General features: G+C 43.2%; 3 protein-coding genes and 1 long non-coding RNA gene across 6 annotated transcripts; 2 read left to right on the forward strand and 2 right to left on the reverse strand.

Annotated features, from left to right (window-relative positions):
• Positions 1-987: 987 nt before the first annotated feature.
• On the reverse strand, positions 988-29,597 carry LOC110520635 (interferon alpha/beta receptor 1b-like). Its single transcript, XM_036975286.2, has 9 exons — positions 29,393-29,597; positions 19,683-19,809; positions 18,505-18,686; positions 12,675-12,801; positions 11,454-11,644; positions 6,243-6,403; positions 5,224-5,377; positions 4,906-5,063; positions 988-4,751 (listed from the first exon to the last, which is right to left on the reverse strand). Exons 1-9 carry the CDS (start codon positions 29,442-29,444, stop codon positions 4,410-4,412), a joined length of 1,494 nt encoding a protein of 497 aa, XP_036831181.2. The 5' UTR covers positions 29,445-29,597; the 3' UTR covers positions 988-4,409.
• Positions 29,598-30,956: 1,359 nt separating this feature from the next.
• Positions 30,957-37,752, forward strand: LOC118944722 (interferon alpha/beta receptor 2-like). Its single transcript, XM_090230604.1, has 5 exons — positions 30,957-31,032; positions 35,207-35,330; positions 35,496-35,506; positions 37,277-37,368; positions 37,462-37,752. The coding sequence occupies exons 1-5, from the start codon at positions 30,957-30,959 to the stop codon at positions 37,660-37,662; spliced, it is 504 nt and encodes a 167-aa protein (XP_090086730.1). The 3' UTR covers positions 37,663-37,752.
• Positions 37,753-40,207: 2,455 nt separating this feature from the next.
• Positions 40,208-64,100, forward strand: LOC101268957 (intracellular-type I interferon receptor). 3 transcript variants are annotated; one of them, XM_036963693.2, is made up of 7 exons: positions 40,208-40,437; positions 50,515-50,641; positions 53,515-53,699; positions 58,449-58,609; positions 60,458-60,611; positions 60,772-60,929; positions 61,084-64,100. In XM_036963693.2, exons 1-7 carry the CDS (start codon positions 40,386-40,388, stop codon positions 61,462-61,464), a joined length of 1,218 nt encoding a protein of 405 aa, XP_036819588.2. In that variant the 5' UTR covers positions 40,208-40,385; the 3' UTR covers positions 61,465-64,100.
• Positions 64,101-66,578: 2,478 nt separating this feature from the next.
• Positions 66,579-67,447, reverse strand: LOC149984719 (uncharacterized). The gene is made up of 2 exons (XR_016494880.1): positions 67,361-67,447; positions 66,579-66,781 (listed from the first exon to the last, which is right to left on the reverse strand). It is a non-coding gene; the product is annotated as an uncharacterized LOC149984719 (long non-coding RNA).
• Between the last annotated feature and the right edge of the window lie 4,642 nt (positions 67,448-72,089).

Genomic DNA, 72,089 nt, shown 5'->3' on the forward strand with positions numbered 1-72,089 from the left:
AATCAGGTTAAGGTTAAGAGTTATGGTAAGCAAAGTTGCTAATTAGCTAAAATGTTTTCTATGAGGTGATTCAAACATGCAACCTTTGGGTTGCTAGACGTTGACATTATACACCCAACCAACCTCCCTACTTTAGTTGTTGACTTAAGTAACCATATCAACCGTAACACATCACGGATTTAACCTTACTATGTTATCCTTCTGTCACGTTGACAAGAAGCGCTCTCAAAAAAAACAACGCTGCATTGTGTTCTGTTGTAATTCTCACCCTGCTGCAGCACGTTCACATCCCCCCCCCCCAGTGTGATTAATGATAAAGGAACAGGCTACACAGGAAATCAGTACAGTGCCAAACGTTAGTGACTGTGTACATGTAGCAGCACATACTCACAGCCACACGTGGTTGTTACTCACTGGTGAATAATGTTTCCTTCACAAATGTAACAGAGGTCAAGCTCACATCATGGATCTGGGACAAAAAGGTAGTGTCAGTATACAATAAAAGGCCTGGGGCAAGGGGTATGAGATGAGAGATACTTTCTTTAATAGGAATTCAACTCCATTTGGAAGCAATAGTTTACAGCATGTTCAGTATTGTACAGCATATTTGGTACAACACCAGGTCCGTATTATGGCAAGAACATCTCAAATAAGCAAAGAGAAACGACAGTCCTTCATTACTTTAAGACATGAATGTCAGTCAATGCAGAACATTTCAAGTGCAGTCGCAAAAACCATCATCCGCTGTGATGAAACTGGCTCTCATGAGGACCGTCACAGGAAAGGAAGACCCAGAGTTACCTCTGCTGTGATGAAACGGTCTCTCATGAGGACCGTCACAGGAAAGGAAGACCCAGAGTTACCTCTGCTGTGATGAAACTGGCTCTCATGAGGACCGCCACAGGAAAGGAAGACCCAGAGTTACCTCTGCTGTGATGAAACTGGCTCTCACGAGGACCGTCACAGGAAAGGAAGACCCAGAGTTACCTCTGCTGTGATGAAACTGGCTCTCATGAGGACCGTCACAGGAAAGGAAGACCCAGAGTTACCTCTGCTGTGATGAAACTGGCTCTCATGAGGACCGTCACAGGAAAGGAAGACCCAGAGTTACCTCTGCTGTGATGAAACTGGATCTCATGAGGACCGTCACAGGAAAGGAAGACCCAGAGTTACCTCTGCTGTGATGAAACTGGCTCTCATGAGGACCGTCACAGGAAAGGAAGACCCAGAGTTACCTCTGCTGTGATGAAACGGTCTCTCATGAGGACCGCCACAGGAAAGGAAGACCCAGAGTTACCTCTGCTGTGATGAACCTGGCTCTCATGAGGACCGCCACAGGAAAGGAAGACCCAGAGGATAAATTCATTAGAGTTAACTGCACCTCAGATTGCAGCCCAAATAAATGCTTCAGAGTTCAAGTAACAGACATCTCAACATCAACTTTTCAGAGGAGACTACGTGAATCAGGCCTTCATGGTCAAATTGCTGCTAAGAAACCACCACTAAAGGACACCAATAAGAAGAAGAGATGTGCTTGGGCCAAGAAACACGAGCAATGGACATTAGACTGGTGGAAATATGTCCTAGAATTCAAGGCACACTTCACCAGCATGGCTACCACAGCATTCTGCAGCGAAACGCCATCCCATCTGGTTTGCGCTTAGTGGGACTATCATTTGTTTTTCAACAGGACAATGACCCAAAAAAAACACACCTCCATGCTGTGTAAGAGCTATTTGATGAAGGAGAGTGATGGAATGCTGCATCAGATGACCTGGCATCAAGGCAAAGGGTGGCTACTTTGAAGAATCTAAAATATATTTTGATTTGCATTTAACACTTTTTTGGTTACTACATGATTCCATATGTGTTATTTCATAGTTGATGTCTTTACTAGTATTCAACAATGTAGAAAACAGTGAACAAAAAAAAAAACTTGAATGAGTAGGTGTGTTACTGTAAAATGCGACAATTGTTTGTGCACAAGACTCACCAGGACTACTTTTGTAAACCTACAGTATGTAACTATAATGCTACCTCAGATGTCAGCTAGGTATGATAAAGCATAGACAAACATTTGCATTGGCTGTGTTTGAGGCTTTGACAGATGTAATGTATGGTTTTGTTGGATGCATTTTGTTTTATGTCACTTTTTATCCCAAATGATGCTGATAATTTAACTTTGACAAAATGTTGTATGAATAGTGCAAAACCTCTAAGATTAATTTGTTCCACAGGGGAGTTTCACCTCAGAAAACAAACCATCAGAAAGAGAGACATCAATAAACATAGACCTTCAGGGATTCAGTTCTTGTTTAAGACTCAGGGGTCCAACCAGTAACAGTCGGACCAAAGCACCTTTCAAAACAAAGATGAAGTCAAATAATAAGGTATGTTTTCGCGCTGACACTTTCCTTGATTTCAGATTCCATAAAGAACAAACAAATTAATGTTTTTAGAAGTTAAAAATCCATCCAGCCGCGACATGCCCAGCGACGTAAGCTTACCAAAGGAGCTAAATGCATTTATGCTTGGAGGTAAGCAACACAGAACCATGCATGAGAGCCCCAGCTGTTCAGTACTAATGTATGATCTTGCTCTCCGTAGTCAATGTAAGACTTTCCAACAGGTTAACATTCACAAGGCCGCGGGGCCAGATGGAATACCAGGCCACATCCTCAGAGTTTGCACTGGCTAGCTGGCAAATCACCCCGTAGCACTCACATCTATAGCCATGAAATGCTTTGAAAAGTTGGTCATGGTTCACACCATTATCCCAGACACCATGGACACACTCCAATTTGCATTCCACCCCAACAGATGACGCAATCTCTATTGCACTCCATACTGCCCTCACCCACCTGGACAAAAGGAGTACCTATGTAAGAATGCTATTCATTGACTACAGCTCAGCAATCAAAACCATAGTCCCTTCCAAGCTAACCACCAAGCTCAGGACCCTGGGTTTGAACACCTCCCTCTGCAACTGGATCCTGGACTTTCTGATGGGCCGCCCCCAGGTGGTGAGGGTAGGCAACAACACATCCACCACACTGACCATCAACACGGGGGCCCCGCAGGGCTGTGTGCTTAGTCCCCTCCTGTATTCCCTGTTCACCCATGACTGCATGGCCGCGCACGAGTCTAACACCAAGTTTGCTGACGACACGACGGTGGTAAGACTTATCACTTAGGACGAAGAGGCAGCCTATATGGGCTGAGTTCAGAAACCTGGTTGTGTAGTGTAGGGACAACAACCTCTCCCTCAACGTCAGCAAGACACTGATCATGGACTAGAGGAAACGGAGGGGCGAACACACGCCCCCATCCACATCAATGGGGCGGTAGTGAAGCAAGTTCCTCAGTGTCCAAATCACTAAGAACGTAAGATCCATACACACAGTTGATAAGAGGGCATGACGGCACCTCTACACCTCAGGAGGCTGTTCTACAGCTGCACCATCAAAATAATCTTGACTGGCTGCATTACCACTTGGAAAGGCAACTACAAGCCACCTGACCGCCAGGCGCTACAACGCGGGGTGCGTACGGCCCAGTCCATCACTCGGGCAGAGCTCCCTGCCATCCAGGACCAATATACCAGGCGGTGTCAAGAGCAAGTCGTGGGGACTTGCTCTTGACACCGCCTGGTATATTGGTCCTGGAGGTTGCTACCTCAGCGAACAAACCATCAGAAAGAGGAAGAGAGACATCAATGAACATAGACCTTCAGGGATTTAGTTCTTGTTTAAGACTCAGGGGCCCAACCAGTAACAGTCGGACCAAAGCACCTTTCAAAACAAAGATGAAGTCAAATAATAAGAAAACATGACACTTCCTGATGTCAGATTCTATAAGAATCATAAAAGGACAAAACTAATTAAATGTTTCTAAAAGTAACACAATAAAAAATAAAAAAAACAACAGGCACTCAGATGTGGCAGGGCAAACCACCACGGATTACGGCCCAGTCCATCACCCGGGCAGAGCTCCCTGCTATCCAGGACCACTATACCAGGCGGTGTCAAGAGGAAGGCCCCAAACGTTGTGAAAGACTCGAGCAACCACAGTGCACCACGTCTGGAACCAACACGACCCTGAACAGCTTCTATACACAAATCATAGAAAAGAAAGGTGGACTGCGGTCTTTTAGACATCTTAAAGTCAATGGGCCTCCATACCAAATCTGAAACTTTTTATGCATGTTTCTACACCCTTAAAAAACACACAGCAACATGGGATTCCCAGGCCAACCCAGGCAGCTGACAGTGTACTGGTATACTAAAAGGCCAGAATCACATGCCATCCTGTTGCATAAATAAAATAATCCATTAAAAAAAGATTTAGGTATTTGATAGTCCCAAAATGTTAAACATGTCAACAGACAAGTTTCCAAAAATATTGGACTTTCATGATATGACGTCTCTCCCCATCTCCTCCATCTTGGCCTGCGCCAGTGTCTGCCAGGAATCCACTTCCTGGTCTGTCCTGATTGGCTCCCCACAACTACGACCCTGCTGGGTGGAGCCTCCCTCTGTGGAGCAGATCCCAGAGTCTCCGCTGTCCTGGCAGATGTGCCTGTCGCTGTCCTGACCCAGCTCTGAGGGGGGCGCTGTGAGGGGAGGAAGGACGTGTATCTCCAGTAGCACCACCTCAGAACAGATGGTCAGCTTATGACAGCACAGCTCCGCCTCTGAATCAGCAGTGAGGAGGCGGGGCATGTCGGAGCCGGGGGAGGAGTCACAGAGGTACTGGGGTGAGGGGAAGAGAGAAAGATAAATTGTCATTGCTTATTCCCAACCACCCTTAAACACACAGACACACCCACCAACCAAGAGGATGGACGGTACACCTGGATACTACTGTTATGCTGTTTACTGTTGAGTAAGCGTTTGTGAGACCTACCTCCTGGATGTGTGCAGGCAGCTGGATAGAGGGGTAAAAGGTGTTTTTGAGGACTCTGTAGAACCTGAAGAAGGCGTAGGAGGAAAGCAACACGAGCAGGAAACACACCATCATGGAGACCAGGAAGTACAGGAAGATCTGCCCGTACGGGGTGTCACCTGAGGACGAGAACAGTCACACTTTAGTGGCCTTATTATGCAATTACTCCTGTAAAAGACGCTCTCTGGCATCTCTACACACACATTATACAGGTAGGTAATTTGTCAAGCAATTTGGAAACAAATCTCCAAGCCTTTAGTGTGAAATGTTCATTCCTACCCTCCGTCTGCATGCACTGGGGTTCTGTGTAGCTGCTAGTCTTGTTGTAGTAGTCGTAGCGAGACTGGATCATGACACAGTACCACGTCCAGGCCTCCAACTCAGGCAGCGTCACCAGGTTGTTGCTAGAGTCCAACACTTTAGGCTTCAGACCCTGAACATCCAATAAGAACACGTTATAAAATCAGACAGTGTTGGGATACGCTGCCCTGTCTTGCACTACTACTTGTTTCAACTGGAAGAGTTCCAGAGAACATGGAACGACAACTTTGCATTTCATCTGAATATAGAACACTTCAAACCCTTCTAGAATACAGAGCCACATCATAGAACACTTCAAAACCTTCTAGAATACAGAGCCCCACCATAGAACACTTCAAAACCTTCTAGAATACAGAGCACCAACCAGTTACCTGCATTGAAAGCCTTATTAGAACACACTTGTGTTCCTATCTTTAAGTTTATTGTTACACCATGTTGTAGCTTCTGGTATTTTATAGCAGTCCCAGGGTTACTGAGGGGAGGCCCAGGTGACAGCAGTCCCAGGTTTACTGAGGGGAGGCCCAGGTGACAGCAGTCCCAGGGTTACTGAGGGGAGGCCCAGGTGACAGCAGTCCCAGGGTTACTGAGGGGAGGCCCAGGTGACAGCAGTCCCAGGGTTACTGAGGGGAGGCCCAGGTGACAGCAGTCCCAGGTTTACTGAGGGGAGGCCCAGGTGACAGCAGTCCCAGGTTTACTGAGGGGAGACCCAGGTGACAGCAGTCCCAGGTTTACTGAGGGGAGGCCCAGGTGACAGCAGTCCCAGGGTTACTGAGGGGATGCCCAGGTGACAGCAGTCCCAGGGTTACTGAGGGGATGCCCAGGTGACAGCAGTCCCAGGGTTACTGATGGGAGGCCCAGGTGATAGCAGTCCCAGGGTTACTGAGGGGAGGCCCAGGTGATAGCAGTCCCAGGGTTACTGAGGGGAGGCCCACAAGTCTTTAGAGGCCACAAAACAAGGCAGAAGGTTGTGCCAGTACCTGAGGGTCATCAAAGCGGCTCCAGTACAGGATGCGGTAGTCCAGGTAGAAGACGTGTTCCTTCATGGAGTGCTGGGTGCTGGTCAGGGGGTCAGAGATGGTCACGTTCAGCAGGTTCCCCACAGGAGCCATCTCCACCCTGGACGGTGGGCCCAACGAAGCTAGACAGGGGGAAGAACAGAGACCTAAATAAACTCACTAATAAATCAATAGTCGCCATACAGGCAACTCCAGAGTCCTGGGAATGATTCTTGGTGAAGGACAGATTAACGGTCTCTGTGCTAGTTGTGTGTGAGGGTGGCTGTGCGTGTTGGCGTGTCGCTGTGTGTGAGTTATATTTTCATTTTATTTAACCAGGTAAGACCCATCGAGGTAAAAAGCCTATTTTGTGAGGGGCGACCTGGCAAGAAGGCAAAACAGGGAAATAGCAGCGTGTCCAGAAAATATTCCAGAAAAATACAAAAGCTGTGTTCGAATACCCACACTAACATACTGTATATACACTACATACTATTTGTTATTTTTTATTATACTGTAAACTAAACGGTATTCTTTCAGTTGAGCGTACTAGTGCTTGACCCGTCTATCCCGGAAGTTGATGCTGTTGCTTTGCAACCACTTGCTAGATTGTTAGAATAACAAATTATTAGCTAGGACATCATACAACTTTGGACCTTGTTCTTAAATTCAATCTGGGAGTGGCAGAGCACGCTCTGGGCGTTCCTAAATTCAGAGTGTTGTCAGATAGATTATCTGTTCATGAGACGCTGGACGCTCTGGTGGAGGGCTAGGGTTGATCCAAGTGTTCTGACCTCAGCTTGGGTGCTTGGCTGCCGTTGTAACTGGCTAATGTTGGCTAGCTTGCTAGCTACATCCAGACACAAATGAGAGAACACTTCACTCTGACCATTTTACTCGCCCTAGCAGAGCTGGTTAGGCTGGTTTCATGTTATCTAGAGTGTTGGTAACCAACTGTGCTGCTGGCAACAATTTAATCATGCTTTTTAAATTATTATTATAATATTTTTTTAAGATCACCAGAGCGAAATAGCAATGTCCACTGACAACACACTAAGACTACACAACTTAACTAAATTAAATAGCATATAGTTGATATACTGGCAAGTCCGATGTATTAGTAGCCAACTAACATTAGGTAGCTAGCTAACATACCGGTACATACTGCTGTAATATGCTATGTGATTCGTAAGGATAGCGAAGCTAACAAAATGTGTAACTTATTTGAAAAGTAATTACTTTATTACATTACTCAACATTTGTCATAATTAGTTAAAGCAATGAATTTGTATCCTCTCTCGTCAGACCTCGGCTGCATATTTTCCACCAAATACATCAAATCTGAAAATTTTGTGAAGCCACACCCCCTTTTTTGAGGAATTGCATTATGGGCCCTAAAGTACGGAAATAGTGTCCTCTGCGTGTATACTTCGGCAAATTTAGGACCACATCTGGGAATTGTCATACTAACTATATCTGTAAAATGGTATATAGACAGCTTGACAGCCTCTGTCGAAGGCGCTTGGACCTTCTTTTTTGATATTTTCACTGGTATTGTTAACAAACACGCCCCCATAAAGAAAATGAGAATTACAACAAAAAAAAAAGGTTCAGCCCCTGGTTCGACCGCGATCTTGCAGAGTTACTCCACCTCAAGAATTGCATTTGGCGAAAGGCTCAGCACACACATCCTCAGGCTGACTGGCTATCGTTCAGGCAAATGAGAAATAAGTGCACTCAGGCTATCCGGAAGGCCAATGTTAGTTACTTTAAGGAGCAGTTCTAGCTCTGTGGGTCTAACACCAAGACGTTCTGGAAAACGGTTAAAGACCTGGAGAATAAACCTGCCTCCTCACAGCCGCCTATGTCCCTTAATGTTGATGTGGTTGTTACTGACAAGAACATGGCTGAGCTTTAAAGAATTTTTTTTTTTTTAAATCACCATTTCATTAAGTCAGGGTTCCTATTTGACTCAGCCATGCCTCCCTGCCTGTCCAACATTTCCTCATCTCCCACCCCTCTAATGCGACTATCCCCGATGCTTCTCCCTCTTTTTCCCCTGCCCCGCTACAAAGTCTCTCCCTGCAGGCAGTCACTAAGTCCGAGGTGCTAAAATAATTCCTTAAACTTGACCCCCCCAAAAAAACGTGAGTCAGATGGATTAGACCATTTCTTTAAAAAAAAAAGGTTCTTACACCTATCATTGCCAAGCCTGTATCTCCTTTCTGGGGAGGTTCCCATTGCTTTGATGGGAGCCACAGTTAATCCTTTATTTAAAAAGGGGGAGATCAAGCTGATCCTAACTGTTATAGGCCAATTTTTTATTTTGCCCTGTTTAATCAAAAGTGATGGAAAAACTTGTTGATAATCAACTGACTGGCTTTCTTGATGTCAATAGTATTCTCTCGGTTATGCAATCTGGTTTCCGCTCAGGTTATGGATGGGTCACTGCAACCTTAAAAAGGTCCTCAATGACATCACCATTGCCCTTGATTCTAAGCAATGTTGTTCTGCTATTTATATTGACTTGGCCAAAGCTTTTGATACGGTAGACCATTCCATACTTTTGGGCCAGCTAAGGTGGATTGGTGTCTCTGAGGGGTCTTTGGCCTCATTTACTGACGCTCTCTCAAATAGTGCAGTGTATAAAGTCAGAACATCTGCTGTCTCAGCCACTGTCGGTCACCAAGGGCCCAAGGCTCGATCCTAGACCCCACCCTCTTGAAAAATGTACATTAACAACATAGCTCAGGCAGAAGGAAGCTCTCTAATCCATTTATATGCAGATGATAGTCTTATACTCAGATAGCCCCTCCCCGGATTTTGTGTTAAATGCTCTACAACAAAGCTTTCTTAGTGTCCAACAAGCTTTCTCTGACCTTAACCTTGTTTTGGAGGTGTTCAGAACAAAAGGTCATGTGGTTTGGTAAGAAGAATGCCCCTCTTCCCACCGGTGTGATTACAACCTCTGAAGGTTTAACGCTTGAGGTAGTCACTTCAAACAAGTACTTCGGAGTATGGCTAGATGGTGAACTGTGCTCTGCACATATCAAAGCTGCAGGCTAAAGTTAGAAGAAACCAAGTCTAGATTTATCGTAATCGCTCCTCTTTCACCCCAGCTGCCAAACTAACCCTGATTCAGATGACAATCCTACTCGCGCTAGATTACGGAGACAGAATTTATAGATCGGCAGGTAAGGGTGCTCTCGAGCAGCTAGATGTTCTTTACCATTCAGCCATCATATTTGCCACCAACGCTCCTTATAGGATACACTCCTCTGTAAACTGGCCATCTCTGTATACACGTCACAAAACCTACTGGTTGATGCTTATTTATTAAACCCTCTTAGGCCTCACTCCCCCCGATCTGAGATATCTACTGCAGCCGTCATCCTCCACATACAACACTTGTTCTGCCAGTCACATTCTGATAAAAAGGTCCAAAGCACACGCATCCCTGAGTCGATCCTCTTTTCAGTTTGCAGCTCTTTCCAGTCATTAGCTGCAGCAACAAACACTCACACTGGACAGTTCTCAATCTCTTCACTCAAAGACTCAATCATGGACACTCTTACTGACAGTTGTGTCTGCTTTGTGTGATTCATTGTTGTCTCCACCTTCTTGTCCTTTGTGCTGTTGTCTTTGCCCAATAATGTTTGTACCATGTTTTGTGTTGCTACCAAGTTATGTTGCCACCATGCCGTGTTGTCATGTGTTGATGCCTTGCTATGGTGTTGTCTTAGGTCTCTCTTTATGTAGTGATGTGTGTTTTGTCCTATATTTATCCCAGACCCCCGTCCCTGCAGGAGGCCTTTTGGTAGGGTGACATTATAAATAAGAATTAGTTCTTAACCGACTTCCCTGGTTAAATAAAAATCCATACTATGCCAAATAAGCATGTACATCAAAAATAGTACGGTTAGTATGAGTATTCGAACACAGCTAAAGTGTCACAAGTTATATACACTGCTCAAAAAAATAAAGGGAACACTTAAACAACACAATGTAACTCCAAGTCAATCACACTTCTCTGAAATCAAACTGTCCACTTAGGAAGCAACACTGATTGACAATAAATTTCACATGCTGTTGTGCAAATGGAATAGATAACAGGTGGAAATTATAGGCAATTAGCAAGACACCCTCAATAAAGGAGTGGTTCTGCAGGTGGGGACCACAGACCACTTCTCAGTTCCTATGCTTCCTGGCTGGTGTTTTGGTCACTTTTGAATGCTGGCGGTGCTTTCACTCTAGTGGTAGCATGAGGCGGAGTCTACAACCCACACAAGTGGCTCAGGTAGTGCAGCTCATCCAGGATGGCACATCAATGCGAGCTGTGGCAAGAAGGTTTGCTGTGTCTGTCAGCGTAGTGTCCAGAGCATGGAGGCGCTACCAGGAGACAGGCCAGTACATCAGGAGACGTAAACTTTTATTTAGTCTATTCAACAGCAGGGCATGGTCAACAGTGTCAAAGGCCTTTGACAAGTCGATAGAAAGTGAGCATCTAGAAAATCACCAACAACATCATTGCAGTAATTGTACTATACTGTCCTACCAAGCAAAACTGGCAGTAACTGCTAATTTGGTCAAAAATGAGTTAGTCATTTTTGCTACAGTAAATACATGCTTAATCATGTGGACAAGTATCCTGCCTCTATTGTATTGTATTGTGGTGAAAATTGCGGTCATGTTAACAGTTACTGTATAAAGTTACTGTGAAACCAAGGTAAATAAAAGCCATTTTCCTCAGATCCACACTATGAGCAGTTACTGCCTTTTTGCTTGGTAGGGCAGCATACTGGGCTCTAAAACCCAACTGGAATTGAGAACCTGAAAAAAACTCAACTCTGTTTTTTTCCTAAATGTTTGGATGTGCAGACAGTTTAGACATGGGACGATAGTTATCCAATTGGGACAGATCTCCACCCTTAACGTAAAGGCATGACGTAGGCTGCTTTCCAGACTTTAGGAATTCAATTCATCCGGGCCAGCCGGCTTTCTTAATACCAATAGATTTGAGTGCCTTTACAACTTCTGAAAGCTCAATCAACACACGCGTGTGGCTGTGTGTGTGTGTGTGTGTGTGTGGCGGTGTTTAAATGTGACTGTCTGCAACGGTGTTGATTTTCTTCTCTCATTTAGTTTTTCCCCCATCTGTGCCCAAGTCTGTCTGCCTTCTCCCATTCCTCTCACCGTTTTTATGAGGGCAGAAGTCTTTGTTGACCCAGTCCGAGTTGACTCCGTCTGCGCTGGCTTGGACTCGGAGCACGTACACGCCCAGGTAGCGCAGATTAGAACCTGTGAGGTCACAGCGGGTGCGTGTGGTCCTTTCACACACACGGCTCCAGTCCTTCTTCTTCTTCTTCATCTTCATCTTGTACTTCCTGTTGGGGAGCGAGCGAGAGGGTCAGTGATGAGAGGCAGTCTTGGCCTAATACCAGATCATGACTCTCATGGTGGTAAAATAAAGCAGACGAGTCACTGTTTGGGTGTAGGAGGTGAAATACGGTATCATGTGACATGTAGCAGGTGACATACAGTACAGTATGTGACATGTAGGAGGGGGAGGTGAACTACAGTATGACATGTAGGAGGGGAGGTGAAATACAGTATGTGACATGTAGGAGGGGAGGTGAAATACAGTATGTGACATGTAGGAGGGGAGGTGAAATACAGTAAGTGACATGTAGGAGGGGAGGTGAAATACAGTAAGTGACATGTAGGAGGGGGAGGTGAACTACAGTAAGTGACATGTAGTAGGAGGTGAAATACAGTAAGTGACATGTAGGAGGTGAAATACAGTAAGTGACATGTAGGAGGTGAAATACAGTATGTGACATGTAGGAGGGGGAGGTGAAATACAGTATGTGACATGTAGGAGGGGGAGGTGAAATACAGTATGTGCATGTAGGAGGTGAACTACAGTATGTGACATGTAGGAGGGGAGGTGAAATACAGTATGCGACATGGAGGGGAGGTGAACTACAGTATGTGACATGTAGGAGGGGAGGTGAACTACAGTATGTGACATGTAGGAGGGGGAGGTGAACTACAGTATGTGACATGTAGGAGGGGAGGTGAACTACAGTATGTGACATGTAGGAGGGGAGGTGAACTACAGTATGTGACATGTAGGAGGGGAGGTGAACTACAGTATGTGACATGTAGGAGGGGAGGTGAAATACAGTATGTGACATGTAGGAGGGGGAGGTGAAATACAGTATGTGACATGTAGGAAGGGGAGGTGAAATACAGTATGTGACATGTAGGAGGGGGAGGTGAACTACAGTATGTGACATGTAGGAGGGGGAGGTGAAATACAGTATGTGACATGTAGGGGGGGGGGGGTGAAATACAGTATGTGACATGTACGAGGGGTCTGCGGGGGTGGTGTGAGTGCATCTGGTGACTTACGCCATGTACTCTACAGTGAAGCTAACAGAGTTGCCTGTGGTCGTCTGGTCCCAGTCCCACGTCAGTACATACTGTGTGTTCAGGGTGAGCAGAGTCAGGTTCTGAGGTTGAGGCAGCTCTGCAAGCACTGGAACACAGAGAGTAAGACAGGCAGACCGGGTCACTGAATAGTTCTTCACTGTTTGGTACCGTGTTGTTTATGTTACATGATGGGAGTTGGATATAAGCAACTGATTCGGCAGCAACTTTGAAGTTAAAATAGCCTCAACATTTGCATACTTTAGGCTTTGCATTTCATCACTACTTCACAGCCAGCCACCAATTCACATGTCCCGTGGACAATATGAAATATACAAAAAAAGAGGAATTGATCCCATATTTAAAATCTCCGAAGAACAAATAAGCAAACACACCCCTGTGGCGAGAAAGAAACAATTGACTGGCAACAATGACAGTGACCTCACTAGCCAGCGTTTCTATTGGCCGATTCCACGCCAGCGTTTCTATTGGCCGATTCCACGCCAGCGTTTCTATTGGCCGATTCCACGCCAGCGTTTCTATTGGCCGATTCCACGCCAGCGAGAAATATTTTCAGTATGTCAGAATGTTCTTGTAATTCTCACATAGGAACAGCATTGGGAGGAAGGATGTTTAACATGCTGTTTACCTTTGTAGCAAACTATTATTATTATTATTATTATTATTATTATTATTATTATTATTATTATTATTATTATTATTATTATTATTATTATTATTATTATTATCATCATCATCATTTAAACATGATTAAAGTGGCCATTTAAGACCCTAATGATCTGTAAACACGTACATGATAGACATATTGGCGTCATTTTAACTCCTTGTTGTGTTCTCTCAAATAAGGAGTATGTCTAGACTCTGAAATAATTTCCACATTCATTTATTCAACATAAATCCAAAAACATTATTACATTATTTTTTTTATCTTATTTTTTTGGGGATACTGTTTGTTTTTAACAATATATACTTTTTCAAACATGTCAAATTTCCAGAGTGGGCTCTGGTACTTTTAATGATGTGACCCACCTAGACGTAGAAATGTACATTATACAGTGCATTTGGAAGGTGCTCAGACCCCTTGACTTTTCCACGTTTGGTTCACACAGCCTTATTCTAAAATTGAGATTTTCCCGCAATCTACACACAATAATGACAAAACAAAAAGAGAGAACCCACTCTGGGAATGTGATGTAGAGTATTAAAAACAAAAAAAAAACATTAAGTTAAAAGTAAGCATGGGTCTGAAGCCAAAAAAAGAGAATTCCTGAGCACCGCAATGCGTACTCCACCCATGCTCTACAAAGGATTTCCAGCACACAACGTTGATCTACTAAAGTAGCTACGTTGGTTTATTGCTTAGGATTCAAACCTTAACAAAAGAAAACAGCCAAATTCATAGTCTTAGAGATGCTCCCACAATAATGTGTTTTGTGCTGCATAGAAGGTAATGTATTGCATTCATCCTACCCAATTCCACTACCTTTTCAAGCTTTTTTTTGATTTTATGAAAGCAAGCATTGCTTTTATACTTACAACACCATTAGGCTTGATTGAGTGACCTGTTTTGTCTCGTAGCAATGTTGTCCCTGCCTGCATTTCTTTATTAAACCTTTATTTTATCAATATATTCATTGAAAAAAAAATGAATAGATTAAAACATCTTCTTTGGTCAGTAGGTACCATACATAACATACAGCCGGTCTGTATTCCTGGTTTCTGTAACAGTTAGTTGACCTGTGTAATATTCACATAAACTTGTTTTTCCCAACATGGTCCTGTTTTATCAATTGCTATACTGAACAATGGACAGTTCATTACCTCTGTCAAATTACTATGTAGCTTCAAGTTGTGTATACATCTCCTGATACGAACACCGTAACAAATGAGAAACACCTTACATCGGATAGGTTCGCTAAATTCTTTTAACCACAAATATTCTTAGTCATGCTGTACATAGCTGTCCAACTCTGCAAAAAAAAAAGCACATTTTCATTCCCACATTTACAAAAACATTTGGGAGCAGAGTTTGAGAGCTGGGCCCGATTTCCCAAGAGCGTGTTAAGGGTTCAGTTCATCGTTTGGAGCATTGTTAAATCTCAGAGCAGTTTCCACAAAAAAACATTGTTCTTAAAGTTGCACTTGAAAACACTCAGACCCCTTGCAGAACAGCTAAGCGCATCGTGAGATGCTTTTTTTGGCCTCCCGCACTTCATCCATTAGAAGATTTGCGCTAAACATTAAATCACATGGTTTTATCTTTTATTTTTTCACCTTTATTTAACCAGGTAGGCAAGTTGAGAACAAGTTCTCATTTACAATTGCGACCTGGCCAAGATAAAGCAAAGCAGTTCGACACATACAACGACACAGAGTTACACATGGAGTAAAACAAACATACAGTCAATAATACAGTATAAACAAGTCTATATACGATGTGAGCAAATGAGGTGAGATAAGGGAGGTAAAGGCAAAAAGGCCATGGTGGCAAAGTAAATACAATATAGCAAGTAAAACACTGGAATGGTAGATTTGCAATTGGAGAATGTGCAAAGTAGAAATAAAAATAATGGGGTGCAAAGGAGCAAAATAAATAAATAAATAAAATACAGTAGGGAAAGAGGTAGTTGTTTGGGCTAAATTATAGGTGGGCTATGTACAGGTGCCAGTGGGTTTGGCGACGAGTATGAAGCGAGGGCCAGCCAACAAGAGCGTACAGGTCGCAATGGTGGGTAGTATATGGGGCTTCGGTGACAAAACGGATTGCACTGTGATAGACTGCATCCAATTTGTTGAGTAGGGTATTGGAGGCTATTTTGTAAATGACATCGCCAAAGTCGAGGATTGGTAGGATGGTCAGTTTTACAAGGGTATGTTTGGCAGCATGAGTGAAGGATGCTTTGTTGCGAAATAGGAAGCCAATTCTAGATTTAACTTTGGATTGGAGATGTTTGATATGGGTCTGGAAGGAGAGTTTACAGTCTAACCAGACACCTAAGTATTTGTAGTCCACGTATTCTAAGTCAGAGCCGTCCAGAGTAGTAATGTTGGACAGGCGGGTAGGTACAGGTAGCGATCGGTTGAAGAGCATGCATTTAGTTTTACTTGTATTTAAGAGCAATTGGAGGCCACGGAAGGAGAGTTGTATGGCATTGAAGCTTGCCTGGAGGGTTGTTAACACAGTGTCCAAAGAAGGGCCAGAAGTATACAGAATGGTGTCGTCTGCGTAGAGGTGGATCAGAGACTCACCAGCAGCAAGAGCGACCTCATTGATGTATACAGAGAAGAGAGTCGGTCCAAGAATTGAACCCTGTGGCACCCCCATAGAGACTGCCAGAGGTCCGGACAGCAGACCCTCCGATTTGACACACTGAACTCTATCAGAGAAGTAGTTGGTGAACCAGGCGAGGCAATCATTTGAGAAACCAAGGCTGTCGAGTCTGCCGATGAGGATGTGGTGATTGACAGAGTCGAAAGCCTTGGCCAGATCAATGAATACGGCTGCACAGTAATGTTTCTTATCGATGGCGGTTAAGATATCATTTAGGACCTTGAGCGTGGCTGAGGTGCACCCATGACCAGCTCTGAAACCAGATTGCATAGCAGAGAAGGTATGGTGAGATTCGAAATGGTCGGTAATCTGTTTGTTGACTTGGCTTTCGAAGACCTTAGAAAGACATGGTAGGATAGATATAGGTCTGTAGCAGTTTGGGTCAAGAGTGTCACCCCCTTTGAAGAGGGGGATGACCGCAGCTGCTTTCCAATCTTTGGGAATCTCAGACGACACGAAAGAGAGGTTGAACAGGCTAGTAATAGGGGTGGCAACAATTTTGGCAGATAATTTTAGAAAGGGTCCAGATTGTCTAGCCCGGCTGATTTGTAGGGGTCCAGATTTTGCAGCTCATTCAGAACATCAGCTGAGCAGATTTGGGAGAAGGAGAAATGGGGAAGGTTTGGGCGAGTTGTTGTGGGGGGTGCAGTGCTGTTGACCGGGGTAGGAGTAGCCAGGTGGAAAGCATGGCCAGCCGTAGAAAAATGCTTATTGAAATTCTCAATTATGGTGGATTTATCAGTGGTGACAGTGTTTCCTATCTTCAGTGCAGTGGGCAGCTGGGAGGAGGTGTTCTTATTCTCCATGGACTTTACAGTGTCCCAGAACTTTTTTGAGTTAGTGTTGCAGGAAGCAAATTTCTGCTTGAAAAAGCTAGCCTTGGCTTTTCTAACTGCCTGTGTATAATGGTTTCTAGCTTCCCTGAACAGCTGCATATCACGGGGGCTGTTCGATGCTAATGCAGAACGCCATAGGATGTTTTTGTGTTGGTTAAGGGCAGTCAGGTCTGGGGAGAACCAAGGGCTATATCTGTTCCTGGTTCTAAATTTCTTGAATGGGGCATGTTTATTTAAGATGGTTAGGAAGGCATTTTAAAAAAATATCCAGGCATCCTCTACTGACAGGATGAGATCAATATCCTTCCAGGATACCCCGGCCAGGTTGATTAGAAAGGCCTGCTCGCTGAAGTGTTTCAGGGAGCGTTTTACAGTGATGAGTGGAGGTCGTTTGACCGCTGACCCATTACGGATGCAGGCAATGAGGCAGTGATCGCTGAGATCTTGGTTGAAAACAGCAGAGGTGTATTTAGAGGGCAAGTTGGTTAGGATGATATCTATGAGGGTGCCCGTGTTTAAGGCTTTGGGGAGGTACCTGGTAGGTTCATTGATAATTTGTGTGAGGTTGAGGGCATCAAGTTTAGATTGTAGGATGGCTGGGGTGTTAAGCATGTTCCAGTTTAGGTTTATGCTTCCTGGCTGGTGTTTTGGTCACTTTTGAATGCTGGCGGTGCTTTCACTCTAGTGGTAGCATGAGGCGGAGTCTACAACCCACACAAGTGGCTCAGGTAGTGCAGCTCATCCAGGATGGCACATCAATGCGAGCTGTGGCAAGAAGGTTTGCTGTGTCTGTCAGCGTAGTGTCCAGAGCATGGAGGCGCTACCAGGAGACAGGCCAGTACATCAGGAGACGTAAACTTTTATTTAGTCTATTCAACAGCAGGGCATGGTCAACAGTGTCAAAGGCCTTTGACAAGTCGATAGAAAGTGAGCATCTAGAAAATCACCAACAACATCATTGCAGTAATTGTACTATACTGTCCTACCAAGCAAAACTGGCAGTAACTGCTAATTTGGTCAAAAATGAGTTAGTCATTTTTGCTACAGTAAATACATGCTTAATCATGTGGACAAGTATCCTGCCTCTATTGTATTGTATTGTGGTGAAAATTGCGGTCATGTTAACAGTTACTGTATAAAGTTACTGTGAAACCAAGGTAAATAAAAGCCATTTTCCTCAGATCCACACTATGAGCAGTTACTGCCTTTTTGCTTGGTAGGGCAGCATACTGGGCTCTAAAACCCAACTGGAATTGAGAACCTGAAAAAAACTCAACTCTGTTTTTTTCCTAAATGTTTGGATGTGCAGACAGTTTAGACATGGGACGATAGTTATCCAATTGGGACAGATCTCCACCCTTAACGTAAAGGCATGACGTAGGCTGCTTTCCAGACTTTAGGAATTCAATTCATCCGGGCCAGCCGGCTTTCTTAATACCAATAGATTTGAGTGCCTTTACAACTTCTGAAAGCTCAATCAACACACGCGTGTGGCTGTGTGTGTGTGTGTGTGTGTGTGGCGGTGTTTAAATGTGACTGTCTGCAACGGTGTTGATTTTCTTCTCTCATTTAGTTTTTCCCCCATCTGTGCCCAAGTCTGTCTGCCTTCTCCCATTCCTCTCACCGTTTTTATGAGGGCAGAAGTCTTTGTTGACCCAGTCCGAGTTGACTCCGTCTGCGCTGGCTTGGACTCGGAGCACGTACACGCCCAGGTAGCGCAGATTAGAACCTGTGAGGTCACAGCGGGTGCGTGTGGTCCTTTCACACACACGGCTCCAGTTCTTCTTCATCTTCATCTTGTACTTCCTGTTGGGGAGCGAGCGAGAGGGTCAGTGATGAGAGGCAGTCTTGGCCTAATACCAGATCATGACTCTCATGGTGGTAAAATAAAGCAGACGAGTCACTGTTTGGGTGTAGGAGGTGAAATACGGTATCATGTGACATGTAGCAGGTGACATACAGTACAGTATGTGACATGTAGGAGGGGGAGGTGAACTACAGTATGACATGTAGGAGGGGAGGTGAAATACAGTATGTGACATGTAGGAGGGGAGGTGAAATACAGTAAGTGACATGTAGGAGGGGAGGTGAAATACAGTAAGTGACATGTAGGAGGGGGAGGTGAACTACAGTAAGTGACATGTAGTAGGAGGTGAAATACAGTAAGTGACATGTAGGAGGTGAAATACAGTAAGTGACATGTAGGAGGTGAAATACAGTATGTGACATGTAGGAGGGGGAGGTGAAATACAGTATGTGACATGTAGGAGGGGGAGGTGAAATACAGTATGTGCATGTAGGAGGTGAACTACAGTATGTGACATGTAGGAGGGGAGGTGAAATACAGTATGCGACATGGAGGGGAGGTGAACTACAGTATGTGACATGTAGGAGGGGAGGTGAACTACAGTATGTGACATGTAGGAGGGGGAGGTGAACTACAGTATGTGACATGTAGGAGGGGAGGTGAACTACAGTATGTGACATGTAGGAGGGGAGGTGAACTACAGTATGTGACATGTAGGAGGGGAGGTGAACTACAGTATGTGACATGTAGGAGGGGAGGTGAAATACAGTATGTGACATGTAGGAGGGGGAGGTGAAATACAGTATGTGACATGTAGGAAGGGGAGGTGAAATACAGTATGTGACATGTAGGAGGGGGAGGTGAACTACAGTATGTGACATGTAGGAGGGGGAGGTGAAATACAGTATGTGACATGTAGGGGGGGGGGGTGAAATACAGTATGTGACATGTACGAGGGGTCTGCGGGGGTGGTGTGAGTGCATCTGGTGACTTACGCCATGTACTCTACAGTGAAGCTAACAGAGTTGCCTGTGGTCGTCTGGTCCCAGTCCCACGTCAGTACATACTGTGTGTTCAGGGTGAGCAGAGTCAGGTTCTGAGGTTGAGGCAGCTCTGCAAGCACTGGAACACAGAGAGTAAGACAGGCAGACCGGGTCACTGAATAGTTCTTCACTGTTTGGTACCGTGTTGTTTATGTTACATGATGGGAGTTGGATATAAGCAACTGATTCGGCAGCAACTTTGAAGTTAAAATAGCCTCAACATTTGCATACTTTAGGCTTTGCATTTCATCACTACTTCACAGCCAGCCACCAATTCACATGTCCCGTGGACAATATGAAATATACAAAAAAAGAGGAATTGATCCCATATTTAAAATCTCCGAAGAACAAATAAGCAAACACACCCCTGTGGCGAGAAAGAAACAATTGACTGGCAACAATGACAGTGACCTCACTAGCCAGCGTTTCTATTGGCCGATTCCACGCCAGCGTTTCTATTGGCCGATTCCACGCCAGCGTTTCTATTGGCCGATTCCACGCCAGCGTTTCTATTGGCCGATTCCACGCCAGCGAGAAATATTTTCAGTATGTCAGAATGTTCTTGTAATTCTCACATAGGAACAGCATTGGGAGGAAGGATGTTTAACATGCTGTTTACCTTTGTAGCAAACTATTATTATTATTATTATTATTATTATTATTATTATTATCATCATCATCATCATTTAAACATGATTAAAGTGGCCATTTAAGACCCTAATGATCTGTAAACACGTACATGATAGACATATTGGCGTCATTTTAACTCCTTGTTGTGTTCTCTCAAATAAGGAGTATGTCTAGACTCTGAAATAATTTCCACATTCATTTATTCAACATAAATCCAAAAACATTATTACATTATTTTTTTTATCTTATTTTTTTGGGGATACTGTTTGTTTTTAACAATATATACTTTTTCAAACATGTCAAATTTCCAGAGTGGGCTCTGGTACTTTTAATGATGTGACCCACCTAGACGTAGAAATGTACATTATACAGTGCATTTGGAAGGTGCTCAGACCCCTTGACTTTTCCACGTTTGGTTCACACAGCCTTATTCTAAAATTGAGATTTTCCCGCAATCTACACACAATAATGACAAAACAAAAAGAGAGAACCCACTCTGGGAATGTGATGTAGAGTATTAAAAACAAAAAAAAAACATTAAGTTAAAAGTAAGCATGGGTCTGAAGCCAAAAAAAGAGAATTCCTGAGCACCGCAATGCGTACTCCACCCATGCTCTACAAAGGATTTCCAGCACACAACGTTGATCTACTAAAGTAGCTACGTTGGTTTATTGCTTAGGATTCAAACCTTAACAAAAGAAAACAGCCAAATTCATAGTCTTAGAGATGCTCCCACAATAATGTGTTTTGTGCTGCATAGAAGGTAATGTATTGCATTCATCCTACCCAATTCCACTACCTTTTCAAGCTTTTTTTTGATTTTATGAAAGCAAGCATTGCTTTTATACTTACAACACCATTAGGCTTGATTGAGTGACCTGTTTTGTCTCGTAGCAATGTTGTCCCTGCCTGCATTTCTTTATTAAACCTTTATTTTATCAATATATTCATTGAAAAAAAAATGAATAGATTAAAACATCTTCTTTGGTCAGTAGGTACCATACATAACATACAGCCGGTCTGTATTCCTGGTTTCTGTAACAGTTAGTTGACCTGTGTAATATTCACATAAACTTGTTTTTCCCAACATGGTCCTGTTTTATCAATTGCTATACTGAACAATGGACAGTTCATTACCTCTGTCAAATTACTATGTAGCTTCAAGTTGTGTATACATCTCCTGATACGAACACCGTAACAAATGAGAAACACCTTACATCGGATAGGTTCGCTAAATTCTTTTAACCACAAATATTCTTAGTCATGCTGTACATAGCTGTCCAACTCTGCAAAAAAAAAAGCACATTTTCATTCCCACATTTACAAAAACATTTGGGAGCAGAGTTTGAGAGCTGGGCCCGATTTCCCAAGAGCGTGTTAAGGGTTCAGTTCATCGTTTGGAGCATTGTTAAATCTCAGAGCAGTTTCCACAAAAAAACATTGTTCTTAAAGTTGCACTTGAAAACACTCAGACCCCTTGCAGAACAGCTAAGCGCATCGTGAGATGCTTTTTTTGGCCTCCCGCACTTCATCCATTAGAAGATTTGCGCTAAACATTAAATCACATGGTTTTATCTTTTATTTTTTCACCTTTATTTAACCAGGTAGGCAAGTTGAGAACAAGTTCTCATTTACAATTGCGACCTGGCCAAGATAAAGCAAAGCAGTTCGACACATACAACGACACAGAGTTACACATGGAGTAAAACAAACATACAGTCAATAATACAGTATAAACAAGTCTATATACGATGTGAGCAAATGAGGTGAGATAAGGGAGGTAAAGGCAAAAAGGCCATGGTGGCAAAGTAAATACAATATAGCAAGTAAAACACTGGAATGGTAGATTTGCAATTGGAGAATGTGCAAAGTAGAAATAAAAATAATGGGGTGCAAAGGAGCAAAATAAATAAATAAATAAAATACAGTAGGGAAAGAGGTAGTTGTTTGGGCTAAATTATAGGTGGGCTATGTACAGGTGCCAGTGGGTTTGGCGACGAGTATGAAGCGAGGGCCAGCCAACAAGAGCGTACAGGTCGCAATGGTGGGTAGTATATGGGGCTTCGGTGACAAAACGGATTGCACTGTGATAGACTGCATCCAATTTGTTGAGTAGGGTATTGGAGGCTATTTTGTAAATGACATCGCCAAAGTCGAGGATTGGTAGGATGGTCAGTTTTACAAGGGTATGTTTGGCAGCATGAGTGAAGGATGCTTTGTTGCGAAATAGGAAGCCAATTCTAGATTTAACTTTGGATTGGAGATGTTTGATATGGGTCTGGAAGGAGAGTTTACAGTCTAACCAGACACCTAAGTATTTGTAGTCCACGTATTCTAAGTCAGAGCCGTCCAGAGTAGTAATGTTGGACAGGCGGGTAGGTACAGGTAGCGATCGGTTGAAGAGCATGCATTTAGTTTTACTTGTATTTAAGAGCAATTGGAGGCCACGGAAGGAGAGTTGTATGGCATTGAAGCTTGCCTGGAGGGTTGTTAACACAGTGTCCAAAGAAGGGCCAGAAGTATACAGAATGGTGTCGTCTGCGTAGAGGTGGATCAGAGACTCACCAGCAGCAAGAGCGACCTCATTGATGTATACAGAGAAGAGAGTCGGTCCAAGAATTGAACCCTGTGGCACCCCCATAGAGACTGCCAGAGGTCCGGACAGCAGACCCTCCGATTTGACACACTGAACTCTATCAGAGAAGTAGTTGGTGAACCAGGCGAGGCAATCATTTGAGAAACCAAGGCTGTCGAGTCTGCCGATGAGGATGTGGTGATTGACAGAGTCGAAAGCCTTGGCCAGATCAATGAATACGGCTGCACAGTAATGTTTCTTATCGATGGCGGTTAAGATATCATTTAGGACCTTGAGCGTGGCTGAGGTGCACCCATGACCAGCTCTGAAACCAGATTGCATAGCAGAGAAGGTATGGTGAGATTCGAAATGGTCGGTAATCTGTTTGTTGACTTGGCTTTCGAAGACCTTAGAAAGACATGGTAGGATAGATATAGGTCTGTAGCAGTTTGGGTCAAGAGTGTCACCCCCTTTGAAGAGGGGGATGACCGCAGCTGCTTTCCAATCTTTGGGAATCTCAGACGACACGAAAGAGAGGTTGAACAGGCTAGTAATAGGGGTGGCAACAATTTTGGCAGATAATTTTAGAAAGGGTCCAGATTGTCTAGCCCGGCTGATTTGTAGGGGTCCAGATTTTGCAGCTCATTCAGAACATCAGCTGAGCAGATTTGGGAGAAGGAGAAATGGGGAAGGTTTGGGCGAGTTGTTGTGGGGGGTGCAGTGCTGTTGACCGGGGTAGGAGTAGCCAGGTGGAAAGCATGGCCAGCCGTAGAAAAATGCTTATTGAAATTCTCAATTATGGTGGATTTATCAGTGGTGACAGTGTTTCCTATCTTCAGTGCAGTGGGCAGCTGGGAGGAGGTGTTCTTATTCTCCATGGACTTTACAGTGTCCCAGAACTTTTTTGAGTTAGTGTTGCAGGAAGCAAATTTCTGCTTGAAAAAGCTAGCCTTGGCTTTTCTAACTGCCTGTGTATAATGGTTTCTAGCTTCCCTGAACAGCTGCATATCACGGGGGCTGTTCGATGCTAATGCAGAACGCCATAGGATGTTTTTGTGTTGGTTAAGGGCAGTCAGGTCTGGGGAGAACCAAGGGCTATATCTGTTCCTGGTTCTAAATTTCTTGAATGGGGCATGTTTATTTAAGATGGTTAGGAAGGCATTTTTTAAAAATATCCAGGCATCCTCTACTGACAGGATGAGATCAATATCCTTCCAGGATACCCCGGCCAGGTTGATTAGAAAGGCCTGCTCGCTGAAGTGTTTCAGGGAGCGTTTTACAGTGATGAGTGGAGGTCGTTTGACCGCTGACCCATTACGGATGCAGGCAATGAGGCAGTGATCGCTGAGATCTTGGTTGAAAACAGCAGAGGTGTATTTAGAGGGCAAGTTGGTTAGGATGATATCTATGAGGGTGCCCGTGTTTAAGGCTTTGGGGAGGTACCTGGTAGGTTCATTGATAATTTGTGTGAGGTTGAGGGCATCAAGTTTAGATTGTAGGATGGCTGGGGTGTTAAGCATGTTCCAGTTTAGGTCGCCTAGCAGCACAAGCTCTGAAGATAGATGGGGGGCAATCAGTTCACATATGGTGTCCAGAGCACAGCTGGGGGCAGAGGGTGGTCTATAGCAGGCGGCAACAGTGAGAGACTTGTTTTTAGAGAGGTGGATTTTTAAAAGTAGAAGTTCAAATTGTTTGGGTACAGACCTGGATAGTAGGACAGAACTCTGCAGGCTATCTTTGCAGTAGATTGCAACACCGCCCCCTTTGGCAGTTCTATCTTGTCTGAAAATGTTGTAGTTTGGAATTAAAATCTGGTTGCTCTGTGACTGCGATAACCCGAGAACAAAATTTGACTACAATAAAGTTGCCAATGTCTTTGCAAATGATCCAAAACAAGCCACGTATAGGAACATGCTTCAAATGAAAGCTCAGATGACTGCGTTAAAATAAAAACAGCAGGCTTATTACACACGAAAGACAATGGTCTAAATATCACCTCCGGTCGGTTTAGTCATCTTGCTTGGTTAATTTTGTCTTATAACAGTAGCTGGGTTTTTTTGTCACATAGCTAACCAAAGTTAGCAAACGTGTCACTTGTTGATTGTGTACATGTCACGCAAGCAAGGAATGATCATCATGTTGTTTGACCTGGATGCTTCACGTGCAACCACCACCCCTGCTAGGTTTTATTTTTTAAATTTAACATTCCGATTAATCGGTCGACCTCTAATAGCAATAGATACAGTGCATTCGGAGAGTTTTCAGAACCCTTGAATTTTTTCCACATTTTATTTACGATTTTATTTCTAAAACATAAGTATTCAGACCCCTTTGCCTACGAGACTCAAAAATTGAGCTCAGGTGCATCCTGCTTCCATTGATCATCCTTAAGATGTTTCTACAACTTGGAGTCCACCTGTGGTAAATTCAATAGACTGGACAAGATTTGAAAAGGCGCACACCTGTCTAGGTAAATTGCAACAGTTCTTAGGCGTTTTTAGTGCGCACGTGGGGGGTGCCGCCTACGCAGCCAGGATGCCTGCTAAACCAAGTATAACTATAAGAAATCGAAGATGTGTCAAATTTTATCCAGCTCAGGGGCTCCAGCTATGCATTTGGTTTGCTAACTAAGTGGCTAGATGTCAAGATTAAGTTTATTGGTCACTGTGGAGACATTCAATCCAATCCTGGATCGAGACCCCTGTTGCCTAAATTGTTGTGGAAGAACTGCGCAGATGCAAAGTCTGACGAGAGAATTTCAGTAAAATCTCCATTCGTTTTTAACATCTCCAAATAGTCTTAAATATTTGCTCCGAATTCAACGATATCTGCAGAAAGAAAGGGGTGTTAGCTATGACATGACACATTGAAAATATATGTTTTGGTTATTGAACTACAGTAAATAAAGTGGATTTACACCCAGTGACATAATTTAATTACGGGTCTCTGGTCTGTACTACACAGAAATGCAGAATTATGAATGTTATTCTCTTCATGGTGATGTAGCACATGCAGAGCTCTACAGTGGGAACACTTTACTCACATATGCGACTAAATATTATGCTGTGTGACCAGGATAAAAAATGTTTTATTTAGGAGCACCAATGCGCCTGGAACAATTAAGTATTCTAGCAATATTAGCGCAAATATTTTGCATTGTGTTCCTAAATTTCTTTGTGTGCACCGCCTACATTTATCTCAACTTCAACACGCATGTGCTCCTTATAAAATACGTCAACGACAACGTAGACCCAAGAAAGTACACAAAAGGTATAAATAGGCAATATCCTCCTTTGCCTACTTGGGCATTTTTCTAAATGAGCGCTGCATCCAAACAAGACGAAATTTGGTTGTTCCGGACCAAATCTGAACGAAGCATAGACATCTAAGTACACCACAGTACAGCTCAGTAGAGTACAGTGTACTCAAGTCGTGTGATCTACTGTGTACTGTACAGTAATGTACTCTACTGTGCTGTCCAAACTTGTGAACCCAACGATGGTGTGACTACTATAAATTCCAAATGTAGCCAATTGCAGAAATTCCGCTACCGAATTTTTCATAAATTCGATAAACAATTTTGGTAATGGAGTTGTTTTAATCACTTAATTCATAAACAAAATTGATATCAGTAAAAACACTAACTGAAAGGTCTAATTGTACTTGTTTCTTCAATTATCCTCCCTCATGAAAGACATTTGAAAATACACACCACATGGCCAAAAGTATGAGGACGCCTGCTCATCAAACATCTCATTCCAAAATCATGGCCATTAATATGGAGTTGGTCCCCCGTTTGCTGCAATAACAGCCTCCACTCTTCTGGGAAGGATTTCCACTAGATGTTGGAACATTGCTGCTATAACAGCCTCCACTCTTCTGGGAAGGATTTCCACTAGATGTTGGAACACTGCTGCAGGGACTTGCTTCCATTCAGCCAGGAGATCATTTGTGAGGTTGGGGACTGATTGTTGGGCGATTAGGCCTGGCTCGTAGTCGGCATTCCAATTCATCCCAAAGGTGTTCAATAGGGTTGAGGTCAGTGCTCTGTGCAGGCCAGTCAAGTTCATCCACACCGATCTCAACAAATCATTTCTAAATGGACCGCACTTTGTGCATGGGGGCATTATCATACCAAAACAAGAGATGGCTTCCCCAAATTGTTGTCACAAAGTTTGAAGCACAGAATTGTCTAGAATGTCGTTGTAATTGAAGACTTATCTCCCTCACCAACTTCAAACATCTGCTATCGGAGCAGCTAACCGATCGCTGCCACTGTACATAGTCTATCGGTAAATAGCCCACCCAATTTACCTACCTCATCCCCATACTGTTTTTATTTATTTACTTTTCTGCTATTTTGCACACCAGTATCTCTACCTGCACATGACCATCTGATCATTTATCACTCCAGTGTTAATCTGCTAAATTGTAATTATTCACCTACCTCCTCATGCCTTTTGCACACAATGTATATAGACTATTTTTTTAAATTAAAAAATAAATACAAATTCTACTGTGTTATTGACTTGTTTATTGTTTACTCCGTGTGTAACTGTGTAACTGTGTTGCTGTCTGTTCACACTGCTATGCTTTATCTTGGCCAGGTCGCAGTTGTAAATGAGAACTTGTTCTCAACTAGCCTACCTGGTTAAATAAAAGGTGAACAAATAAATAAATAAGTATCATTAAGATTTCCCTTCACTGGAACTAAAAGGGCCTTGACCAAACCATGAAAAACTGCCCAACCCATTATTCTTGCTCGAAACGTTACAGTTGGCACTATGCATTCGGGCAAATAGCGCCCTCCTGGCAGTCGCCAAACCCATTTTGAAAATACATGCTTGAACGTGCCAATAGGCTCGAGCTCGCTTGTTAGGCTCTGCCCACCTCCTTGCTCGTTCTACCTATTCAGATTAAATTTGCGCCCATTTGGAAACGACAGACTGTGGTGTATTTGGCTAATCCTTAGTCCAAATTAATGTACAGGTTTTGTTTAAAGCGCAAATTGTCTCGAAAACAAAACAGCCAAATACTCCGTATAAACGTGAATCGATTCACAATTCCGGTATGGTTCTAGCAACAAATCCCTTTACTGTCATATCACATCAATAATTTAACAAACGCAAAATATACTTACTGTACACCGGTTTAAAGATTAACACAGTTGTTCGGAGACGCTGATGGCTAGCTAATTAGCACAGGTAGCTGTTTTCCGTTAACAAGCACTGTAACGTGGAAATATGGCTGAGTGGCAATCCAATCCTAACCCTGTGTAATGGAACCGGGAGTCAAGGACGAGCTGTGCGTTCGTGAATTCAACTCTGGCCATCTATTCCGACTCCAGAGCGCTCTCGTCTGAGCGCCGGAGTGCAGAATAACTGTTTACAAACACTCAACACCTGTTGAATATGACCATTGTCAGTAAACGTCGGCAAAAAAACCCACAATACAATTATTGCCAGCAGCACAGGCACCATCCCTCTAGATAACATGAACACAACACAATCAGCTCTTCTAGCTTGGGTACTTGACTGCGGTTGATGTCGGAACGCTCCGATCAACCCTAAGGTGTTCAATAGGGTTGAGGTCAGGGCTCTGCAGTCCAGTCAAGTGTGCGCTCTGAATTTATGAACCCTGGCACTCCAGAGTGAATTAGACGCGAAAACGTAACAATTGTATCGATATAACATTGGGGCCAACATCTATATAGCTAATCCCAAATGTCGTCCTAATGTAGCTATCGAGTGGTGCAGCGGTCTAAAGCACTGCATCTCAGTGCTAGGGTTAGGATTACCACACCGCAGAGAGCCTGAAAACCAGCTTCTATCTCAAAGCCATCAGACTGTTAAACAGCCATCACTAACACAGGCAGGCTGCTGCCTACATACAGACTTTAAAATCATTGGCCACTTTAATAAATTGATCACTAGTCACTTTAATAATGTTTACAATAACTTGCATTACTCATCTCATATGTATATTACTGTATTTTATACCATCTATTGCATCTTACCTATGCTGCTCGGTCATTTCTCATCCATATAAATATATTCTTATTCCATTCCTTTACTTAGATTTGTGTGTATTAGGTAGTAGTTGTGGAATTGTTAGGTTACATATTAGATATTGCTGCACTGTCGGAACTAGAAGCACGAGCATTTTGCTACACTCACAATAACATCTGCTAATCATGTGTATGTGACCATTAAGATTTGATTTAGAGGCATCACTACAGACCCTGGTTTGATCCCGGGTTGTATCACAACCAGCTGGTGATCTGGAGTCCCATAGGGCAGTGCGCAATTGGCCCAGCGTTGTCCTGGTTAGGGGAGGGTTTTGGTCGGGGTAGGCTGTCATTAACCGATTTGCCTAGTTAAATAAAGATTTACAAATATGTAAAAAAAAAAAAAAGGGATCTCTAACTACAGCTAAATTAGCTAGTTGCTGTACTTACCATTGGTTATTGGGAGAGACCAGAGGAGAACGAGTGCAAAGCCCACCTTCATGATGAATAATGATTATTTAACAAGTAATCCAACGGTACGTTTTTCCCCAAAAAACTACCTTCACAGATCGTTCATCTTCCCAATCCCAGTTTTAGTTGCTGTAGCCAGTTGAGTTGCTCCCGGTTCAATGGAACATCACCGGATAAACAATCCGATATGGACGCCAACGCAATGACATATATGGAGATGTATGAATGACGTCGAAACTCAGTAACTTTACTCTGATTGGTCCTACGTGATTACGTTTTTTGTACAGATAGACAGATAGATAGATAGATAGCTTTGGCAATGTTAACACATATTTCCCATGCCAATAAAGCCCCTTGAATTGAATTGAATAGATAGATAGATAGATAGCTTCTTAGCTAGTTCGTTTGCAACAACAAAATAATATTTTTTAATAGCAAATCTGAATGCGATGCACACGAGGTCTATTCACAAAACGATCAGCTAGCGATTGTTTAGCTAACACTAGCTATTTAGCGAGCTAGATGGGTGACGCATTTATTTATTTGTATTTAACCTTTATTTAACTAGGCACGTAAATTAAAAACAAATTCATATGTACAGTGTTAAACTGTGCGAATAGTGTTGTTGCACGTATACCTAGCAGGTCAATTTAATTTAAAACCGCAACATTCTTCGCCCAGTTTAACACTGTAAATAGGAATTTGTTCTTAATTTACGTGCCTAGTTAAATAAATAAAAATGTATCACCCATCTACTTTAGTGCATAGAAAAGCAGTGTCTTTCTTGCAGCGTCAAGATCAGAGCTCCAAAAATATAGTTTTGAGACCTAACTAGCAAAAGAACTGTGTTGTACCAATGCCAATACAAAATTAAAAACAACACACCTCAACATCAAATGTCTTTAATTCCACCTGGCCTATCAGAGGTCAACATGGAGCTACCAGCATATCGCGTACACCTTTTCAATACTTCCAGATCTACACAAGTTTCTACAGGTTTATTTGGGTTTCAGGGATTAGTGCCAATGGAACAAGACCAGTCCCAGATAAACACTGCATTTGTGGTCTAATGGCCAACATCATAACAACTATCAACTATCTGTGCTATTAAGTGTAGTAGGCCTGCCTATCCTAGGGTTTAGTAGGGAGCAGGCTCTCCTACCTGTCATGTAAACATCTTCCCAGCGTGAAATAGTTCCCAATCGTTATGCTTGTATTGTGATGTCATGTTGTACAATTTCTCACAGCGTGAAAATGTTCCAAATTTAATCATTGCACACGCATATCTTTGTGTGAATGGCTGAGCTTGTGCTGAAGGCATTTAATGGTGCCGTTGTCAGAGATATTACAACACTGTATATAGCCATAATAAGACATTTCAAACGTCTCTATTCCTTTGGAACTTTTGTGAGTTTACTGTTTATTGTTTAATTTACATTGATTTTAGAGAAAGGAGATAGGAATCCTATTGGGCAAGGAGTGGAGGAACGTACAGTATAACGGCCCACCCAGCAGACTGTCGACCAATCGCGTTCATGTTGTCATGCTGTGTCGAGCGGTTGCTAAAGTCAAACGCGTGACAGTGTACGAGTCGAGAAACGTGCCTATTTTCCTCAAAAGTACGTAATATCACGATCCCAAAGCTTTACAATATTACAGATATCAAAGTTAATTATCTCACATGTCGGAAAATATTTGTATTGGTGTTCTTTCCTGTTGACGAAATTCATGCAAATGTTGGGTTTTCGAGCTAGCGCTCAATTGACTCCCATTTCCTCATTGAAGGAGCGCTCTCCTTGTACCATAATCGCTCTGAATGAACCGCGTGGTCCATTGACGAAGCATTTGCAACGAACGCAATGGCAGTTATTCCAATGGAGTGTCCCATCTCATCAAAAGTATCTCTGCTGTTGCTAATGTCAGACTCCACCACTCTGTGAGGCACATCGATCTGCAGGTTGAACATAGTGAGATTGTAGACTCCTAAATTGATAGCTGTAAAATCCCCTAAACAAACTACACTAACTATCTACTTCACATGCTGATATTATTTCTGGTATTATTGTTTGTACCTAGCCAGCCAGGCCATAGAGAGAGCATTGCATTGTGGATTTTGTAGTCGACCTGAGCTTTAACGGATTTCCACAACGATTTTCACGTTGCTAGATTACCAACCATTTGTTGTTCTTTAACACGGTAAATTATAGAAATGGGTGGTTTTGGATTTTTACTTTAAGGACAATTTCACCAATCTGAAACGGTGGCAGCATCTCACACTATGCAATTCGATGTCTGCTTGCAATTGAAAGCACACTGCAAAACATGGCCTGATAGTTGCCTTCACACTGTGCGATTTCACAAGCTAATTCTTTACACTCGAGCCTCTCCCTTCTATCCTTCTCTGTGTACGATGGCTGTAAATACATTGAGAGACGATAAAGGCATTTCTCCTAACGTTGTTCACCCTGTTATGCTGTGAAAGCAAGGGAGCCTTGACAAGCTTTTTGAGACTTTCTTTTTTGTCAGGAGTTTTTAAAATGTATTAATGAAAGTCATATGGTGCCGACTAGTGGACATTTAGTGGTACTCTTCTGGCATAAATATCACAGTCTTCTTAAACTAGGCTGAAGTGGCTTCCCCTCCTTTATCTGCACTATGTGAAAATAACTGTTTATCTCTCCACCATATTGCTTAGACTTTTCTTGTATTTTCAGACCAGTTCAAATTTAAAAGAGAAGAGCCAATGTATTTGCCTGACTACCCAGACTCCTTGCTCCGGCCATATGCTACGCCACGCCCAAGGACGTTAGTTTCTTCTCCGCAATGAGTCTGGATCCGAGTACCTCCCCGACGATTTCTAGAATGCAAACACTTTCTAACCATTCTGATTGGTCCCAGAAACTGATGGATTGGACCAGAGTTAGAACACACGGTAAAGCGGCGTTTAGAAAATGTGTCATTGGTTTTTGATACTCTGATTGGTTAGAGATGATCCAATCGCTGATGACTTTGTTTAGTACAACACCCCTCGTTTTGATGTCACCACCAATGACTTAATTGATGTCCGTTTCAGACTGAATTATGTAGCGAATGACAGAACGGCGGAATAATTCAGTTAAAGTCGTCAGACAAACAATAATACTGATATGGACTATACTAAAACCAAATCACATTTTATTTGTCACATGCGCCGAATACAACAGGTATACAACCTTACTGTGAAATGCCCAAATGCAGTTCAATAAATGGAGTTAAGAAAATATTTACTTAGTAAACTAAAGTGAAGAGAGAGAGAGAGAAAAAAAAAAAAGTAACACAAGAAAATGACATACAATAATAGCAAGGCTATATACAAGGGGTACCGGTACCGAGTCAGTGTGCGGAGGTACAGGTTAGTTGAGGTCATTTGGAAAGTGACTATGCATAGATTATTAACAGCGGGTGGCAGCAGTGTAAAACGTTCTGATGGCCATGTGATTAATTGTTCTGTAGTCTTATGGCCTGGGGGTAGAAGCTGTTAAGGAGCCTTTTGGTCGTAGAATTGGCTCTCCGGTATCGCTTGCCGTGCGGTAGCAGAGAGAACAGTCTGACGTGGGTGACTGGAGTCTTCGACAATTTTTAGGGCCTTTTTCTGACACCGTCTATTATATAGGTCCTGGATGTCAGGAAGCTTGGCCCCAGTGATGTACTGGTCCGTACGCACTACCCTCTGTAGCGTATTACGGCCATACCAGGCGGGGATGCACCCGGTCAGGATGCTCTCGACAGTGCAGCTGTAGGACCTTTTGTGGATCTGTGGACCCATGCCAAATCTTTTCAGTCACCCGAGGGGGAAAAGGTGTTGTCTTGTCCTCTTCACAACTGTCTTGGTGGGTTTGGACCATTATAGTTTGTTGGTTATGTGGACACCAAGGAACTCAACTCTCAACCCGGTCAATTTCAGCCCCGTCGATGTTAATGGGTGCTTGTTCGGCCCTCCTTTTCCTACAGTCCACAATCAGCTCCTTTGTCTTGCTCACATTGAGGGACAGGTTGTTGTCCTGGCACCACACTTCTAGGTCTCTGACCTCCTCCCTATAGGCTGTCTCATCGTTGTCGGTGATCAGGCCTACCACTGTTGTCGTCATCAAACTTAATGATGGTGTTAGTCATGTTTGGCCACTCAGTCTTGGGTGAACAGGGAGCACAGGAGTGGACTAAGTACACACCCCTGAGGGGTCCTCGAGGATCAGCGTGGCAGATGTGTTGTTGCCTACCCTTAACACCTGGGGGCGGCCCGTCAGGAAGTCCAGGATCCAGTTGCAGAGGGAGGTGTTTAATCCCAGGGTCCTTAGCTTAGTGATGAGCTTCGTGGGCACTATGGTGTTGAACACTGAGCTCTAGTATTTGTATTTATTATGGATCCCCATTAGTTCCTGCCAAAACATCAGCTACTCTTCCTGGGGTCCAGCAAAATTAAGGCAATTTTATACAATTTTAAAAACATTACAATAGATTCACTGATTTCACAACACACTGTGTGCCCTCAGGCCTCTACTCCACCACTACCACATATCTACAGTACTAAATCCATGTGTATGAATAGTGAGTATGTTATCGTGTGCGTGTGTGTGTGTGTGTGTGTGTGTGTGTGTCTGTGCCAATGTTGGTGTTGCCTCACAGTCCCCGCTGTTCCATAAGGTGTTTTTTATTTGTTTTTTAAATCAAATTTTACTGCTTGCGTCAGAATAGAGTTCCATGTAGTCATGTCTCTATGTAGTACTGTGGAATAGAGTTCCATGTAGTCATGTCTCTATGTAGTACTGTGGAATAGAGTTCCATGTAGTCATGTCTCTATGTAGTACTGTGTGCCTCCCATAGTCTGTTCTGGACTTGGGGACTGTGAAGAGACCTCTCGTGGCATGTCTTGTGGGGTATGCATGGGTGTCAGAGCTGTGTGCCAGTAGTTTAGACAGGTGCATTCAACATGGCAATACCTCTCGATGAACAGTGTTCTCACATAGGTGTTCCTTTTGTCCAGGTGGGAAAGGGCAGTGTGATTTGAGATTTCATCATCTGTGGATCTGTTGGGGTGGTATGTGAATTGGAGTGGGTCTTGCGTTTCCTGGATAATGGTGTTGATGTAAGCCATGACCAGCCTTTGAAAGCACTTCTTGGCTACCGACGTGATTACTACGGGTCTGTAGCCAGTTAGGCAGGTTACCTTCACTTCCTTGGGCACAGGGACAATGGTGGTCTGCTTGAAACATGTAGGTATTACAGACTCGGTCAGGGAGAGGTTGAAAATGTCAGTCGGAAAAACTTGCCAGTTTTTTTTTTTTTTTTTTTTTTTGGGTGGTTGGTCATTCTTGATACACACAGGAAACTGTTGAGCGTGAAAAACTCAGCAGCATTGCAGTTCTTGATACACTCAAACCAGTGCACCTGGCACCTACTACCATACCCCATTGAAAGGCAATTAAATATTTTGTCTTGCCCATTCACCCTCTGAATGACACACGCAATCCATGTCTCAATTGTCTCAAGGCTTATAAATCCATCTCCATCTTAAATCCAAACGTCTCCTCCCCTTCATCTACACTGATTGAAGTGGATTTAACAAGTGACATCAATAAAGGATCATAGCTTTAATCTGGATTCACTTGGTCAGTGTGTATCATGGAAAGAGCAGCTTCTGTTACCTACCTTATCTTCATTCTTTGTATTCTCTGAAACATTTTCTTTATGTCTATCATTTTATATTTTTTTGTCTGCGTCTCCCTCCCTCTCTCTCTATATGTCGATATGTTTCAGTGGTGTGCCTGCCCCCAGTCTTTAGCAACATGTCCATTGTCTCCTTCAACCTTGAGCACACTCTGACCTGGCTGCCCTGTTCTGGGACTCCTGCCAACACCCACTTCACAGTTCAGAACCTCAGGTACGCTCTTACTCTTCAGTCCCATGCTTTCCTTTTCCGATCCTTCTAGTGTAGCTGCTGAGTTAAGTGCTTTCCTTTTCCGATCCTTCTCGTGTAGCTGCTGAGTAAGTGCTTTCCTTTTTCGATCCTTCTCGTGTAGCTGCTGAGTAAGTGCTTTCCTTTCAGCTGGTTACGTGGTAAAGGCAAAATACTGCACAATTGCAGTGATACAATCTAGGATAGTTTAGATTTGATCGTCCTTAGCTTTGTTTTCCCCTCTATACAGTGCCTTGCGAAAGTATTCGGCCCCCTTGAACTTTGCGACCTTTTGCCACATTTCAGGCTTAAAACATAAAGATATAAAACTGTATTTTTTTGTGAAGAATCAACAACAAGTGGGACACAATCATGAAGTGGAACGACATTTATTGGATATTTCAAACTTTTTTAACAAATCAAAAACTGAAAAATTGGGCGTGCAAAATTATTCAGCCCCTTTACTTTCAGTGCAGCAAACTCTCTCCAGAAGTTCAGTGAGGATCTCTGAATGATCCAATGTTGACCTAAATGACTAATGATGATAAATACAATCCACCTGTGTGTAATCAAGTCTCCGTATAAATGCACCTGCACTGTGATAGTCTCAGAGGTCCGTTAAAAGCGCAGAGAGCATCATGAAGAACAAGGAACACACCAGGCAGGTCCGAGATACTGTTGTGAAGAAGTTTAAAGCCGGATTTGGATACAAAAATATTTCCCAAGCTTTAAACATCCCAAGGAGCACTATGCAAGCGATAATATTGAAATGGAAGGAGTATCAGACCACTCCAAATCTACCAAGACCTGGCCGTCCCTCTAAACTTTCAGCTCAAACAAGGAGAAGACTGATCAGAGATGCAGCCAAGAGGCCCATGATCACTCTGGATGAACTGCAGAGATCTACAGCTGAGGTGGGAGACTCTGTCCATAGGACAACAATCAGTCGTATATTGCACAAATTTCTGGCCTTTATGGAAGAGTGGCAAGAAGAAAGCCATTTCTTAAAGATATCCATAAAAAGTGTTGTTTAAAGTTTGCCACAAGCCACCTGGGAGACAAACCAAACATGTGGAAGAAGGTGCTCTGGTCAGATGAAACCAAAATTGAACTTTTTGGCAACAATGCAAAACGTTATGTTTGGCGTGAAAGCAACACAGCTCATCACCCTGAACACACCATACCCACTGTCAAACATGGTGGTGGCAGCATCATGGTTTGGGCCTGCTTTTCTTCAGCAGGGACAGGGAAGATGGTTAAAATTGATGGGAAGATGGATGGAGCCAAATACAGGACCATTCTGGAAGAAAACCTGATGGAGTCTGCAAAAGACCTGAGACTGGGACGGAGATTTGTCTTCCAACAAGACAATGATCCAAAACATAAAGCAAAATCTACAATGGAATGGTTCAAAAATAAACATATCCAGGTGTTAGAATGGCCAAGTCAAAGTCCAGACCTGAATCCAATCGAGAATCTGTGGAAAGAACTGAAAACTGCTGTTCACAAATGCTCTCCATCCAACCTCACTGAGCCTGAGCTGTTTTGCAAGGAGGAATGGGAAAACATTTTAGTCTCTCGATGTGCAAAACTGATAGAGACATACCCCAAGCGACTTACAGCTGTAATCGCAGCAAAAGGTGGCGCTACAAAGTATTAACTTAAGGGGGCTGAATAATTTTGCACGCCCAATTTTTCAGTTTTTGATTTGTTAAAAAAGTTTGAAATATCCAATAAATGTCGTTCCACTTCATGATTGTGTCCCACTTGTTGTTGATTCTTCACAAAAAAATACAGTTTTATATCTTTATGTTTGAAGCCTGAAATGTGGCAAAAGGTCGCAAAGTTCAAGGGGGCCGAATACTTTCGCAAGGCACTGTATCTCACTCTCGGTTTCTCTATTTCTCTTTGTCTCTCGTTCCCTCCTCCAGGAAAAACTCATGTGAAGGATTGTGCCAGGTTGAAGACCAACCAGCCATATGACCTCTTTAACAAGTTCAAGGATTCCTTCTGTTACTGTCAGGCCCGTGTTCAGGCCTTCACCCTTAGCCAGAAGTCCAACTGAGTGAAACTTTAGTCTGCTCTTTTGGAAATGGAAAAATATTGTCCATTCTAGTGGTCCTCATTTCATCAATTTGTTGATAGAATTTACTTGTATAGAATCATTGTCTTCACTTCAACCCCTGACCTCCCTATTGCAGCAGTGTTGGGCCCTCTAGTGGTGTCTGTGTCAGGCTGTGGGAACTGCCTGCTCCTGCAGGTCACTCCCCCTACATCCAGGGGCCTACAGCGCTCTCTGAATGAGGCTGTAACGTAACGAAATGTGGAAAAGGTCAAGGGGTCTGAATACTTTCCGAATGGAATATACCTAGAAAAGAAAGCAAGTTCTGAGAATGTGGTCAAACCCACTCACATTCCCTTTGAATATAACCTGGGAATGTCTTTTAAAAAAAATTTTTTACTTCACCTGGCAAGTCAGTTAAGAACAAATTCTTATTTACAATGACGGCCTACCCCGCCCAAACCCGGACGACGCTGGGCCGGCTTAGGGTATTTAGATCACATCGATAAAAAGGACAGAATATCTTGCAGTTCACTGAACAGTGTCATGAAGTGTATGTTAAATAACTCGGGAGAGTGAGGAGAGGTGTGGCCATTCAACTCTTGTGAAATGCCACTTGGGTTAAATTCCCTACAAAAGGGATTGAACCCACATGGGAGGCATGCAGGCATTTTACTAACAATCATTAGATACACATTTCAAGTCAACATAATATAGTAATATTGTTTTACCCCAGTAGGTGCTGTAATACATGTGGAATGACTTTCTTTTGCAGTTGTTCGTACTGCAATGTTCAATCCGTTCGTGTTATTTATTTTAATCCAGGCATTGTACATGATAAACAGTGTCTTTGAAGTCAAAATGTTACCCTTTTTGGTAATGTACAAAGAAATACCATTCTTAAAATTCTCCAAATGAAGACATGACCATCGTTGGGGTGATGGTTAAGGGTTTAATAATGGACATTATAAACTGGGTGTTTCGAGCCCTGAATGCTAATTGGCCGAAAGCCATGGTAAATCAGACCGTATAACACGGGCATGACAAAACATTTATTTTTACTGCTCTAATTAAGTTGGTAACCAGTTTATAATAGCAATAAGAATCCTTGGGGGTTTGTGGTATATTGCCAATATACCACGGCTACGGCCTGTATCCAGGCTCTCCGCATTGCGTCGTGCAATAACAACAGCCCTTAGCCGTGGTATATTGACCATTTACCACAAACCCCCTCAGGCCTTATTGCTTAAATATACTACAGCATCTGCATTACATGTAGCCTTAATTTCAACTACCTCTCTTTGTAGCCGCTGGGCTTGGTAAGTTGCCCTCGTTCAACAGCCTCTCGTTCCACAGCCTCTCGTTCCACAGCCTAGGGTTTAGTGTAATATTTAGTCACAGTATTGTATGAAGTCACAGTATTGTCCTGGATTAACTGTCGGTGCCGGAGATGGCTGCTGTTTTACGGGCTACTAATCAATTGTGCTATTGAATTTAAAAAAAAATGTTATTTGTAAGTTATTTTGTATATAATGTTTCTGCCACCGTCTCTTATGACCGAAAAGAGCTTCTGGAAATCAGGACAGCGATTTCTCACCTCGTACTGGACAAGATTTTTTCTTTAACAAGTCGGACGCAAAATATTTACTTCAGACACACGAAAAGGCCCAAATCCACATCATTCTTATGAAGAAGATGTCTGGGAAGTAGGTTGGGGTCTTTGTAAGGATCCGACAGCAAGTGAGTAATCTTCCTCTATCATCAGTCCTATTCGCCAACATGCAATCATTGTGTAATAAAATGGATGAGCTCCGATCAAAACTATCCTACCAACGGGACACTAAACTGTAATATCTTATATTTCACAGAGTTGTGGCTGAACGACGACACGGATAACATACAGCAGGCTGGGTTTTCCGTGCATAGGCAAGATAGAACAGCTGTATCGGGTAAGACAAGGGCTGGCGGCCTGTGCCCATTTGTAAATAACAGCTGGTGCCTGAAATCTAATATTAAGGAAGTGGCCAAGCTTCCTGCCATCCAGGACCTCTATACCAGGCGGTGTCAGAGGAAGGCCCTAGAAATGGTCAAAGACTCCAGCCACCCTAGTCCATAGACTGTTCTCTCTGCTACCGCACGACAAGTGGTACCGGAGCTCCAAGTCTAGGTCCAAGAGGCTTCTAAACAGCTTCTACCCCCCCCCAGCCATAAGGCTCCTGAACAGCGAATCAAATGGCAACCCGGACTATTTGCATTGCCCCTCCCACCCTCTTTTTTTTACACTGCTGCTACTCTCTGTTTATTATCTATGCATAGTCACTTTAACTCTACCTACTTGTACATATTACCTCAATTACCTCAACTAACCGGTGCCCCCGCACATTGACCCTGTACTGGTACCCTCTGTATATAGCCTCGCTACTGTTATTTTACTGCTGCTCTTTAATTATTTTTGCAAGCATGCATGATAACAAATCAACATGCTATATTAATATATGAACCTGGTGAAATTCACAAAGTATTTTAACAACTGTTACATTCACCCCTCCTGAATTTCACCAACCTTGTAAAACTAAACAAAATAATCTACCAAGCATAAAATAAATTAAACTATTGTTGCAAACTAACTAGCTAGCTATATATCTAACTATCCTTCTATGTATTTACCAATATCTGATTATCCATTGATCTCATCCATGTCTTGACGACTGTTTCGCAAACTACGTACAAAAAACGTAATCACGTAGAACCAATCAGAGTAAAGTTACTGAGTTTCGACGTCATTCATACATCTCCATATATGTCATTTCGTTGGCGTCCATATCGGATTGTTTATCCGGTGATGTTCCCTTGAACCGGGAGCAACTCAACTGGCTACAGCAACTAAAGCTGGGATTGGGAAGATGAACGATCTGTGAAGGTAGTTTCTGGGGGAAAAACGTACCGTTGGATTACTTGTTAAATAATCATTATTCATCATGAAGGTGGGCTTTGCACTCGTTCTCCTCTGGTCTCTCACAATAACCAATGGTAAGTACAGCAACTAGCTAATTTAGCTGTAGTTAGAGATTCCTGTAAATGGATAGCTAACGTTACCTTCGGTCAAACTCGGTGGGTTTATATCGACTTGATTTGTAATATCTGAGAGCTATTTAAACATTCGTTTCTAATGGCGGGTGGTACGTCGGTGGTTGAAACCCGTGTGTTAACTACATGAATATAGATTATATATAGGGATACAATATTGTTGTCTTCGACTTCACTGGGTGTGTTCGTAAATTCACTGTGGAGTGTCAGATGGTGCTCCGGACGTTTTAGAAAATTCAGAGCATTGTCAGATTGACCTGTTTTAATAAATTAGGAGTGCTCTGGTTCGAGGTGTAAGGGTTGCTCCAAGCATTCAGACCACACATGCTAGTTACTTCCAGACACCTCCTTCTGACCATTTTTCTCTCGCCCTAGCAGAGCTGCTTAGTCTGTTAGCCGCACGGCCATATTTTCACGTTACAGCGCTTGTTAACGGGAAACGGAGGGACTGACGTTACCCGTGCTAAGTAGCTCGCTATCTGCTTCTCTGAACAACTGTATTTACACATTTGCGGCGTCTGTCTTTGTTTATACACTGAAAAATACTGTCGACTGCAACTGCGTTCACCTTTTAAAACCGTGTACAGTAAGTATTGATTTTGATGTGATATGCAAGTAAATGGATTTGTTTCTAGAACCGTGCCGCAATTGTGAATCGATTCACGCTTACATTGAGGTTTTTTAAATTTAAATTTTATTTCGCCTTTATTTAACCAGGTGGCCAGTTGAGAACAAGTTCTCATTTACATCTGCGATCTGGCCAAGATAAAGCGTAGCAGTGTGACACAAACAACAACACAGAGTCGGGGCGGCAGGGTAGCCTAGTGGTTTGAACGTTGGGCTAATAACCGGAAGGTTGCAAGTTGAAATCCCCGAGTTGACTGTCGTTCTGCCCCTGAACAGGCAGTTAACCCACTGTTCGTAGGCCGTCATTGAAAATAAGAATGTTCTTAAAAAAAAAAAAAATTAAGTTACACATGGAACAAACAGTACAGTCAATAACACAATAGGAAAGTCTATATACAAAGGAAGTAAGATTAGGGAGGTAAGGAAATAAATAGGCCGTAGTGGTGAAATAAATGACAATTTAGCAATTAAACACTGGAGTGAAAGATGTGCAAGTAGAGATACTGGGGTGCAAAGGAGCAACAAAAAAACAATATAGGGATGAGGTAGTTGGGTGAGCTATGTACAGGTGCAGTGATCTGTGTGCTGCTCTGACAGCTGACGTTTAAAGTTAGTGAGGGAGATATGAGTCTACAGCTTCAGTGATTTTTGCAGTTCGTTCCAGTCATTGGCAGTAGAGAACTGGGAAGGAAAGGCGGCCAAAGGAGGAATTGGCTTTGGGGGTAACCAGTGAAATATACCTGTTGGAGCATGTGCTACAGGTGGGTGCTGATATGGTGACCAGTGAGCTGAGATAAGGCGGGGCTTTACCTAGCAAACACCTATAGATGACCTGGAGCCAGTGGGTTTGTTGACGAATATGAAGTGAGGGCCAGCCAACGAGAGCATACGAGAGCATACTACCCGCAGTGGTGGGTAGTATATGGGGCTTTGGTGACAAAACAGATGGCACTGTGATAGACAGCATCCAATTTGCTGAGTAGAGTGTTTGGGGCTATTTTATAAATGACAACGCCAAAGTCTATACAAAGTTTTACTAGGGTTTGGCAGCATGAGTGAAGGATGCTTTGTTTTGTGAAATAGAAAGCCAATTATAGATTTAATTTTGGATTGGAGATGTTTAATGTGAGTCTAGAAGGAGAGTTTACAGTCTAGCCAGACACCTAGGTATTTGTAGTTGTCCACATATTCTAAGTCCGAACCGTCCAGAGTAGTGATGCTGGACGGGGTGGCAGGTGCGGGCAGCGATCGGTTGAAGAGCATGCATTTAGTTTTACTTGCTTTTAAGAGCAGTTGGAGGCCACGGAAGGAGAGTTGTATGGCATTGAAGCTCGCCTGGAGGTTAGTTAACACAGTGTCCAAAGAAGGGCCAGAGGTGTACAGAATGGTGTCGTCGGCGTAGAGGTGGATCGGAGAATCACCAGCCACAAGAGCGACGTTGATGTATGTATACAGAGAAAGAGTCAGCCTGAGAATTGAACCCTGTGGTACCCCCATAGAGACTGCCAGAGGTCCGGACAACAAGCCATGCAAACTCTATCTGAGAAGTAGTTGGTGAACCAGGCGAGGCAGTCATTTCAGAAACCAAGGCTGTTGAGTCTACCGATAAGAATGTTGTGATTGACAGGGTCGAAAGCCTTGGCCAGGTCGACGAATACAGCTACACGGTAATGTCTCTTATCGATGGCGGTTAAGATATTGTTTAGGACCTTGAGTGTGGCTGAGGTGCACCCATGACCAGCTCTGAAACCAGATTGCATAGTGGAGAAGGTACGGTGGGATTCGAAATGGTCAGTGATCTGTTTGTTAACTTGGCTTTGGAAGACCTTCGAAAGGCAGGGTAAGATAGATCTAGGTCTGTAACAGTTTGGGTCTAGGGTGTCTCCCCCTTTGAAGAGGGGGATGACAGCGGCAGCTTTCCAATCTTTGGGTCTCTCAGACGATATGAGAGGTTGAACAGGCAAGTAATAGGGGTTGCAACAATTGTGGCGGATAATTTTGGAGGTTCCTGATTGTCTAGCCCAGCTGATTTGTAGCGGTACAGATTTTTCCGCCCTTTCAGAACATGAACATCAAGAAAATGTAATGGGGCATGCTTACTTAAGATGGTGAGGAAAGCACTTTTAAAGAATAACCAGGCATCCTCTACTGATATATGTATTTGTGTATTTGTGTATTTATTATTTAACTAAGCAAGTCAGTTAAGAGCAAATCTTATTTACAATGACAGCCAAACCCGGACGACACTGGGCCAATTGTGCGCCGCCCTATGTGACTCCCAATCACGGCCGGTTGTGATACAGCCTGAAATTGAACCAGGGTCTGTAGTGACGCCTCTAGCACTGAGATGCAGTGCCTTAGACCGCTGCGCCACTCGGGAGACTGAGGTTCTTTCAACCTTTCGGTTACTGGTCCAATGCTCTAACCACTAGGCTACCCTGCCGCCTCTACACTCTAACCACTAGGCTACCCTGCCGCCCTACACTCTAACCACTAGGCTACCTGCCGTCCCTACACTCTAACCACTAGGCTACCTGCCGTCCCTACACTCTAACCACTAGGCTACCCTACCGCCCTACACTCTAACCACTAGGCTACCTGCCGTCCCTACACTCTAACCACTAGGCTACCTGCCGTCCCTACACTCTAACCACTAGGCTACCCTGCCGCCGGAGCTATGGCCAAAATTGTCTATGCTTGGTTCAGATTTGGTCCGGACAACACACATTTTATGGTATTTGCGCATTGGTGCTCCGATGTAAAAACAATCCTCGTCACATAGCAAAATATTTATTCCCATATGCGCCTAAAATGGTCGACACTGTAGAGCCCTGCATAGGATACATCACCATGAAGAGAATAACATTCATATACATAATTAATTATGCATTTTCTGTGTAGTACAGACCAGGGACCTGTAATTAAATTATGTTACTGGGTGTAAATCCACTTTATTTACTGTAGTTCAATAACTGAAAATGATATATTTTCACAGTCAATGTGTCATGTCATAGCTAACACCCCTTTCTTTCTGCAGATAGAGTTGAATTTGAATTCAAAGCAAATATTTAAGACTTTTTGGGAAACGTGGAGATGTTCAGTTAACGAAGGGAGATTTTACTGAAATTCTCTCGCCAAACTTTGCATCTGTGCAGTTCTTCCAGTAAATGTATTTTCATAAAATGTTCAGTGTAAATTGTTAAAAGTAGTCCGGCAGCGACAAAGCCTGGGCTCGAACCCAGAGTTTCTGGTGGCACAGCTAGCACTAGCCTAGCCTTAGACCACTGCCCCAGCCGGGGGGGGGGCCCTTGGCATCCATTTTTAAGTGAAAAATCTTGAGTCACAGTTTAATGCTGTCACCGTGGAATTGCCCTGTAGCCTAAGACCCTCTAGCAACCTTTTAATAGACTTGGAGAGGTTAGGTCAGGGAAGAGGAACTAAAGTCAGCAGACCCTAGCCTAGAGGTTCCTGAATTCCAATGTTCCAAATCTGTTTCAGTGCTTCAGTGACAGTTTGGAAAGTTATGCCGTTCTCCACGCTGTACAATTCCTTTATGGTTGAGTCACTTTCTGGATCTTGGATGTGTCATACTTCATGTTCAATGTTCTGTTATTTACATTGTCATCAGCAGTGTAACTGGTTTCATTGTAGCCAAGCTATTTATAACCTAGACCATGGTTAGGGTTTCTGCCACACCCTCACACTTTTTTTATAACTCCAACACCGTGGACTCCGCTTCGGAGTGCAAAGGCTGAGTTATAGGAAACGTCATAACCAGTCATAGTCATGCACAGAACAAATTAGGCAACAGGAGGATCTCGATCCAGGATTGGATTGAATGTCTCCACAGTGACCAATAAACTTAATCTTGACATCTAGCCACTTAGTTAGCAAACCAAATGCATAGCTGGAGCCCCTGAGCTGGATATAATTTGACACATCTTAGATTTCTTATAGTTATACTTGGTTTAGCAGGCACCCTGACTGTGCCCCCCCCCTGATTTAGAAAGAGGAAAAAAAGATACAGATTTGAGTCCGAGGGTGCACTGAAGCTTAGCACACACAGATGTTAGGGGAACTGTTCCCTCTAAATTAGATGCCCCCCCCCCCATCTGATGCAACATCCTGTTGAGGCATTGAGTCTCAGTCAAGCAAGCTCTACAAGGTTTTTCCGCACCAGCAGGAGTGGAAAATATCTCTGCTTTTGTTCTGGCCATTCTCACACACACATTCTCAAGTACATTATTTTGGGGGGGGGTAAAGAAGGTTTGAAATGCTTTTTAAATTTGTATACTTTTTTTGTTGGAGGGGGAAATTATGATGCAATTGGCAATTTTAGGCTCTTTTAAGCTCCTGTCTCTGAGCTCCATGGACAATTCCTTTTTTGACCTCATTGCTTGTTTTTTTGCTCTGACATGCCTTATGATGACGGTATCATTATACTCCTGATAGTGTACTCTTAACATATGGAGAAGCCTGTCTTGATTCTTAAGTAAAAATGTTAACATGAATTTGTTAATATAAACAAAATATCAATAGAAACACCCCTTTTTTCTTTTGAACAATATTATAGTCGTTTCTGTTGGCTCAACTATAGTGTGCATTGTTTTTGCAGTTCAATTGTTAAATTAAAATTTCTCTACTGTCATATCTAAGCCAATATGACACCAATATCGATGAACATTTGCAAATCAACTTGACATGCGGAACACGACACACCGCCTCTCGTCATGATCCGTCCGGCTGTTACAGAGAACCATTAGACCAGATTTTTGGCAAGGTCGCTAGCATTAGGGTATTCGGACAAGGTCGCTAGCATTAGGGTATTCGGACAAGGTCGCTAGCATTAGGGTATTCGGGCAAGGTCGCTAGCATTAGGGTATTCGGGCAAGGTCGCTTGCATTAGGGTATTCGGGCAAGGTCGCTAGCATTAGGGTATTCGGGCAAGGTCGCTAGCATTAGGGTATTCGGGCAAGGTCGCTAGCATTAGGCTATTCGGGCAAGGTCGCTAGCATTAGGCTATTCGGGCAAGGTCGCTAGCATTAGGGTATTCGGGCAAGGTCGCTAGTTTTTGGTGCAACCATTTTTATTAAATTCACAATGTGTTTCTCTCTCGGGCACATTTCTGCTCATTTAAAAACTAAGGATGTGCTACTTTTTATTTTTTATTTTTTTTAGCATTCCTAACAATGCTGACATCTTTTCAGCCCTATATCAGAGTTCTAAACCGGTCGACCAACTCAGTTGCTACGCAACAGTATCAACAGTATCAGCTATCATCTATCTAGGTAACACCAGTTGGATGAGATGCAAAGGAAGATTGATGTTTTTTTGTTGTTGTTTTTTTTTACAATTTAATCCGTTTACACAATACCCAATAATGACAAAGCAATTTTTCAGACCCTTTACTCAGTACTTTGTTGAAGCAGCTTTGGCAGCGATTACAGCCTCTAGTCGTCTTGGGTTTGACGCTACAAGCTTGGCACAACTGTATTTGGGGAGTTTCTCCCATTCTTCTCTCCAGATCCTCTCAAGCTCTCAGGTTGGATGGGGAGCGTTGCTGCCCAGCTATTTTTAAGCCTCTCCAGAGATGTTTGATCGGGTTCAAGTCCGGGCTCTGTCTGGGCCACTCAAGGACATTCAGAGACTTGTCTCGAAGCCACTACTGTGTTGTCTTGGCTGTGTGCTTATGGTCGTTGTCCTGTTGGAAGGTGAACCTTCGCCCCAGTCTGAGGTGCTGAGGGCTCTGGAGCAGGTTTTCATTAAGGATCTCTCTGTACTTTGCCCCGTTCACCTTTGCCTCTCCTGACTAGACTCCCAGTCTTTGGCACTGAAAAACATCCCCACAGCATTATACTGCCACCACCATGCTTCACCGTGGGGATGGTGCTAGGTTTCCTCCAGACGTGACATTTGGCATTCAGGCCATAAAGCTCAATCTTGGTTTCATCAGATCAGAGAATCTTGTTTCTCATTGTCAGTCCTTTAGGTGCCTTTTGGCCAACTGCAAGCGGGCTATCATGTGCCTTTTATTTTTTTGTCTGGCCACTACTGTAGAGGCCTGATTGGTGGAGTGCTGCGGAGATGGTTGTCCTTTTGGAAGGTTCTTCCATCTCCACAGAGGAACTCTGGAGACCTGTCAGTGACCATCAGGTTCTTGGTCAGATCCTTGATTGCTCAGTTTGGCCGGGCTGCCACCTTTAGGAAGGTTCTTGGTAGTTCCAAACTTCTTTAATTTAAGAATGATGGAGGCCACAGTGTTCCTGGGGACCAGAATTTTTGTTGGTACCCTTCCCTAGATCTGTAGCTTGACACAGTCCTGTCTCTGAGCTCCATGGACAATTCCTTTTTGACCTCATTGCTTGTTTTTTTTGCTCTGACATGCTCTATCAACTGTGGGTCCTTTATCTAGACAGGTGTGCCTTTCCAAATCTTGTCCAGTCAATTGTTGCAGAAACATCTCAAAGATGGTCAAACAACATCATAATAATCATCCCTTGCTCGTGTGCAGTCAAACTCCATGCTTACTAACTTTGTTAGCGATGTGATAAAATGAGTGTCTTTGAACCCAACAACTGTTAAGGAAAAAAAATAACCAAAGATGACTAAACATTCAATCAGTACTGAAAATCCAACTTTTTGGAAAAAAAATGTGCTGTCATCACCAGACGGACAATTTTTAAGTCAAGTTGATGCATCTATTACAGGGTTTGTAGCGTACCGCCTAGCGTCACTGCCCTGGGATATGACGGTCTTGGGTTCGATATGTAGACAATTCTCTTTCGTGTGTAATGAGCCTATAGCCTGCAGTTCCATCTTGAGCTTTCATTTGAAGCATGTTGCTGTACGTGGCTTGTTTTGGATCATTTGCAAAGACATTGGCAACTTTATTGTAGTCAAATTTTGTTCTCGGGTTATCGCAGTCACAGAGCAACCAGATAAAACCATGTGATTTAATGTTTCCTGGAGAGAATAGGTGGAGTTCGCCTTGTTGTCCTCAGGAATTTCCTTTTTCGGCTTCCAACCAATTTGCATACTCTACAAGTACATCAAATTTCCAGAGTGGGCTCTGCTAATTCTGTGTGAATCAGTTTATGAGCACTACCAACACAGTGAATGGGGAAAATGGATTCAAAGTCAATCCATCTGCTGGTGACTTGCTGAATGTGCAATCCTAAAGGAGGGCTGTGATTGGTTAATGATCTATAATGTCCATTTCTATGTAATAGATGGATCATATCATTAAAAGTACCAGAGCCTACTCTGGAAATGTTTCTTCTGAAGAAGAGTATATTGTTTACAAACGGTATGTCTCTAAAAATAAGCTAAATCGAAAAGTGTCCTTTTGAGATATCAATATTTTTAATGTTGATTAAATTAATGTGACAATTTTTTTTTGTTTTTTATAGTCTAGACATACTCCTTATTTAGAGAGAACACTACAAGGAATTATAATGACGCCAAGATGTCTATCATGTACGTGTTTACAGATCATTAGGGTCTTAAATGGCCACTTTAATCACGTTTAAATTATAATAATAATAATAATAGTTTGCTACAAAGGTAAACAGCATGTTAAACATCCTTCCTCCCAATGCTGTTCCTATGTGAGAATTACAAGAACATTCTGACATAATGAAAATATTTCTCGCTGGTGTGGAATCGGCCAATAGAAACGCTGGCGTGGAATCGGCCAATAGAAACGCTGGCTAGTGAGGTCACTGTCATTGTTGCCAGTCTATTGTTTCTTTCTCACCACAGGGCTGTGTTCGCTTATTTGTTCTTCAGAGATTTTAAATATTGGATCAATTCCTCTTTGTTGAATATTTCATGTTGTCCACAGGACATGTGAATTGGTGGTTGGCTGTGAAGAAATACAGTGTCGTGTATTTGGCTATGCCGGATTAAGTGATATGACATGCTATTCTATAAAATCATTTCTCTGTAATTAATATTACTTGATTGAGCTAATCATGTAAATGTAATTAACTAGAGAGTCGGCACCACGAAATAATATTTATAGAGCTGTTCTCTTAATAAACTCTTAAAGACCTAGGAATATTTTACATCAATAGCAGTCAATATTAATCGTCGTCTTAATTCAGTCTCATCTGAAAGTTGTAAATTCTTGGTTATCTGCATGAACCCTGGCTAACAAGTTGAATCAGCAATACAAAATTGGGTTTAATTATTTATTTACTAAATACCTAACTAATCACACAGAATTACACATACACATAATTAAATCATAACTTGATTACAAATGATGTCATAAAGGAAAACGTCCCTAGCGGGCAGAACAGATTTGACAGCTTGTTACACAAAAGAAAAAGGGCTGGGTTTGAGTGAAACAGCGGGAAGACTGTGGAACAAAGGAGAAAGCTATGCTATCGTGAATACAGTATCTTATGCATTCTAAATTACCGGCCATTTGGAAAAGGAAAATACAATAAATATTTACTCTGAGCTGCGCTTCGGTAGGTTGGCGGTAGATGGAAGGCCGTGTTGCCCAACCGAGTCCTTTGAAGAATGTCTCTGCTGGTAAATTGGATACGTTGTTGTGTGGTAGATGGGATACTCTGTCTGTTCCTTCTGCTGCTGTTGCAAATTCAATGGCTAGGAGGTATCACTTCTGTAGTGAATAAGAGTTCAAAGGTCATACCATTCGCAACCAAAGCTCACGCTGATGTTGGCTTCGTTCTGTAGTTATTATCTGAACCATTCTGACATCTTCCTCACATCCTCGGAACAGGAGGTTATATTGTCGTCAAGGCTTTATATAGGAAGGGAGAGGAGGGCGTTTTTGAAAAGTTTTATAGCCCATGTCCCTTCACAGGGGAGGGCCACTGATTGACCTTATGAAAACCCAAATCTCACATTTTAGAAGCTAAAATCACATTTCATCCCATCATGAATAATTTCATATTCAAACATTTTAAATTGAACAACAATTCCATGTGAATCCGATAACCCTGATGTGTAGACTTTCCACTGTAGCGTTTATGTCATCTTATCATTGATGATAATGTCTCAGATGACAACCAAATTGACATCATATTCATTCATACCATATGTTCAATTGGTCAGATTACCAGAATATAGTTCATTTCCCCCCACCTTCTGATGTTCCCGGAATCTCTATGTTATCCAAAGGGGTTTGCAAATGTAACATCAGTAGGGTGGAGAGAGGAAAGAGGTATTTGACTGTCATAAACCTACACCCTGGCCAACAGCCTAAAGTATGCAAATGTTGAGGCTATTTTAACTTCAAAGTTGCTGCCGAATCAGTTGCTTATATCCAACTCCCATCATGTAACATGTAAACAACACGGTACCAAACAGTGAAGAACTATTCAGTGACCCGGTCTGCCTGTCTTACTCTCTGTGTTCCAGTGCTTGCAGAGCTGCCTCAACCTCAGAACCTGACTCTGCTCACCCTGAACACACAGTATGTACTGACGTGGGACTGGGACCAGACGACCACAGGCAACTCTGTTAGCTTCACTGTAGAGTACATGGCGTAAGTCACCAGATGCACTCACACCACCCCCGCAGACCCCTCCTACATGTCACATACTGTATTTCACCTCCCCCTCCTACATGTCACATACTGTAGTTCACCTCCCCCTCCTACATGTCACATACTGTATTTCACCTCTTCCTACATGTCACATACTGTAGTTCACCTCCCCCTCCTACATGTCACATACTGTATTTCACCTCCTCTTCCTACATGTCACATACTGTAGTTCACCTCCCCCTCCTACATGTCACATACTGTATTTCACCTCCCCCTCCTACATGTCACATACTGTATTTCACCTCCCCCTCCTACATGTCACATACTGTATTTCACCTCCCCCTCCTACATGTCACATACTGTATTTCACCTCCCCCTCCTACATGTCACATACTGTATTTCACCTCCCCCTCCTACATGTCACATACTGTATTTCACCTCCCCCTCCTACATGTCACATACTGTATTTCACCTCCTCTTCCTACATGTCACATACTGTAGTTCACCTCCCCCTCCTACATGTCACATACTGTATTTCACCTCCCCCTCCTACATGTCACATACTGTATTTCACCTCCCCCTCCTACATGTCACATACTGTATTTCACCTCCCCCTCTACATGTCACATACTGTAGTTCACCTCCCCCTCCTACATGTCACATACTGTAGTTCACCTCCCCTCCTACATGTCACATACTGTAGTTCACCTCCCCTTCCTACATGTCACATACTGTATTTCACCTCCCCTCCTACATGTCACATACTGTATTTCACCTCCCCCTCCTACATGTCATACTGTATTTCACCTCCCCCTCCTACATGTCATACTGTATTTCACCTCCCCCTCCTACATGTCACATACTGTATTTCACCTCCCCCTCCTACATGTCACATACTGTATTTCACCTCCCCCTCTACATGTCACATACTGTAGTTCACCTCCCCCTCCTACATGTCACATACTGTAGTTCACCTCCCCTCATACATGTCACATACTGTATTTCACCTCCCCTTCCTACATGTCACATACTGTACTGTATTTCACCTCCCCCTCCTACATGTCACATACTGTAGTTCACCTCCTCTTCCTACATGTCACATACTGTAGTTCACCTCCTCTTCCTACATGTCACATACTGTAGTTCCCCTCCCCCTCCTACATGCACATACTGTATTTCACCTCCCCCCCTACATGTCACATACTGTATTTCACCTCCCCCTCCTACATGCACATACTGTATTTCACCTCCTACATGTCACATACTGTAGTTCACCTCCTACATGTCACATACTGTATTTCACCTCCCCTTCCTACATGTCACATACTGTATTTCACCTCCCCCTCCTACATGTCACATACTGTACTGTAGTTCACCTCCCCTCCTACATGTCACATACTGTACTGTAGTTCACCTCCCCCTCCTACATGTCACATACTGTACTGTAGTTCACCTCCCCCTCCTACATGTCACATACTGTAGTTCACCTCCCCCTCCTACATGTCACATACTGTAGTTCACCTCCCCTCCTACATGTCACATACTGTAGTTCACCTCCCCCTCCTACATGTCACATACTGTAGTTCACCTCCCCTCCTACATGTCACATACTGTAGTTCACCTCCCCTTCCTACATGTCACATACTGTATTTCACCTCCCCTCCTACATGTCACATACTGTATTTCACCTCCCCCTCCTACATGTCATACTGTATTTCACCTCCCCCTCCTACATGTCATACTGTATTTCACCTCCCCCTCCTACATGTCACATACTGTATTTCACCTCCCCCTCCTACATGTCACATACTGTACTGTAGTTCACCTCCCCCTCCTACATGTCACATACTGTACTGTAGTTCACCTCCCCCTCCTACATGTCACATACTGTACTGTAGTTCACCTCCCCCTCCTACATGTCACATACTGTAGTTCACCTCCCCTTCCTACATGTCACATACTGTACTGTAGTTCACCTCCCCCTCCTACATGTCACATACTGTACTGTAGTTCACCTCCCCCTCCTACATGTCACATACTGTAGTTCACCTCCCCTCCTACATGTCACATACTGTAGTTCACCTCCCCCTCCTACATGTCACATACTGTACTGTAGTTCACCTCCCCTCCTACATGTCACATACTGTAGTTCACCTCCCCTCCTACATGTCACATACTGTACTGTAGTTCACCTCCCCCTCCTACATGTCACATACTGTACTGTAGTTCACCTCCCCCTCCTACATGTCACATACTGTAGTTCACCTCCCCTCCTACATGTCACATACTGTACTGTATTTCACCTCCCCCTCCTACATGTCACATACTGTAGTTCACCTCCCCTCTTACATGTCACATACTGTACTGTAGTTCACCTCCCCCTCCTACATGTCACATACTGTAGTTCACCTCCCCCTCCTACATGTCACATACTGTATTTCACCTCCCCTTCCTACATGTCACATACTGTAGTTCACCTCCCCTCCTACATGTCACATACTGTACTGTATTTCACCTCCCCCTCCTACATGTCACATACTGTAGTTCACCTCCCCTCCTACATGTCACATACTGTACTGTAGTTCACCTCCCCCTCCTACATGTCACATACTGTACTGTAGTTCAACTCCCCTCCTACATGTCACATACTGTAGTTCATCACCCCTCCTACATGTCACATACTGTAGTTCACCTCCCCCTCCTACATGTCACATACTGTACTGTATGTCACCTCCATGTCACATGATACCGTATTTCACCTCCTACACCCAAACAGTGACTCGTCTGCTTTATTTTACCACCATGAGAGTCATGATCTGGTATTAGGCCAAGACTGCCTCTCATCACTGACCCTCTTGCTCGCTCCCCAACAGGAAGTACAAGATGAAAATGAAGAAGAAGAACTGGAGCCGTGTGTGTGAAAGGACCACACGCACCCGCTGTGACCTCACAGGTTCTGATCTGCACTACCTGGGAATGTACGTTCTCAGAGTCCGAGCCAGCGCAGACGGAGTCAACTCGGACTGGGTCAACAAAGACTTCTGCCCTGATATCGATGGTGAGAGGAATGGGAGAAGGCAGACAGACTTGAGCACAGATGGGGGGAAAACTAAATGAGAGAAGAAAATCAACACCGTTGCGAACATTCACACATTTAAACGCCCACCAACACCTACACACCAACACCTACACACCAACACCCACACACCAACACCTACACACCAACAGCCACAAGCGCGTGTTGATTGGGTTTGAGTTTATTTAATTTTTTACAGGGACAGTGCACATTAATCAACGTTTCAGTAAAAGTGCCGGTTTTAGCCAGCCGGCTAACTTTCAACCGCAGTCCCTGGGCAGGTTATTAAAAACAATTACAATATAGACAATCATTGAGCAGTGAGCACACGCAGAGCAACGTAGGACAAGCAAGACGTAGCATACACGCAGAGCAACACAGGACAAGCAAGACGTAGCATACACGCAGAGCAACATAGGACAAGCAAGACGTAGCATACAGACAGATTAACATAGGACAAGCAAGACGTAGCATACAGACAGATTAACATAGGACAAGCAAGACGTAGCATACACGCAGAGCAACACAGGACAAGCAAGACGTAGCATACACGCAGAGCAACATAGGACAAGCAAGACATAGCATACAGACAGGACAAGCAAGACGTAGCATACAGACAGAGCAACACAGGACAAGCAAGACGTAGCATACAGACAGAGCAACACAGGACAAGCAAGACGTAGCATACAGACAGAGCAACATAGGACAAGCAAGACGTAGCATACAGACAGATTAACATAGGACAAGCAAGACGTAGCATACAGACAGATTAACATAGGACAAGCAAGACGTAGCATACAGACAGAGCAACATAGGACAAAAAGCAGCAAGATAAAATTCACAAAAGCAACAAAGTGTTTCCATACTTCACAAGCTACAGACAACATGGAAAATGGCAACACAGCTAGTGACCATGTTCACAAATCTGATTGACCTTTTAGCCATTTTGTGAAAGTGTGATATGTGGTGCAGTTATGTGTGTCTGATGGCAGTGTATTCCAGACATGGGAAGCTCTCACAGAGGAAACGGATTTACTAAAGGTGCTTTTCCTTAAGGGAACTATACAGTCACCTCTCATGGCGGACCTAGTGGATCTGCTGCCATTTGTCTGGGTTTTCTGTTTAACAAAAAGTGGAGTGGAGCCAGAGCCAGGCCATTTAGGATCTTGAATACAAGACATGCGTAGGTGTATTGCACAATATTTTTCCTGCTCAGGAGCTCATGCTTTCTGAGGATGTAACAGTGATGATGGCTATTGGGCTTCCTATCAAGCACTTTGAGAGCCTGCTTGTTGACAGACTGAATAGGTTTTAATGTTGTACAGGAAGCTTGGGCCCAACTAGTCAAGCAGTATGTTAAGTGGGGGAGTATCATAGATTTGAAGTACAGTTTTGCTACCTCTGTAGTCATGAGCTAGGTTGAATTTGGTTATTTGAATGACCTTTTTCACCTGCTTTTTAAAAGAGAGGTTGGAATCAAGTATGATGCCAAGATACTTAAAATCAGATACCACCTGGAGCTTCTCCCCTGACACATAGACATCTGGCTCAGTAGCATCTGTTGCCCTCTTTGTGAAGAACATGCAAACAGTTTTTTTTTTTTTCACATTGAGATGCAAACACGAGTCGCTGAGCCACTTTGTAACCTGGACCATTACAGTAGTGAGTTCTTGTGCAGCTTGTTGTTTGCTCTGCATGCACATATATCACTATCACTATATATCACTATTAATCACAATGACTTATTCTAGCGCATCTAATATTGAGATTGCTTTTCAGGACTTATAGTTGGCTTTTGATGTTATTCAGAGGCATCTTTTCAAATTGACACTTGTGCTTAATGCTAACAGATGTTAACAGATGGTGTCACACATTTGATAGGGTCACCTATAAGTATCTTGGGAATTGGTTAGATGAAAAGCTGAATTTGAAACTATTGATAACCTGACGAAGAAACTGACGTTGAAATTGGGTTTCTATTTTAGGAACAAATCTTGCTTTTCAATATCTGTCAGAAAGGATCTTGTTCGAAGCACTTTAGCGGTCCTCGATTTATGGTGATATTGTCTATATGCAGACATCCACAAGTACCTTACATTAAGTCCAGAGTGTATCATGGTGCTTCAAGATTCATGAAAAATGCTACATCAATTACCCATGGTGCAATGTACCTCTCCACCAGGAGGCTAAAGCACTGGTACACAACTCCCTTTGTATCTCTGTTCATTACTGACCAGATCAGTCACTCAATACAGTCTTCGTTCAGTCGCCGCTGTCCTTGTCTTGAACTGAGATGGGGAAGGCTAAAACTGAGATGGGGAAAGCAATCTTTTTCCCATAATGCCTTCATCTTGAAATATGCTTCGAAAGATATTAAAGTTATGGGAGTTAGTGTCTTTGCCTGTTTTTAAGACGCTGATCGACGACACTGTTTGTGATAGCTGCAGTTGTTTCTAATCTTCAAATATATCTGTAACTTGTGACACTTAAGCTGTGTTCGAATACTCACACGAACTGCTCTAACTGTACTATTAGTGACTTAAATTGAGTATGTAGTCTGCTTATTGGTCATAGTGTGGATGTCGTTAGTATGCCAAAAGTTCCCGGATGTTGTACTGAATTTTAACAAAGTATACAAGCAGTAGACACAATTTCTGTGCTTTTAGGGCCCATAATGCAAATCCTCAGAAAAGGGGGTGTGGCTTCACAACATTGTAGTATTTGTAGTAAATGGTTGAAAATAAGCAGCCGAGGTCTGACGAGAGAGAGGATACAAATTCTCATTGCTTTAACTAATTACGACAAATGTTGAGTAATGTAATAAAGTAATTACTTTTCAAATAAGTTACATATTTTGTTAGCTACGCTATCCTTACGAACCACATAGCATATTACAGCAGTATGTACTGGTTTGTGAGCTAGCTAGCTACCTAACGTTAGTTGGCTACTAATACATTGGACTTGCCAGTATATTAACTATCTAACTACCCAACGTTTATTGACTTGATTATTCACGTCATGCTTAGCTAAGTGCTATAGTCGTTGTGTGTTCTCAATGGACATTGTTAATTCACTCTGGCTAGCTACTCCGATTTCAGAGCACTCTCTTGTGCCAGAGCGCAGAATAAATTATGAATTTATGAACGTGCTTCTACACCTGCATTGCTTGCTGTTTGGGGTTTTAGGCTGGGTTTCTGTACAGCACTTTGAGATATCAGCTGATGTACGAAGGGCTATAAAAATACATTTGATTTGAACTCGCAATACCGGTGTCAGTAAACATCCGCAAAAAAAAAAAGCGTAATTACATTCTTTCCATTAGCACAGTTGGTTACCAACGCTCTGGATAACATGAAACCAGCCTAACCAGCTCTGCTAGGGCGAGTACAATGGTCAGAGTGAAGTGTTCTCTCATTTGTGTCTGGAAGTAGCTAGCCAACGTTAGCCAGTTAGCTTGGGTGCTTGACTTCCGCTTTTGAGGCCAGAGCGTCCGATGTGCTCTCTGAACTCTCCCAGAGCGACGCGCTCTGAATTTATGAATGCCCAGATCGCATTCTGGCACGTCCGATTTACGAACCCACCCGAAGTTGTGGGATGTCTAGCTAGTAATCTGCAACGCTAACAAGCTAGCAAGACTTTGCACAGCAACGGTATCAATTTCCGGTAGACAGGCGACGTGCAAGTACCCTCAACTGAAAGGATACCGTTAGTTTACAGTTAACTAAAATGAATTAATAGTATGTTTTATTTACTCATTAAGTAATACAGTATGTTAGTATCGGTAGTTGGTTTCTATGACTACGCTGCTATTTCCCTGTTTTGCCTTCTTGCCTCGCAAAACAGGTTAACATCAATGTGTCACGAAGCTCAAAGCCCGTAACAAAAGGGAGACAACGAGTAACTAAGTACAATATACAATGGTGTGTGTAATCAGTAGTGTAAGTGAGTGTTTTGCATACATGAATGTGATAATGCAGGGTGTTGAAAGGTGCCAAAGCAAACAACCCAAAAAAAAACACCAAGATACACAAAAATCTATAAAGGTGTCTGCATGGAGAGAGTCTCCTCCATGAATGGGGAAGTGGTGTATTTATCCTAGGAGACACCGGGCCCAGGTGTTTCCCATGTAGCTGACGACCCTCCCAACTCCGCCCACCGGCATCCTAATAAGGAAACTAGAACAAAGGGAGAATACGGCAGACAGAGTGGGAGGGTCGTCACAAATGGGTCTTACCTGGTTAAATACAATTAAAATAACGCGCCAACACACAACACTATCCTCCTGCACACACACACACACACACACAACACTATCCTCGCGCGCACACAACACTATCATCGGCGCACACACACAACACTATCATCGCGCGCATGTAACAGTATAAGTTTAAACCGTCCCCTCGCCCATACCCGGGCGCGAACCAGGGACCTTCTGCACACATCAACAACTGACACCCACGAAGCATCGTTACCCATCGCTCCACAAAAGCCGCGGCCCTTGCAGAGCAAGGGGAACAACTACTTCAAGGTCTCAGAGCAAGTGACGTAACTGATTGAAACGCTATTTAGCGCACACCGCTAACTAAGCTAGCCGTTCCACATCCGTTACACGCACACACAACACTATTAGTTAATCTGTCATTCACCAAGAATCATTCCCAGGACTCTGGAGTTGGCTGTATTGTAACTCTTGAGTTTATTTAGGTCTTATCTGTTCTTCCCCCTGTCTAGCTTCGTTGGGCCCACCGTCCAGGGTGGAGCTGGCTCCTGTGGGGAACCTGCTGGATGTGACCATCTCTGACCCCCTGACCAGCACCCAGCACTCCATGAAGGAACACGTCCTTTTCCTGTACTACCGCATCCTGTACTGGAGCCGCTCTGATGACCCTCAGGTACTGGCACAACCTTCTGCCTTGTTTTGTTGCCTAAAGACTCCTGGGCCTCCCCTCAGTAACCCTGGGACTGCTGTCACCTGGGCCTCCCTCAGTAACCCTGGGACTGCTTTCACCTGGGCCTCCCCTCAGTAACCCTGGGACTGCTATCACCTGGGCCTCTCCTCAGTAACCCTGGGACTGCTATCACCTGGGCCTCCCCTCAGTAACCCTGGGACTGCTGTCACCTGGGCCTCCCCTCAGTAACCCTGGGACTGCTGTCACCTGGGCCTTCCCTCAGTAACCCTGGGACTGCTGTCACCTGGGCCTTCCCTCAGTAACCCTGTAACTGCTATAAAATACCAGAAACTACAACATGTAACATTCTAAACAACAAACTTAAGGATAGGAACACAAGTGTGTTTTTCTATTGTTGGATTCGGGGTAGACTTTGATAAGGCATTGATAAGGGGAGATGGGTGGAGATCTTAGAACCTAACAATGTCACTGAGGGAGAGAGGGTATTGTAACGTTTACATTATGTCAGGATATGTCACTGAGGGAGAGAGGGTATTGTAACGTTTACATTATGTCAGGATATGTCACTGAGGGAGAGAGGGTAACGTGTAACGTTTACATTATGTCAGGATATGTCACTGAGGGAGAGAGGGTAACGTGTAACGTTTACATTATGTCAGGATATGTCACTGTTAGCCACCAGGGATCCTCTGGGAGGAGAAGACAGTCTGGTATCAATCACCATGACAGCCTTGAGTTGGGGAGGAGTGAGCACTTTGGGGTAGAGGTCAGATGAACTGAGGAAGAACTGATATCACCAAGGTTCTGTCTAACAACAGAGATGCATTGGCTGTTGGGTTGTGGAAGAGGAGACTCAGCCTAGGAGATAGGGTTAAATATCAATGCTTGTGTTTTTTTTTTTTTTTTTTTTTTGTCCGAATCACCGCTGTAACGACCCTTTGGGAAGAATTAAACTTGGTTTAGCTTCTCTAGTGCCCGTGAGTTATTTAGCATTATGCAGGGAACTGGTTGGTGCTTTGTATTCTAGAAGGATTTGAAGTGTTCTATGGTGGTGCTCTGTTTTCTAGAAGGTTTTGAAGTGTTCTATGATGGGGCTTTGTATTCTGGAAGGTTTTGAAGTGTTCTATGATGGTGCTTTGTATTCTAGAAGGTTGTGAAGTGTTCTATGATGGGGCTTTGTATTCTGGAAGGTTGTGAAGTGTTCTATGATGGGGCTTTGTATTCTAGAAGGTTGTGAAGTGTTCTATGATGGGGCTTTGTATTCTGGAAGGTTGTGAAGTGTTCTATGATGGTGCTTTGTATTCTAGAAGGTTTTGAAGTGTTCTATGATGGTGCTTTGTATTCTAGAAGGTTGTGAAGTGTTCTATGATGGTGCTTTGTATTCTAGAAGGTTTTGAAGTGTTCTATGATGGTGCTTTGTATTCTAGAAGGTTGTGAAGTGTTCTATGATGGTGCTTTGTATTCTGGAAGGTTTTGAAGTGTTCTATGTCAGTTGTTCCATGTTCTCTGGAACTCTTCCAGTTGAAACAACATCAATAACCCTTCTGCTGTGTCCCTGTGTTACACCAGAGCAGATAGGTATGATTTATATATCATCTGTATATCCCAAACCTTTCCTGGAGTACCCCCAACCGTTCCACTTTTTGAGACGTATTCAGGACTAGCACATCTGATTCAACTTGTGAAGGGCTTGATGAGTTCACCACTAGAATCCCATGTGCTCCTACTGGAATGGGTGAAATAAGTGGAACGTCTGGGGGGGTAGTGCAAGACAGGGCAGCGTATCCCAACCCTGTCTGATTTTATAACGTGTTCTTATTGGATGTTCAGGGTCTGAAGCCTAAAGTGTTGGACTCTAGCAACAACCTGGTGACGCTGCCTGAGTTGGAGGCCTGGACGTGGTACTGTGTCATGATCCAGTCTCGCTACGACTACTACAACAAGACTAGCAGCTACACAGAACCCCAGTGCATGCAGACGGAGGGTAGGAATGAACACTTGACACTAAAGGCTTGGAGATTGGTTTCCAAATTGCTTGACAAATTACCTACCTGTATAATGTGTGTGTAGAGATGCCAGAGAGCGTGTTTTACAGGAGTAATTGCATAATAAGGCCACTAAAGTGTGACTGTTCTCGTCCTCAGGTGACACCCCGTACGGGCAGATCTTCCTGTACTTCCTGGTCTCCATGATGGTGTGTTTCCTGCTCGTGTTGCTTTCCTCCTACGCCTTCTTCAGGTTCTACAGAGGCCTCAAAAACACCTTTTACCCCTCTATCCAGCTGCCTGCACACATCCAGGAGGTAGGCCTCACAAACGCTTACTCAACAGTAAACAGCATAACAGTAGTATCCAGGTGTACCGTCCATCCTCTTGGTTGGTGGGTGTGTCTGTGTGTTTAAGGGTGGTTGGGAATAAGTAATGACAATTTATCTTTCTCTCTTCCCCTCCCCCCAGTACCTCTGTGACTTCTCCCCCGGCTCCGACATGCCCCGCCTCCTCACTGCTGATTCAGAGGCGGAGCTGTGCTGTGATAAGCTGACCATCTGTCCTGAGGTGGTGCTACTGGAGATACACGTCCCTCCTCCCCTCACAGCGCCCCCCTCAGAGCTGGAGCAGGACAGCGGCAGGCACATCCGCCAGGACAGCGGAGACTCTGGAATCTACTCCACAGAGGGAGGCTCCGCCCAGCAGGGTCGTAGTGGTGGGGAGCCAATCAGGAGAGACCAGGAAGTGGACTCCTGGCAGACACTGGAGCAGGTCAAGATGGAGGAGATGGGGAGAGAGTTGGCTGACGAAAGAGATCTGGACGAGGGGGTTGTGGATGTTTGCGTCTGAGGAGAAATGGAGAGAGGAGAGCTGGGTGGAAAGCATCAATGATGGTTGGCGATTTGTAACGAGGAAATGAGAACGGTTGCACAGAATGTTCTCAAGTCTCCGTCTTGCTGCTTTTCCTCAAAGGACACTGAAGACGATGACGTCTCTGAGCCAAAGACGCATCGTCACCTGTCCTGCCTACATTAAAGGAAACATCTACTCCAAAACTATCTCATGATATTGTTTCATTAAGTGCACTGTTGACACAGTCCCAAAATGTTTTGCATGTCAACAGATACGTTTTCAAAATAGTGGACGTTCAAGAAGCAAAGTGTCACGTGATGTAAAATGCATCATTGGAGCCAAGTGCTTCTTGAAAGTCCAATATTTTGAAAACGTATCTGTTGACATGCAAAACATTTTGGGACTGTGTCAACAGTGGACTTAATGAATCCCATGTTGCTGTGTTTTTTTTTTTCAAGGGTATAGAAACAAGCTTTAAAATGTCAGATTTAGTATGAGGGTGGGGGCCCATTTGACTTCAAGATTTCTAAAAGACCCCGGTCCATCTTGCTTTTCTATGGCCGGTGTAATGACTGACATGTTTTAGTGTAGTTTGGAACACGTTTATCTCATCTCAAGACTCGGCTGGTCACAGCCAAGGGCGTACTTTCTGTTCCCAGTGAATTCTGACACTGTCGCTCCATTTTAGCGTCCTGTGAAGTGTGTGAATCCAGGGGGAAACAGGGTAGCTCATTGTGTTTAAACGACAGGGTATCAGTTTCAACAATTTCAATCCTAAAAAATCAACCTATTTTTCCAGTCAAGATATTTTCTTGAAAAGGAATGGTTCTGGTTAATTCATCTTCAAAACGAATCCTGTCGTGTGTTTGTGTGTGTGTGTGTGTGCCTTGGATAGATAAGACAGTACATTGGCAGCAGTGCATTTCGTGTGTGGGCGTGTGTTGTCAGTGTAAGTACTGAATGTCTGAGAGTCCTGTGTGTGTGCGTGCTTAGTATAGATGATAGACAGTACATTGGCAGTAGCGTATTTGGTGTGTGTTGTTAGTGTAAGTACTGAATGTCCTGTGTGTACATAGTCAATGCATGTAGTCCGGGTAGCCATTTGAAGAGCTATTTCGCAGTCTTAAGGCTTGGTTATAGAAGCTGTTCAGGGTCGTGTTGGTTCCAGACGTGGTGCACTGTGGTTGCTCGAGTCTTTCACAACGTTTGGGGCCTTCCTCTTGACACCGCCTGGTATAGTGGTCCTGGATAGCAGGGAGCTCTGCCCGGGTGATGGACTGGGCCGTAATCCGTGGTGGTTTGCCCTGCCACATCTGAGTGCCTGTTGTTTTTTTTATTTTTTATTGTGTTACTTTTAGAAACATTTAATTAGTTTTGTCCTTTTATGATTCTTATAGAATCTGACATCAGGAAGTGTCATGTTTTCTCTCTGATACCTTATTATTTGACTTCATCTTTGTTTTGAAAGGTGCTTTGGTCCGACTGTTACTGGTTGGGCCCCTGAGTTTTAAACAAGAACTGAATCCCTGAAGGTCTATGTTTATTGATGTCTCTCTTCCTCTTTCTGATGGTTTGTTCGCTGAGGTGGAACAACTTCCACCTAGAGCAGGGCTGCCCAACCCTCTTCCTGGAGATCTACTGTCCTGTAGGTTTTCAGTCCAACCCTAATTTAACATTTCTGATTCCGCTAGTTAAGGTCTTGTTGAGCAGCTAATGAGTAGAATCAGGTATGTTTTTTTAAATTAAGGTTGGACTGAAAACCCACAGGACGGTACATCTCCAGGAAGAGGGTTGGCCTGAAAACCCACAGGACGGTACATCTCCAGGAAGAGGGTTGGCCTGAAAACCCACAGGACGGTAGATCTCCAGGAAGAGGGTTGGCCTGAAAACCCACAGGACGGTAGATCTCCAGGAAGAGGGTTGGCCTGAAAACCCACAGGACGGTACATCTCCAGGAAGAGGGTTGGACTGAAAACCCACAGGACGGTAGATCTCCAGGAAGAGGGTTGGCCTGAAAACCCACAGGACGGTACATCTCCAGGAAGAGGGTTGGACTGAAAACCCACAGGACGGTACATCTCCAGGAAGAGGGTTGGACTGAAAACCCACAGGACGGTAGATCTCCAGGAAGAGGGTTGGACTGAAAACCCACAGGACGGTACATCTCCAGGAAGAGGGTTGGCCTGAAAACCCACAGGACGGTACATCTCCAGGAAGAGGGTTGGCCTGAAAACCCACAGGACGGTACATCTCCAGGAAGAGGGTTGGGCAGCCCTGGCCTAGAGGCTTTTCCACTACATTTTGGCAAAGTTAAAACAAGGAAATACTCAGCATAGCATTTGGATAAGAAGTGACATGAAACCAAATGCATTAACAAATCGCCATACCTTGGTATCTGTCAAAGCCTCATAACCACAGCCAATGCAAATGTTTATCGTCTACGCTTTATACCAAGCTGACGTCTGAAGGAGAGTTATAATTACCTAGTGTGAGTCAAGTAGTCCTGGTGAATAGTGTTCCCAAAATATCGTTGCATTTTATATCGTTGGGCATGCTGTGCAATACTGAACGTGCTGTAAACTATTGCTTCCAAATGGAGTTGAATTCCTATTAAAGAAAGTATCTCTCATCTCATACCCCTTGCCCCAGGCCTTTTATTGCATACTGACACTGTACTGATTTTTCTGTGTAGTCTGTTAATTTATTAATCACACTGGGGCGGGAAGATGTGATTGTGAACATGTTGCCTCACGTAGGTTATTGATAGATTCTGGGTTAAACCTTAGACCATTGTTTATATTCAGAAGTATCTTATTTAAGGAGTGATAGCGACTGGTTTTTGTTTTACATCAGAAGTTAATGGTTATCTGTAGGAGCCAGATGGCTTTGGAATGTGTTGGGTGGACGGGAGGAAGTCACAGGATTGCTATAGGGGATACGGATTGTGATCTGTGGGTTAGGAAAATGAGGGGTTGAGGTCAGATTGCCTTAAGGTAGAAATTATGGTTTATTACCTTTCTGTCAAACCATAATAGATGTAAGGGTTGGTGAGAAGGAGTGCCTACATTTGGATTGTGTGTGTGAGCATATTACACACACACACACACACACACACACACACACACACACTTGAAGTTGAAGTTTTACATACACCTTAGCCAAATATATTTAAATTCTATTTTTCACAATTCCTGACATTTAATCCTAGTAAAAATTCCCTGTTTTAGGTCAGTTAGGATCACCACTTTATATTAAGAATGTGAAATGTCAGAATAATAGTGGAGAGAATCATTTCAGCTTTTATTTCTTTCATCACATTCCCAGTGGGTCAGAAGTTTACATGCACTCAATTAGTATTTGGTAGCATTGCCTTTAAATTGTTTAACTTGTGTCAAACGTTTCGGGTAGCCTTCCACAAACTTCCCACAATAAGTTGGGTGAATTTTGGCCCATTCCTCCTGACAGAGCTGGTATAACTGAGTCAGGTTTGTCGGCCTTTCACACGCTTTTTCAGTTCTGCACACAAACTTTCTATAGGATTGAGGTCAGGGCTTTGCCATGGCCACTCCAATACCTTGACTTTGTTGTCCTCAAGCCATTTTGTCACAACTTTGGAAGTATGCTTGGAGTCCTTGTCCATTTGGAAAATGCATTTGCAACCAAGCTTTAACTTCCTGATTGATGTCTTGATCTTGCTTCGACATAACCACATTTCCATTCCTCATGATGTTATCTATTTTGTGACGTGCACCAGTCCCTCCTGCAGCAAAGCACCCGCACAACATGGTGCTGCCACCTCCATGCTTCACGGTTGGGATGGTGTTCTTTGGCTTGCAAGCCTCCCCTTTTTCCTCAACACGACGATGGTCATTATGGCCAAACAGTTCTATTTTTGTTTCATCAGACCAGAGGACATTTCTCTAAAAAGTACGATCTTTGTCCCCATGTGCAGTTACAAACCGTAGTCTGGCTTTTTTTTTTATGGCGGGTTTTGGAGCAGTGGCTTCTACCTTGCAGAGCGGCCTTTCAAGTTATGTCGATATAGGACTCGTTTTACTGTGGATACAGATACTTTTGTACCATCTTCAAAAGGTCCTTTGCTGCTGTTCTGGGATTGATTTGCACTTTCGCACCAAGGTACGTTCATCTCTAGGAGACAACGCGTCTCCTTCCTGAGCGGTATGACGGCTGCATGGTCCCATTGTGTTTATACTTGCGTACTATTGGTTGTACAGATGAATGTGTTACCTTCAGGTGTTTGGAAATTGATCCCAATGATGAACCAGACTTGTGTAGGTCTTCAAGTTTCTGATGTCTTGGCTTATTTCTTTTGTTTTTCCCATGATGTCAAGCAAAGAGGCCCAGAGTTTGAAGGTAGGTCTTGAAATACATCCACAGGTACACCTCCAATTGACTAAAATTGTTAAATAGCCTATCAGAAGCTTCTAAAATTTTCCCAGCTGTTTAAAAGTGGAATTGTGATACAGTAAATTATAAGTGAAAAAATATGTCTAAACAATTGTTGGAAAAATTACTTGTGTCATGCACAAAGTTGATGTCCTAACCGACTTGCCAAAACTATAGTTTGTTAACAAGACATTTGTGGAGTGTTTGGAAAAACAAGTTTTAATGAATCCAACGACTTCAACTACGTACTCCTCTAATCCTTACATCTTATGTTTCGACAGGAAGACGAAGTGATAGAGTAATAAAACCGTACTGTCTCCCTTAAGGTAACCTGACCTGACTTCAACCCCCTTGACGTCTAATCCAAAGCTTTCCACCCGTATCACCTATTGCACACCCTTGACTCCCTCCCGTCCACCCAGCACATTCCACAGCCACTCTGTCTTTCTACAGAGAACCATTAACTTCTGACATAAAACCCAGTCTCTTCCACTCATTTATCCACTATGTTTATGCGTATAACACTGTTCAAAGTTTCCTCAAATCCAACAGTCCCTCCTATGGAAAGATAGCTTCCTAATGTTCAATTTACATAAACTTGGAAATTACATATAAATGGACAAACAATGATAATAAAACACAAAAATATATATATATATATATATATATATATATATATATATTTAAATGAACAAACAATGATAAACATTCGCCGTGAGGTTTACAAGCGTAGAGCCTGATGGCCTCTGTTCTATGATCACACCGCACACAATTGTATTTCCGTCTCTCATCACACAGCAAAATGACATTCCAGCTGAACCTGCTGTCTTGTTCCATGTCAGCTGGAACGCTTTTGTGTTTCTCCACTCTCTTCTTCTGGTTCCTAAGAGAGTGTGATCGCACAAGACTTGGAAAACAAACCAAAAAAAAGACACACAAAACATAACAGTATTAACAACGTGATAAGCAATGCATATTAATATATGCATGAAAACCAAAGTCTGAGATCATGACGATTTTCACTCTCTCTTCACCTGACTCTATACTTTTCTGCTGGATTCCACAAAAATGAAGACCCTAAAAAAACCTCATGCTTTCGCCCAGTCTTACCCTTCCAGCCCCAGGTTCTGAGAGGCGTTCCCAAGTCATGTCATTTTCACTTTGTTCCCCATCTCCTCCATTGCCACACCTCTACATCCTCTTAAGGTAACTCAGTACTGTATATGCTTTCACATAAACGCTTTCAACATGTTGTTCAGAGTACAATTATAACATCTATCCTCTTTCATATGGTGCATTAGCCAATAAAGCAGCTAACCCCAACCCAACTATGATGTTTAAAGTAGCTCCTAGACCCAACACTAGACCTAGACCCTGAATCCAACACTAACAAACGCCTAACCTTATCCCTTAGCTTAGCTAACGTTAGCCAAAACAAATTGCAATTCGTAACATATGAAATGGGCATCCACAAATGAATACATACCTGTGGTAACATATGATACTCATTTGATTGTTACAGCTTTACGTTTACTATGTTCCGTCTACCCCTGAGTCCAGGTTGGAAGGACCTGTGGAAATAGAGGGGAGAGAGGCTGTCAAGTTCAGGGATGAAGATATGCTATTTGCATGGCAAGCCTTCCTCTTTGTATCAACACGTTACATACAACTCTCCTTCTGTGGCCTCCAACTGCTCTTAAATGAAAGCAAAACTAAATGCATGCTCTTCAACCGATCGCTGACCACACCTACCCACCCATCCAGCATCACTACTCTGGACAGTTCTGACTTAGAATATGTGGACAACTACAAATACCAAGGTGTCTGGCTAGACTGTAAACTCTCCTTCCAGACTCATATTAAGCATCTCCAATCCAAAATTAAATCTAGAATCAGCTTTCTATTTCGCAACAAAGCATCCTTCACTCACGTTGCCAAACATACCCTGGTAAAACTGACCATCCTACCGATACTTGACTTCGGCGATGTCATTTACAGAATAGCCCCCAACACTCTACTCTGCAAATTGGATGCAGTCTATCACAGTGCCATCCGTTTTGTCACCAAAGCCCCATATACTACCCACCACTGCGACCTGTATGCTCTCGTTGGCTGGCCCTCGCTTCATATTCGTCAACAAACCCACTGGCTCCAGGTCATCTATAGGTCTTTGCTAGGTAAAGCCCCGCCTTATCTCAGCTCACTGGTCACCATAGCAGCACCCACCCGTAGCACGAGCTCCAGCAGGTATATTTCACTGGTCACCCCCAAAACCAATTCCTCCTTCGGCCACCTTTCCTTCCAGTTCTCTGCTGCCAATGACTGGAACGAACTGCAAAAAAATCACTGAAGCTGGAGACTCATATCTCCCTCACTAGCTTTAAGCACCAGCTGTCAGAGCAGCTCACAGATCACTGCACCTGTACATAGCCCATCTGTAAATAGCCCATCCAACTACCTCATCACCATATTGTTATTTATTTATTTTCCTCCTTTGCACCCCAGTATCTCTACTTGCACACTCATCTTCTGCACATCTATCACTCCAGTGTTTAATTTGCCATACTGGAATAATTTTGCCACTATGACCTATTTATTGCCTCACCCCCTTTATCCTACCTCATTTGCACACACTGTATATTATTTGACTGTACGTTTGTTTATTCCATGTGTAACTCCGTGTTGTTGTTTGTGTTGCTTTGCTTTATCTTATCCAGGTCGCAGTTGTAAATGAGAACTTGTTCTCAACTAGCTTACCTGGTTAAATAAAGGTGAAAAAAAAAAAAAAAAAAGTTGAACTAAAAATTCAGTTATAGCTTGTTCCACTTGTACTTTTGCGATACTTGAGCAGTGACTAGACATTTGATTAAAATAATTCCCAACTCAACAAGTGTTACAGGTGAATCTAAAGGCAATATTGGTCGTGCATATAGTGCATTCGTCAAGTATTCAGACCACTTAACATTTTCCACATTTTGTTACGTTACAGCCTTATTCTATAATGAATTTAAAAATAATCCCTCAATCTACACAATAATGACAAAGCTAAAACAGGTTTGTAGAATTTTGTACAAATTCATAAAGTAACTTTTTACATAAGTGTTCAGACCATTTACTTAATACTTTGTTAAAGCACCTTTGGCAGCGAATACAGCCTCAAATCTTCTTGGGTAAGACGCTACAAGCTTGGCACACCTGTATTTGGGGAGTTTCTCCCATTCTTCTCTGCAGATCCTCTCAAGCTCTGTCAGGCTGGATGGGGAGCGTTGCTGCACAGCTATTTTCAGGTCTCTCCAGAGATGTTCGATCGGGTTCAAGTCCGGGCTCTGGCTGGGCCACTCAAGGACATTCAGAGACTTGCAAAAATGTCTAAAACCCTGTTTTCGCTTTGTTATTATGGGTTATCCTAGGGGCATTGGCAGACACAATGTAAGTAACTTAATTTATGTCTCCCTAATTGCCCTGAATTCCTCTTATCTTACAGCTATTATATGCAGTAATCCATGAGCCTATGAACCAGAGTTATACAGTTAACACCGAGGCGGTGTACCCTTGTAGGAAGATGTAGAGCAGGCCAGAAGGCAAAACTGAAAAAAAGAAAGCCTAACCTCCATTAAATAAAATTATGGCAGAGCTGAAACAGTACTTCTGTTCCAGGGTGTTTATTTACATAGCGATTCTGGAAGAAAAACAGTACTGTCACCAAAAGTATACATTATGGGACAGCTTTATATATTAAAATATATACACACAATACTCCCCCATCAACAGCTCAATCAAAATGGTGTGTGTGTGTGTACACCAATCGCTTCTCCATCACGGAAGACCACTTTGTGCAGCTCACCCTGCACTATCAGTTCCAATGTAAATAACATGAGTAAGTCTACCTCTGATAAGCTTCCCAGTAAAGCATTAAAAAACCAATTAAGCAACCCAGAAGAGTGCTAAAAATAGCCCATATTTACATATGCAGCCTGAGAAACAAGGTCCATGAAGTCAATAACTTGCTTGTAACACATGACATTCATATTCTGACTATCTCTGAAACTCACTTAGATAATACCTTTGATGATACAGTGGTAGCAATACATGGTTATAACATCTACTGTAAAGAAAAATGTTAACAGGGGTGGTGTTGCGATCTATATTCAGAAACACTTTCCTGTAAAGCTTTAGAGACAATCTAATGTTAAATACTGCTGAAGTAATATGGCTACAGGTTCATCTGCCTCACCTAAAGCCCATTCTTGTGAGAAGCTGCTATAGACCACCAAGTGCTAACAGTCAGGATCTGGATAATGTGTGTGAAATGCTTGATAATGTATGTGATATCAACAGAGAGGTATATTTTATGGGCGATTTTTAAATATTGACTGGCTTATCAAGCTGCCTACTCAAGAAAACACTTCAAACTGTAACCAGTGGGCTACAACCTGGTTCAGGTTGTCAGTCAATCAACCTACCAGGGTATTTACAAACAGCACAGGAATGAAATCATCTTTACTAATTCTGCAGATATTTTCTTTAAAGCAGGATCTAAATCCATAGGATGTAGTGATCACAAAATAATAGCCCATATCTAGGAAAACCAACATTTCAAAGGCTGGGCCTAATATAGCGTATAAGAGGACAGGCTGGGCCTAATATAGTGTCTAAGAGGTCATACAATATACGTTTTGTAGTGATTCACATGTTGATGATGTAAAGAATATTTGTTGGTCCGGTGTGTGTAATGAGGGGCCACCAGACGCTGCACTTTACACGTTTATGAAACTACCTATTCCAGTTACTAATAAGCACACAGCCATTAAGAAAATGACTAAAAACTGTTCAATCTCCTTGGATGGATGAGGAATTGAATAAATGTTATGGTTGAGAGGGACGAGGCAAAAAGGAATGGCAAATAAGTCTGGCTGCACAGCTGATTGGTAAACATACTGCAAATTAAGAAATGTGACTAAACTAAATAAAAAAGAATGACAAGCCACCGGGGTCTGACAATCTGGATGAAAAATTACTGAGGATGATAGCGAACGATATTGCCACATCTTCAATTTAAGCCTACTAGAGAGCATGTGCCCTCAGGCCTGGAGGGAAGCTAAAGTCATTCCGCTGCCCAAGAATAGTAAATCCTCAAATAGCTCAAATAGCTCAAATAGCCAGCCACTCAGCCTGTTACCAATCCTTACTTCTGAAATAAATGGTGTTTTACCAGATACAATGTTATTTCACGGTAAACAAATTGACAACAGACTTTCAACACGCTTATTTTTTTTTTTTAAATTTATTTTACCTTTATTTAACCAGGTAGGCAAGTTGAGAACAAGTTCTCATTTACAATTGCGACCTGGCCAAGATAAAGCAAAGCAGTTCGACAGATACAACAACACAGAGTTACACATGGAGTAAAACAAACATACAGTCAATAATAAAGTATAAACAAGTCTATATACAATGTGAGCAAATGAGGTGAGAAGGGAGGTAAAGGCAAAAAAGGCCTTGGTGGCAAGGTAAATACAATATAGCAAGTAAAACACTGGAATGGTCGTTTTGCAATGGAAGAATGTGCAAAGTAGAAATAAAAATAATGGGGTGCAAAGGAGCAAAATAAATAAATTAATTAAATACAGTTGGGAAAGAGGTAGTTGATAGGGCTAAATTATAGGAGGGCTATGTACAGGTGCAGTAATCTGTGAGCTGCTCTGACAGTTGGTGCTTAAAGCTAGTGAGGGAGATAAGTGTTTCCAGTTTCAGAGATTTTTGTAGTTCGTTCCAGTCATTGGCAGCAGAGAACTGGAAAGGGAGGCGGCCAAAGAAAGAATTGGTTTTGGGGGTGACTAGAGAGATATACCTGCTGGAGCGTGTGCTACAGGTGGGAGATGCTATGGTGACCAGCGAGCTGAGATAAGGGGGGACTTTACCTAGCAGGGTCTTGTAGATGACATGGAGCCAGTGGGTTTGGCGACGAGTATGAAGCGAGGGCCAGCCAACGAGAGCGTACAGGTCGCAATGGTGGGTAGTATATGGGGCTTTGGTGACAAAACGGATTGCACTGTGATAGACTGCATCCAATTTGTTGAGTAGGGTATTGGAGGCTATTTTGTAAATTACATCGCCAAAGTCGAGGATTGGTAGGATGGTCAGTTTTACAAGGGTATGTTTGGCAGCATGAGTGAAGGATGCTTTGTTGCGAAATAGGAAGCCAATTCTAGATT

This window comes from Oncorhynchus mykiss, chromosome 3 (genome assembly GCF_057628025.1).
Source record: "Oncorhynchus mykiss isolate SJ-2025 chromosome 3, ASM5762802v1, whole genome shotgun sequence".
Classification (NCBI taxonomy): Eukaryota; Metazoa; Chordata; class Actinopteri; order Salmoniformes; family Salmonidae; genus Oncorhynchus; species Oncorhynchus mykiss.

What these genes read in the sequence shown, in the direction of transcription:
- LOC110520635 (XM_036975286.2), bottom strand. Translation starts at nt 29,444, where the DNA reads ATGAAGGTGGGCTTTGCACTCGTTCTCCTCTGGTCTCTCCCAATAACC. An exon ending in GTCTCTCCCAATAACCAATG is followed by an intron (nt 19,810 to 29,392) that starts GTAAGTACAGCA and finishes TCTGTGTTCCAG; the next exon opens with TGCTTGCAGAGCTGCCTCAA. An exon ending in TTCACTGTAGAGTACATGGC is followed by an intron (nt 11,645 to 12,674) that starts GTAAGTCACCAG and finishes GCTCCCCAACAG; the next exon opens with GAAGTACAAGATGAAGATGA.
- LOC118944722 (XM_090230604.1), top strand. Translation starts at nt 30,957, where the DNA reads ATGCTGTGTCGAGCGGTTGCTAAAGTCAAACGCGTGACAGTGTACGAG. An exon ending in CGTGCCTATTTTCCTCAAAA is followed by an intron (nt 31,033 to 35,206) that starts GTACGTAATATC and finishes GATATGTTTCAG; the next exon opens with TGGTGTGCCTGCCCCCAGTC. An exon ending in ATTCCTTCTGTTACTGTCAG is followed by an intron (nt 37,369 to 37,461) that starts GCCCGTGTTCAG and finishes TGTCCATTCTAG; the next exon opens with TGGTCCTCATTTCATCAATT.
- LOC101268957 (XM_036963693.2), top strand. Translation starts at nt 40,386, where the DNA reads ATGAAGGTGGGCTTTGCACTCGTTCTCCTCTGGTCTCTCACAATAACC. An exon ending in TTCACTGTAGAGTACATGGC is followed by an intron (nt 50,642 to 53,514) that starts GTAAGTCACCAG and finishes GCTCCCCAACAG; the next exon opens with GAAGTACAAGATGAAAATGA. An exon ending in CTTCTGCCCTGATATCGATG is followed by an intron (nt 53,700 to 58,448) that starts GTGAGAGGAATG and finishes CCCCCTGTCTAG; the next exon opens with CTTCGTTGGGCCCACCGTCC.